This window comes from Rosa chinensis, chromosome 7 (genome assembly GCF_002994745.2).
Source record: "Rosa chinensis cultivar Old Blush chromosome 7, RchiOBHm-V2, whole genome shotgun sequence".
NCBI classification, from domain to species: Eukaryota; Viridiplantae; Streptophyta; class Magnoliopsida; order Rosales; family Rosaceae; genus Rosa; species Rosa chinensis.
Window position 1 is genome coordinate 35,971,767 of NC_037094.1, and position 70,571 is coordinate 36,042,337.

At 38.2% G+C, this 70,571-nt stretch overlaps 6 protein-coding genes across 12 annotated transcripts in view; 4 read left to right on the top strand and 2 right to left on the bottom strand.

Moving 5' to 3' along the window:
• Positions 1–446: 446 nt before the first annotated feature.
• LOC112175473 (cleavage stimulation factor subunit 77) lies at positions 447–28,648 on the top strand. Of its 4 annotated transcripts, none has more exons than XM_040512152.1 (23): positions 447–614; positions 696–760; positions 869–931; positions 2,115–2,224; positions 3,719–3,819; positions 5,205–5,266; positions 6,210–6,350; positions 6,485–6,613; positions 7,005–7,051; positions 7,613–7,676; positions 8,225–8,345; positions 8,541–8,599; positions 8,702–8,770; positions 10,119–10,259; positions 11,063–11,127; positions 11,830–11,926; positions 22,820–22,879; positions 23,781–23,933; positions 24,697–24,763; positions 24,877–24,978; positions 26,646–26,816; positions 27,544–27,803; positions 28,234–28,648. In XM_040512152.1, the coding sequence occupies exons 1-23, from the start codon at positions 584–586 to the stop codon at positions 28,507–28,509; spliced, it is 2,454 nt and encodes an 817-aa protein (XP_040368086.1). In that variant the 5' UTR covers positions 447–583; the 3' UTR covers positions 28,510–28,648. The 4 variants fall into 4 exon arrangements, with proteins under 4 accessions (XP_040368086.1, XP_024168918.1, XP_040368087.1 ...); XM_024313150.2 differs by having other exon boundaries at positions 448–614; positions 27,544–27,756; positions 28,234–28,503; XM_040512153.1 differs by lacking the exons at positions 447–614; positions 696–760 and having other exon boundaries at positions 897–931; positions 2,099–2,224.
• Positions 28,641–30,260, bottom strand: LOC112175475. Of its 2 annotated transcripts, none has more exons than XM_024313153.2 (6): positions 29,989–30,260; positions 29,781–29,894; positions 29,501–29,588; positions 29,205–29,383; positions 29,040–29,112; positions 28,641–28,945 (listed from the first exon to the last, which is right to left on the bottom strand). In XM_024313153.2, exons 1-6 carry the CDS (start codon positions 30,031–30,033, stop codon positions 28,791–28,793), a joined length of 654 nt encoding a protein of 217 aa, XP_024168921.1. In that variant the 5' UTR covers positions 30,034–30,260; the 3' UTR covers positions 28,641–28,790. The 2 variants fall into 2 exon arrangements, with proteins under 2 accessions (XP_024168921.1, XP_024168922.1); XM_024313154.2 differs by having other exon boundaries at positions 29,501–29,585; positions 29,989–30,257.
• A 9,028-nt stretch (positions 30,261–39,288) lies between these two features.
• On the top strand, positions 39,289–40,433 carry LOC112177846 (agamous-like MADS-box protein AGL82). Its single transcript, XM_024316094.2, has 2 exons — positions 39,289–39,394; positions 39,645–40,433. The coding sequence occupies exon 2, from the start codon at positions 39,662–39,664 to the stop codon at positions 40,319–40,321; it is 660 nt and encodes a 219-aa protein (XP_024171862.1). The 5' UTR covers positions 39,289–39,394; positions 39,645–39,661; the 3' UTR covers positions 40,322–40,433.
• A 2,950-nt stretch (positions 40,434–43,383) lies between these two features.
• Positions 43,384–45,166, bottom strand: LOC112179702. Its single transcript, XM_024318165.2, has 3 exons — positions 44,945–45,166; positions 44,627–44,794; positions 43,384–43,993 (listed from the first exon to the last, which is right to left on the bottom strand). Exons 1-3 carry the CDS (start codon positions 45,114–45,116, stop codon positions 43,632–43,634), a joined length of 702 nt encoding a protein of 233 aa, XP_024173933.1. The 5' UTR covers positions 45,117–45,166; the 3' UTR covers positions 43,384–43,631.
• A 145-nt stretch (positions 45,167–45,311) lies between these two features.
• Positions 45,312–49,210, top strand: LOC112179601 (serine-threonine kinase receptor-associated protein). Its single transcript, XM_024318064.2, has 7 exons — positions 45,312–45,446; positions 45,531–45,669; positions 45,931–46,012; positions 46,434–46,621; positions 48,187–48,318; positions 48,612–48,742; positions 48,864–49,210. The coding sequence occupies exons 1-7, from the start codon at positions 45,332–45,334 to the stop codon at positions 48,974–48,976; spliced, it is 900 nt and encodes a 299-aa protein (XP_024173832.1). The 5' UTR covers positions 45,312–45,331; the 3' UTR covers positions 48,977–49,210.
• A 20,354-nt stretch (positions 49,211–69,564) lies between these two features.
• Positions 69,565–70,571, top strand: part of LOC112180108 — a 2,761-nt gene continuing 1,754 nt past the window's right edge. Inside the window, exons 1-3 of one of the 3 annotated variants that reach the window (XM_024318611.2) lie at positions 69,565–69,731; positions 69,816–69,886; positions 70,539–70,571. The exon at positions 70,539–70,571 is cut by the window's right edge and continues 16 nt beyond it. In XM_024318611.2, coding sequence (XP_024174379.1) covers positions 69,683–69,731; positions 69,816–69,886; positions 70,539–70,571 — 153 coding nt within the window. In that variant the 5' untranslated portion in view covers positions 69,565–69,682. Of the gene's footprint in view, positions 69,732–69,815; positions 69,887–70,499 lie in introns of those variants that run through there. The other 2 variants (XM_024318615.2, XM_040512081.1) reach the window with 2 other exon arrangements.

Below are 70,571 nucleotides of genomic sequence, written 5' to 3' on the forward strand. Positions count from 1 at the left end.
AATAACCAACCCCAAACTTAATTACCAGGAAATGGAATGCGAAGGTTGAGAGCGCAAAGAGCACGATCCTCCAGGTAGTTTCTCTGGCCTTGACGCACGGCGGTGTGGCAACGCCGAAGGGAATCGGCGTGCTTTCGGCCTAAACAAAGAGCTAGGGTTGTATCTGACTCTCATTCACCGACGAGTACGTCGAGGATGAGAGAGGAGAGAGAGACCAAGATCTGAAATAGGAGAGAGATAGGGGAATAAACAATTTAGTTAAGTGTAAAATTGTTATTTTACCTCAAATTGGATTGATGAGAATAAAAATTTGTTTCTAAGGTAAATGAGACAATTTTCACTGATTTTGATAGTTTAAGTGGACCCTATAAATAAGTAATTATATATAAAAATTTGCTCGTTACATTTAGTTTTTTTTTTTTTTTTTTTTCAATTACAATATCTTGGAAGAGGGTAGTTTCTCTGAAGGCTTCTTTGACCACTCCCCCAACTCCCATCCCTTCTTCTACTGTGAAGTGTGAACCCAATTTACACTCGTTTGGGTCCCCTTGTTCCTCCTCACCGTCGTTCATTATAGTTTGATATGGAAATCGAGAAACGAGCGGATGATCCAGGTGAGTAAGACTTTGATTTTCCATTTCTCAGCATTGTGTAATTATCATATGGCGTCAATTCAATTCAATTCAAACTCTCAGGTAGCAAAGCCATGGAGGACAAATACAACGTTGAAGCCACTGAAAATCAAGCCAACGAAGCGCTGGTATTATACTCTCTAACTCTGCCTGCCTTGTTTCGCTTTCTTTCTTTTAGATTAGAGGTATTGAATCTAAAGCTCTCTCTATATATATGTGTGTGTGTTTCGATACAGCGTTTGCCTATTACAGAGGCAGCACCCATATATGAGCAGATTCTGACTGTGTTTCCCACTGCAGTGAGTGCCTTGTAACCTTGTATATCTGCCTTATAATTCTTTTCTCATTGCAATTCTATTTCAATTTTATTATATGAGGAATTGGTTTTGGTTTAGGCCCCTAATAGTCTATTTAATTACATACAATTCCTTGCCTTGTGATGTTGAATGGAAATTCAAGCGGTCAATTGTTATACGGGATGTTAGGTTTATTGGTAACTGTAGAGACTGAGGTGTGGATGTTTTAAATTTGGAATTGGTGACATCCAAATTAAGCTCTTTTTTGCTGAAGATTTCGTTGGTGAGCATCCCGAGTCATTTCTCGATTCCCAAGTTTAGGCTCATTTCGCAGTTGAGTGTACCAGGTAGAGGGAAGAAAGTTAAACCCTTTGGGTTTGCAGCTAGAAGCATTTTCAAACTGCATTCTCGGGTCTGCAATCGCGGTGTTGCATTATTCTCTATTATCCTTATTGGAATTGGAAAGCTGCAGTGAGTTGAAGTAATGTATCCCTTACCCTTACGGCCTTACCAATATGAGGTTAGTAGAAACGGTCGGGCCCATGGTTTGCTCCGATGAATCTAGAACCCCCTCTTGGTACTTTTCTAGAGGTTGCTTATCCTTTAGCCTTGCAAGAGTTTTTGCAGTTGTTCTTTGAGATTGGACTTCGTGGTGGGCATGGTTGAGCTTTCGGTACGGGTTAGTTTTTGTTCTGCACATGGGGATATCAGTTACTGTAGAATTTAGGCATTTGCTATTAATCCATATTGAGATTGGAGAGCTGCAGTTAAGAAGTGGTGTTCAATTGGGAGTCTATGTTCCCTTAGCCTTAGAAGAGATTTTGCTGTTGTTCTTTGAAAGGCTTCAGGCCACTATTGGAAAGCTGCAGTTTATACTTAAAAAATATAATTAAAAAGGAAGAGGGGAAAAAGGAAAAACTGTACTTCATCGAAAAACACTGTAAAAGAATCACTTGAAAAGCTCTGCAAAAATGTATAGATATCTAAATAAGCTGCAACCGCTTTTAACTTATGTACTTAATTTTTGTTAAATAATAGTGAATAATACATCAGATGCACATAACTTATGTACTTATCTTTAGCATTTAAAGGAGTACTGGACACTGATGCACATAACTGTGCCAGTTTTCCATGTTTGGATGAATGCTGTTTATATTGAGTTGATTATAGTTACTCTTCTTGCCAGGCAAAATATTGGAAGCAATATGTGGAGGCACAGATTGCTGTAAATAATGATGATGCTACAAAACAGATATTTAGCCGGTGTTTGTTGATTTGTCTTCAAGTTCCACTCTGGTATATTCTGTTCTACAGCCAAAATGCTGTCAGCAAAATCTTACATTTCTATGATATTGGAGTTGGTATAATCTAATAACTTAATGATGTATTGGAAATCTTTTCTTGGTTTTGTTTTGTCGTTGCAAGTGCATTTTGTGATGTCATATGGTTTTGGTTCTCTTCAAGTTGTAGGGACTTGAATAATTTTTTTTCATAGTTATCTAGTCATTACAATGGTGGCACAAATTACTTCTAGAATTAGTGACTGTTTATCCTAAAATTGACCATCTTTATGTTGACTTGACTTTATGAACAAATAAGGGAATCACTTAAAATTCAGGGTAATATTCGTAGGTATTGTGACTCAGCATATTGTTAAGTTCAGACCGTCCCGCAAAATATTTAAATACTCAAACTACGAATTGATTTAACTGTAAATTTCCCTGGTTGTAACCATCAGCAAGGTGGTCTCTCATCTAAATGAATGGTAGAGTGATAAGGCTCACCCTTATATGAATTAAGCCCATGCCTCAAGCCCATTTACATCTGCATAATTCTCTCTGTGGTCCTGCATTACACGTGTATAAAATGCCAGCTGTATTTGGCTAGTCTGCATTTCCTTTGCTTTCTTTTCTGCTATTTAGCTTTGGTTGTAACTCTTTTCTCACCATCAGTGAAATATGCATCAGTTTTAAGCTTTTCTGTTTCCTGCATTCTGTTTACTCTATTATAGAGTTAGATAGTCAAATGGGTATAATATACCTTTTAATGAGTAAATAGTTTACTTTCTGAGTATAGAATTTATAAGACAGAAAATCAGTGCATAATCACCTTGCTGATTTGCTCAAATTTCATTGCGTAGACCAATAAAGAATCATGTCCAGTGCATTTGAACCCATAAGAGCTCTCTCTAGTACTTCTGATGCTTAGAATTTTACATGTGTAGGTCTGTGGTACATTTATGGTGGTTATTCTTTTTTGTGGTTTAGATGTTTAATTGATTCATTAAGTTTGGTTTATCATTTCAAGAAGTTTGATTCATTTCCACAGTTTAAAGCGATTATCTGTAATTTCGTGCTTTGGTGATAATTTTCATGGATATAAAAGTTTTTGTAAATGTTGACCATCTATATTTTTACAAAAGGGTTCCCTTCTTTAGTGCTACAAGAGATAACAAGCTTCAACTAAAAGAACAACAATGCATTACCCCTCCGAAGCATTATATGCTTTATCTTATCATAAGCAAAAGATACCTTTTTCTTTTCATTATCTTATGTGGAACTATACTTTTCATTAATCAGTGATTGAAAAGAACAGAAGTCATGACGGAATATCAAGAGCAGACTGTTTGAACATTCACATGTCCGTAATTGAAGGACCTCCATATTCCACTAAAATTTCATTGCTTCATATGATTACTGAACTTTCTATTTTCTTTTTCTTTGTACAAATATGTCTTTCTCTTATTTCTGAGTTTGAAAAACGCTTGTGTTGATCTTATTGGATTTGCAGGCGATGCTACATTCGTTTCATCAGAAAGGTCAATGACAAGAAGGGGGTGGAGGGTCAAGAAGAGACTAGAAAAGCTTTTGATTTTATGCTCAGTTATGTTGGTATGTATTTTCACTCATGTTTCTTTGCTGTGCCAGTTTTGTAGTTTTAAATTATAACAGTTATTAGAGCATAATATGTAGGTAGAGCAATAAGTTATGAAGTTGTTCTGAATTTGCTTTCCTAACTATTGACTTTGTTTTCTTTTCGGTTCTTTTATATCTGCGATGTGTTGGGAAGTAAAAAAAAACCTGAATAAGACCTGTCTAAAGGATAAAGGTAACTCAAAACACAGTTGTAAGATAGTTGTTAAACTGGGTTCCTCCCATTCGATGGCATGCATTGCTGTTTGAATGGCAGATTAATATCAAAATTTCCCCTTCAAGGCCCAGGTTTCTGGCTTTAGCTTCATGGTTTTGGGGCACACCTTTTTTAAACCTAAGCCTTAAAGCTACTCTACACTAGTACAAAATAAGAGCTACTATACACCTATAAGTAGGAATATAAAATATACATACAAATAAAAGAGAATGAAGCGCTATATGAATGGGAATATAAAATATACATACAAATAAAAGAGAATGAAGCGCTATATGAATGGGAAGGCTTCAGCTTTCAACCACGTTGGCTGAGAATCCCCTAGTATACATTATTCATTATACGTATAAAGATGGACATGTGCAAAGTTGTGCGTTGTAGGTGGATATCTTCATACATATCTTATCCCAGTGTTAGATCTTAGCTTAAGAATCAACCAGGAAACATAGCAAATTTGGAAATCGTAAGAACATTTGAGTATATGATCTTGTCAGTGTTTGTAGGAAATACTGAGTTTGTCTATTTATGTGGTCAAAGTTGAGTGCATGGTGTCCGATTTAGTTGATTATTTGTAGGGTTGATCCTTGCATCATGGATATCCACTTCTGATTTAACCTACATATTTAGATAGGAAGGTAAGGCCTGCTGGTCAATCGAAGTTTGTTGATTGGCTGTCCACCCCTGAATTGGTCTGTGTATGTATATACATATACAATATACATATGCACGTAGATATATATGTGTGAGCGCGGGCGTATATATATATTATATATATATATATATATATATGTATACATATATCCGTCTGTAATTAACTGAAAGATTGTGAGATGAGTGGTGCTTTTACACGTGCCTAGTTTTTATTTTTTTATATTTTTATTCTGGTTAATAAGTAATTGTCATATGTCAAAATAATTTGAAGATCGTGGCATGTTAATTAAATTTGAAATGAGTGCTTGGAACTATTTTATATTCTAAAGTTTTTACTCCTTTACTGTTTATGAATTGAACTATTAACTGCTTGTACATGCATTGTATAACACATTGATCTTCTAGTGAATAAAAGCATGTATGTAATCCTGTCAGATCAGAATTTGATGGTGCTTAATCCTTTTGCATTTGCTACCAGGAGCTGATATAGCGTCTGGGCCTGTGTGGATGGAGTACATCGCTTTTTTAAAGTCGTTACAGGTCTGTCATTTTCTTCCTGCATGTGGTTTGCTTCTACTTATGGCTCTTTAAGGGGTGAACAGTGAAATGAACAGAAGAAGGGTAATACATAGATCAGGGGGTCCTCTCAAATAGTTTCGAGTCTTTTGACCAACTTCTTAAGGTGAAATCTGGGTAAAGGCAGTAAGTTTCCAAGACTTAGGAGGTTAGTAGTAATAATTTCTCTTGTATTTTAAGGGGTTGGAGAGCAGCAGTAGTTTAGGAGGTCTTGTTGCGCTTTTCTTAGCTTCTGTGGCATCTCTGTTTTGTGGACTCCTTTGTGTTAAAGAACATCAATCTTCTCCTTCATTCACTCCCAGAATCTCCTCCTTTGAATAAGTTTATCTATAGCTAGTTTACTGTTTTCCTAGGATTATGCTTCAGTTTTGTTGCTGTTGTTAATGTCATATTACTGATTCATGTAACTGTCAATACTCACAGCTATATAATGTATAGAATGTAATAGCTTAAAGATTTAGGGAAATCAATTTCTACACTTTGTATTCTTTTTCCCTTCATCAAAATTTGTTTCTTTTCAGGAAAAAAAAAAAAAGCCAAAGAGTTTGGAAGACTACTGTATTTAAAAATGGCCTAATGCTATCCCTATCCATATATATTTATCTTCTCTCAAAATATTTTTTGCTGCCCTAGCAGCAAAATCTTTCAATAGAAGCCAGAGTCTCCATGGCGGCACCATGGCCTAGAGGCCCCAGCATTGCTGGCATGGACGTGGCTGCAGGAAAATATAAACTAACTTGATACAGGAATAAATTTGTAATAGACAGACTTATTAAATCATGGTTAAAAGCATGGGGCAATAATAATGATGCTCATATCTTTTCATGCTTCAGACAACTATAATTATCTGGATCTTCTGTTCGTGAAGTTTCGTTTCAATTCTTATTGTTGAATGTGGTACTTGTAGGCTGTAAGCACACAGGAAGAGTCGCAACGGATGACTGCTGTGCGGAAAGCATACCAGAGAGCCATTGTTACTCCTACGCATCACATTGAACAACTTTGGAAGGATTATGAAAATTTTGAAAATTCTGTCAGCCGCCATCTGGTAACATTTTAGTTTGGGATTGCAAATGAAATCTGAACTAGTGTAAAACATATATGGGCTATCTTTGTGTTTCTGTGGGTGTTGCAAGAAACTAATTTACAGTATTGGCAATCTAATGATATTCCATTAACCAGGCAAAAGGACTGTTATCTGAATATCAACCAAAATTTAACAGTGCCAGGGCCGTTTATAGGGAGCGGAAGAAGTACGTTGACGAAATTGACTTGAATATGCTTGCTGTGCCACCAACTGGCTCTTACAAGGCAATTTTCTGCTTGTTGTTCTCTAAGCTGTTAACCATTGGCTCACAGATGTTTTATTTTTCAGCTGGTTTCCTCTTATGCTAGCATGCTGTCAGTGTGCTTTTATAATTTGTTCTGGTCCTTTCTTTGGCAACCAAAATTTTAAGTTGCAACCAAGTGTTCTTCTGTAGCTGCATATATTCCTAATATCTGATTTGAGATGACTGTCAACTCATGTTAGAAATTTCCTATGAGAATTTGTCTTGATTTTCCACATGTTATATCTGTAGTCTTAAAATACATGGGTTGCATGTGAACGGGTAGGATCCCTGTGTGACAGTTGTCTGTCTTGAGAAGTTTCTTACTTATTATGTTCAATGGAAAACTGAAATTTTGTGTTTTGCTCTCACAGGAAGAACTGCAGTGGATGGCGTGGAAAAAGTTGCTGGGTTTTGAAAAGTAAGAATTAATGCTATACTTATTTTACCTCTTAGTGGTGCATTTTTGATTGTATCAGACATGATTGACTATTACGAAATTGGAGGATCACTTCAGTCTGGGTTTTTTTTGTTTTTTTTCCCTTTTCCTTTCCCCCCTTAATCTGCAATCTGCTAGTTATTTTCTTTAACTGATGGCTTATACATTTCATGCAAATTTAACCTTTATATGTAAGTTTGAGAATGTACCCATCAGTATCTTAAGAGTGAAAATGATTTGAGGACTCGTGTTCCTGCTTCCATGAAATAAAAAGTTCAGAGTTCAGAATAACTATGCGAGCAATGTTCTTGGCAGCTATCTTTGATTAATGTGTCTATTGGATCTGTTGGATGTTGCACCTTCAAATTTATGTTTCTGAATCAAAATTTGTTTCCTTGCTTAGTCAATGCAATTATTTCTGTTGGTGTTGTTGTTGTCATCGTTGTGTTGTTATTTTTATCTTCATTTTTTCCTGTCAAGCTGTGTTTGCTTTGACATTCATTTGACAATGTTGCATAATAATTTCTCATAATTGCATTTCAGAGGGAATCCACAAAGGATAGACAATGGATCATCCAACAAGCGAATTATTTTCACATATGAGCAGGTGGATGAATATGTATACTTTTTTTTTCTTTTTTCTTTTTCTCATTTCAATTCATAAAAGTAGTAGATACATCTACATTGCCTCTGCGTTTGTTGGATAAATAGATTGTTTGAATATTTTGAATTCTACCATTATTGAAGAATTTCTTCAGTATATCTTTGGATATGTCTTTTCGTGCATGCCTGAACTAATCCGAACTTTGTGTTTTTAATAACTATAGTTTTGCAGACACGAAGATTTAACTTTTACCCATTCTGAGCAATGCAGTAGCATTAGGATGTAACAATTTGTGCAATGTTGTTATCAATATTGCGGTTAGCTTTAGGTGTGTCATTTGTGTTGCGTTTATGCCTTTCCATTAAGTTAGGCTTTATCCTTATGTGTGTATTTATGGATTCAAATGGTATCTGGGCTTTAATCGAGTCCTTTTCTAGATCTGATGTTGGTATAGAACATGTATCGGGAGTGTGTATAGAACTGTGTACAGTTTATTTTATTGAGTTACAGAATATTGCAAGTTTCCTGAACTCCTCTCTGTTGTTTGCCAGTGTCTAATGTATCTATACCATTATCCTGATATATGGTATGACTATGCGATGTGGCATGCAAAAAGTGGATCAATAGATGCTGCAATTAAAGTATTTCAGAGAGCATTGAAGGCTCTTCCTGGTAATTGTTATCTTTTCTTGTCTCTTTGCCTTTAAGATTCTTAAGTACTTCTGTTAGGCCTCACTTCTTTTTTATCTTGCTATGTTGGTTGATTGTCTCACACCACAAGTCTGGAGGTGATCTTCACCATTTTTCTATGACATGGCTTGAAGTCTCTCTGATCTCTCTCTGTCTCTCTCTGTGTCTCTCCAACAGACTCGGATATGCTTAGATATGCGTATGCAGAGCTGGAAGAATCCCGTGGAGCGATTCAGGTAATATGATTACAACCTTTTCTTTTACATTATCAACTATTTGGCTTTTAATGTTCAGTTGAGTTGCTTTGAAGCGGGATATTCTGCCTCTGCCTTTTGCAGCCTACGAAAAAAATACATGAGAACCTTTTGGGAGACGGTGTTAACACAACAGCCCTTGCTCATATACAGGTACTTATTTTCTTTTGGTCTTTCAAATCTGTAGTACTTTATTCTTTTTATGCTAGATAGTCCAGCTCCTTAGCTCTACCTCACTAACTCAATGATTTCTTGGTCAACAACTTACTACATCATGAAAAGAAAATATTACAGCTATTCAGTAATATACTTTCCAAGGTTGTTCAGACTCTTGGCTAGAGGATCTGGGAAAAGAGTGAGGTTCTGGGAAGACTCTTGGCTAGAGGATCAACCCTTAAAATTATACTTTCCAAGGTTGTTCAGACTATCAAGACACACCAACTATTCAGTGGAAAGGTTAGCTATCCCTCTCAATTTTCCGATGAGCTGGGATTTTGGGTTCAGAAGAAACTTAAATGATCAAGAGATTGAGGAGTTTGCCTCGCTGATGGTTAAGCTAGAAAATGTCCGATTAGTGGAGTCCAAACCAGATGAAAGGAGGTGGAAGCTTGAGCCTAATGGGAAATTCTCTTGCAAATCTTTCCATAGCTTCTTAATTAGTGGTGGATCAGATCCAATTTTTCCTCCTGCAAAGTTTATTTGGAAGGTCAAGGTCCCTACTAAGGTGAAGATTTTGGGATGGCTTGTGGTACTGGGGAAGACAAATACATGTGATGTTCTTCAAAGGAGAAGACCAGGAAGTTGTTTTTCTCCTCACTGGTGCATTTTATGTAAAGCTCAAGGGGAAAGTGCTGATCATGTCTTCGTACATTGTGAAGTGGCTAATTTCTTATGGAAAAAATTATTTTGGGAAGCAAGAGTGGACTGGACAACTCCATTACAGAGAAATGACGTGCTAAGGGAAAGCCCCATAGCGTTTGGTAAAGGTAAAAAGGCCAGAACCCTTTGGGGTTGTGGGGTGCTAGCTGTAGTTTGGGTGGTCTGGATGGAAAGAAATAAAAGATTATTTGAAAACTATGGAGGGGTGGAGAAGGAAGACCTGTGGGAGAGAGTCAAGTTTTGGGCATCCTTATGGGTTTCTATTTCTAAGGAATTCAAGGATTATAACCTTTCTTCCATTATTCTTAACTGGCAAGCAGCTGTAGTATAAGCCCCTAAGCCTTGATTAGTATTATTAGACGAGATGCTAGGCCTATAGCCCTAGCTGCCCTCTTTAGATCATTAAAGCGGACTCCTTGTCCGCCTCCCTGTATCTCGATTTTTGCTTTTTTAATAAAAAGCTGTTTCTTCTCAAAAAAAAAGAAGAAAATATTACAGCGAATATCTATTCTACCAAACATTCATTTGATTGGTAATAGATACTTGTTAGATGTATTCTGCATCTTATAATCAAAGTTTGTCCCATTCTGAAAGAATCTCATGTTTGTATATTTTACTGCAGTTTATTCGCTTTTTAAGGAGAACTGAAGGAGTTGAAGCAGCTCGCAAGTACTTTTTAGATGCACGCAAATCCCCAAACTGCACATATCATGTTTATGTTGCTTATGCAATGGTGGCCTTATGTCTTGACAAGGATCCCAAGGTCTTTTCATGATTAGCTTAAAACTCAATGCTGAAATTGCTCTATAGTACTTATCAGTGCTTGGATGATATGATCTATAAAAATTCCTCACTTATTTGAAAGAAAGCCACTATGGATGTCACTGATCGACGTCTGATGTCAAGTGTGAGACTTGATAGAACTATCTCGATGGCTGGAGGGCTATTGCCCTGCCCAGCACACTAGAAATTTCTTTTCCCAATTATTTTCGCACCCATAGCTCACAGTTCACATTTCAATAGAAATTCCTCTATGTATGTTTGAAACTCACGTGTCAAAATGTCTGGAACCAAGTTCTGTCCCTGATATTAAACAAAACTGCATACGCATGCAGGTAAGAGGTGGGTAAATGGATTACAAAGTTTAAAATGATAAATGTGTTCCTTTGGGGTTGTGGGGTGCTAGCTGTAGTTTGGGTGGTTTGGATGGAAAGAAATAAAAGATTCTTTGAAACCTTATGGTGGGGTGGAGAGCGGAGACCTGTAGGAGAGAGTCAAGTTCTGGGCATCCTTATGGGCTTCTATTTCTAAAGAATTTAAGGATTATAATCTTTCTTCCATTATTATTAACTGTCAAGAAGCTGTAGAATAGGCCTCTAAGTTTTGTCCGCCTCCTATTTCGCTTTTTGTTTATTCAATAAAAACCTGTTTCTTTTCCAAAAAAAGAAAGAAAAGAAAAGTGTTCTTGATCAGCCACTTACTCACTTTTCATATTCTTATGTTCTGTTAAGGAAAAATATTAAAGCCATAAAGCCATCTCATTACTTTTTTCTTTCATTAATGCAGATGGCACACAATGTTTTTGAAGCTGGGCTGAAACAGTTTATGCACGAGCCTGTATACATTCTTGAGTGAGTCAATGTTCTTGTTTAGAGGTCATGAATACTATATTGGTTTGGTGATGTTATCGCAAGTGAAATGCTGTAAGATGATCCTCTAGGACATATCTACGAGTAGCAATTCTCCCAGGCTTTCCTATAAAGAATTGAAGGGCTCTTGTTTGTTACGGATCCAACCATTATGTCTTCCATCCTGTTACCATAATAATTTCTTCCCCCATTGGTCATTACCAAATATTAATTATGGCAGACGCCTTTTATTTTATAATTTTTTTTTATAAGAAACAGCATATTTTGGAGAAATCTGGTATGATCTCCTATTATTGCATGCCTTCCAAGGTTCAAGATTGTCCACATGATAGGAACTCCATAGGTCTAACACGGAACCTTATTCATGCTTGTGGGATATGGCCCCACTTTGCGTTGTGAAACAGCCTTCTGATCATTTATTCCAATTAAAGCTGCAGAGTATATGAACTGGTTATATGGAGAACCTTTTGTCTGTGCTATGGTATATTATGTAACTTCTGTTATGAATGGTAGCAACAAGAATTTATTTCACTTTATGACTTATATTTAGTAAAACATAAAAGAATTCGAGAGAAATGATATTTATGCTCTTCTTTATGTATTCTTATTGGCTTAGTACCAATTTGTCTTGTTGAAATATCTATTGTTGTGTTCTTATCGATTTTCATGTCCTTAATGTTGCAGATATGCAGATTTTTTAACTCGCTTGAATGATGATAGAAATATTCGGGCCCTGTTTGAAAGGGCATTAAGCTCACTACCACCAGAAAAATCTGTTGAGGTAGGCACATACTTATAGATATAAAATCTTACATAAAGAAAGCCTTGCATCATAATATTTTGAGCTTCTCCATTTTTGATTTGATGCATGCTTTAACTTTAACATGGTATCAGTGGGAAATTCTAGTTTGTGTCAGACCCAATTTTGCCACACATGCTCCACTTTGCCCATTACTACATGTTTAGCTCAGTCTGGCACACACAACAGGACATGTTGAGCATATACCAGATTACCATCCCACTTGGGGAATTTCCACTTTATATAGAATCCTGGAGCTCTCCACTCATTGCCATTTCGTTTTGCCTATTGTATTAAATGAGCGTACATGTTTCTTGTGCAATTGTGTGTATTCTCTGTCTACTATGTGGTGACTGATTTGTATTCCCTATATTACTAAACATCGTTTACAGAACAGAGTCCAATTTATGTTTAGAAGTATAGTATGTTGTATTTCAAGTTTCTCTTGTATTTGGCCTAGGAGAAATTGTAGACAAGTTGAATGTTAGTAGCTGTGGTGATGGTGTTCATGACTTGATGATAAATTGTTTAGAAGGTTGTTTACTCCTTTCACCTCACTGGTGTATGTTATGCAAATAGAAGGGAGAGAATGCAAATAATATCTTTTCTGCATCGTGAGATGGCCTCCTATCTTCGGCAGAAATTATACAGGGAGGCTGGGGTGACTTGGGAATCTCCAGCACATAATTCTTCTCTGTTTGTTCATAACCGTTCTGGATTTGGGAAAGACAAGAAAGCCAAAGTGCTGTGGGTTTTGGTGTCCTTGCAGTTTTCTGGGTGTTGTGGATGGAGAGAAATAGAAGAATTTTTGAAGTCTATGTAGGGGTAGGGGTTGAGGTTCATTAGGAGAGAGTAAGATTTTGGCTACTCTTTGGGCTTAGGCTTCTCAGGCTTAAAGATTATAGTTTTGGGAGAGGATCCTCTCCTAACCTCCTAATCTACCTAACCTACCTAAACTTTGGACTAGGTAGTGACACGTGTAAAAGCAATATCTAATGGTCTAGAATAGTGCCACGTAGTGATTGACACTCAAAAATCAATACAGACAACATCCTCTCTACCGATGAAGGTATTTTTCTCTCTCTTCTAATCGTCAACCTCCACGTCTCTCTTCTGAACCAAAGGCCTTTCTTCATTTTACTTCGACTCCAGTTCCATTGCGGTTCATTTTTTTTTTTGTTGGTCTTTATTAAGTTTTTGACTCATCTTTATGGCTTCTGCTGTTTTAGTGGTTAATAAATCTCTTTCTGGGATTGGTTGGGATTCAATTGATGGGACGGAATTGGTTGGCACAGAATTGGGGTTGAATGCTGATCATCAATTGAATTGTTGTTGTTCAAACCATGGCCAAAACCCAGACTGCAGACTGAAGACTGATCATCAATGCCACTGAACATGTTGCTCAAGCTTTTTTCTTTGACCATGTGGTCAATCCTCTGAGAGCATTGGACTTGATGATGGGTTTTGATGAAAGAGTTGCAGAAGGCCTTATCGCAGTTGCAGTAGATGTAGGAAAGAGGGATCTGCTTATAATTATTGGGTTTGATGAGAGGATAGAGGGCTATTAATAAATGAAGGAGTTCTTGAAATATCCAACTTGATTTCTGCAGATAGAGTTGTTTTCATTTCTATTGCTGCAAGAACTCTGTTTCTTTTATATTCAGGTTGATAGATTCTGCTGGTTCTGTATTTTTTGACTGCCAGTATCTGCAAGACCCATATCAGAAATAAACGTGGCCAAATTCCCTACTCTACATATTCAAGAAATCAACGAAATCAAACAAAACCCAAAATAAGAACAGATCGAGTGGGAAGAGAGAGAGGCGTGAAGGAAGAGATGAACAGAGAGACAAGAAAGATAGAAAAAGAAAGCTTGTGGACCGTTGGATTCGTTATATCCACGTGTCACTACCTAGTCAAAAGCTTAGGTAGATTAGGCAGATTAGGAGGTTAGGAGAGGATCCTCTCCCTATAGTTTTACTAGTGTTTTAAGGGATTAGAGTGCAGCAGATTCTTTTTGTTTCTATTTTGGGAGTTTGTGAGGTGTCTTTGGATTATGTTGCTTTCCTGTTGAGTTTTGCTGCGTCTATGTTTTGTTGACCCCTTGTCCATTGTTTATATTCTTCTTCTTTTTAGTTATTTTTTTTAATTTTTTAATTATTATTTTTTTAAAAGGTTGTTCAAACATAGTCTCATTCTTTTTTTCCATCTCAATGTTTTCATGTTCTGTTTACATTCTTTTCCCTATGCACTTTATGTTTACTGGGGGCAGGAAATCCTCCCTTCAGCATTCTTTCATGAACTTATTTTTGTTGTCTAGAAATGGAAAAGAAATTTAAAGATATGACCGGATTAGTGCTTTTTTTTTTTTTTTTGGTTACAACGAGGCCCAAAGGGCCTAAAGCAAAAAGAAACACTAACACCCTTTAACAATGAGTTTGATGAGAATGGCAGAGTCAGATTCAATTTCAATCTTTTTAACCTGTAAATCAGTAGCAAGTTTCAAGCCAGAAAGCAAGCCCCAAGCCTCAGCAGTAAGAACCTGTCCTTTACCAACATTAATCATAAAACCTGAAAGCCAATCACCATTATGGTCACGTAATACTCCACCAGCACCAATTTGTCCTGATAGACCAGCTCTTGTGCCATCCACATTAAGTTTCACATAACCATCATCAGGCATGGTCCAAGAAAACATATTGAAACAATATTGATCCCCCAAGTTAAGTTTAGCTTGAGCATGAGACCACTCAATCGTAGCATTCAGAATGATGTGAGAGGTATTAAAGGGTCTATGAAAACCAACCTCAAAAATATCCTTTTTTTTTTTTGAGAAGAAATTTTATTAAAAAAGCAAAAATCGAGATACAGGGAGGCGGACAAGGAGTCCGCTTTAATGATCTAAAGAGGGCAGCTAGGGCTATAGGCCTAGCATCTCGTCTAATAATACTAATCAAGGCTTAGAGGCTTATACTACAGCTGCTTGCCAGTTAAGAATAATGGAAGAAAGGTTATAATCCTTGAATTCCTTAGAAATAGAAACCCATAAGGATGCCCAAAACTTGACTCTCTCCCACAGGTCTTCCTTCTCCACCCCTCCATAGTTTTCAAATAATCTTTTATTTCTTTCCATCCAGACCACCCAAACTACAGCTAGCACCCCACAACCCCAAAGGGTTCTGGCCTTTTTACCTTTACCAAACGCTATGGGGTTTTCCCTTAGCAAGTCATTTCTCTGTAATGGAGTTGTCCAGTCCACTCTTGCTTCCCAAAATAATTTTTTCCATAAGAAATTAGCCACTTCACAATGCACGAAGACATGATCAGCACTTTCCCCTTGAGCTTTACATAAAATGCACCAGTGAGGAGAAAAACAACTTCCTGGTCTTCTCCTTTGAAGAACATCACATGTATTTGTCTTCCCCAGTACCACAAGCCATCCCAAAATCTTCACCTTAGTAGGGACCTTGACCTTCCAAATAAACTTTGCAGGAGGAAAAATTGGATCTGATCCACCACTAATTAAGAAGCTATGGAAAGAATTGCAAGAGAATTTCCCATTAGGCTCAAGCTTCCACCTCCTTTCATCTGGTTTGGACTCCACTAATCGGACATTTTCTAGCTTAACCATCAGTGAGGCAAACTCAATCTCTTGATCATTTAAGTTTCTTCTGAACCCAAAATCCCAGCTCATCGGAAAATTGAGAGGGAGAGCTAACCTTTCCACTGAATAGTTGGTGTGTCTTGATAGTCTGAACAACCTTGGAAAGTAGAATTTTAAGGGTTGATCCTCTAGCCAAGAGTCTTCCCAGAACCTCACTCTTTTACCATTGCCCACAATTAGTTTATGACAGAGAGAATATTGGCTTATTCCTGCTGAAATATCCTTCCAAGGGCTTCTACTTGATCCACCCATACTTGGCTTTGTGTCCCACCCATTCACATTATATCCATATTTGCTCCTTATTACAGCATGCCATAAGGACTCTCTCTCCAAAGGAAATCTCCAAAGCCATTTCCCTAGGAAAGACTTATTTTTTGCTAGTAGATTCCCGATTCCCAGCCCTCTTCTTTCTTTGCTTTTCGACACTATCTCCCAACGAACTAGATGGTTCTTCTTACCCTCTCCGACTCCATCCCAGAAAATTTTTTTCAGAAGAGATTCTAATCTCTTTGCCACTCCCACCGTAATTTGGAAAAGAGATAAATAGTATGTTGGGAGGCTGCTTAGAACTGCTTGAATCAATGTCAGCCTACCGCCTCTCGACAAAAAAGCTTTTTTCCAACCCTCCAATCTCTTTTCTATTTTCTCTACAACTGGGTTCCAAAATGAAGCTTGCTTTGGGTTACCACCTAAGGGAAGGCCCAGGTATTTCATAGGCCAAACTCCAATCTCACAGCCTTGATCAACAGCCATCCTTTCTAATCTCCCAGCCTCAGTATTTATTCCAACTACGGAGCATTTTGATTTATTGATTTTCAGCCCTGAAAACAAACAGAAACTTTCTAGGACCATGTTTAAATTATTCCAATTCTGGTCATCATCCTTCAAAAAGAAAATTGTATCATCAGCGAATTGCAGATGAGTGATTTCAACCTCTTCCCTCCCGACTACCAGGCCTTCAATTAGTCTACAATCTCTTGCTCTCTCCATAAGTCTATCTAGAACATCCACCACTAGGGTAAAAAGAAAAGATGATAAGGGGTCACCTTGTCTTAATCCCCGAGAAGCACCGAATTTTCCTCTTGGTCTCCCATTTATCAGAATAGAAAAATTTGCTGACCTGAGACAACCCCCTATCCATTTTCTCCATCTGTCTCCAAAGCCTTTACTTTCCATAACATAATCCAGAAAGTTCCACTCTACGTGATCATACGCTTTCTCAAAGTCAATTTTGAACACCAGACCCTCTTTCTTCTTCTTCCTTGTCTCATCAACCACTTCATTAGCCACCAAAACTGCATCTAATATTTGTCTCCCTTTTATGAAAGCGCCCTGGGCACCAGAAATGGTGTCACTTAAAACCTCTCTCAATCTCCAAGCTAATACCTTTGCAATAATTTTATCTAAGCTTGTTATCAAGCTAATAGGTCTGTAATCCCCCACTTTTAGTGAATTTGCTTTCTTTGGTATAAGGCAGATGTATGTCTCATTCGTCACCTTATTCACAACTCCGTTTGTGTGAAATTCTGCCATAACATCTAATACCTCTCTTTTGACCACTTCCCAATTTCTTTGTAGAGCTGCGAATGAAAATCCGTCCGGACCCGGAGATTTATCCGTGTCACACTCGAACACTGCTCTTTTAATTTCTTCTTCTTCAAATGGTCTCTCCAGCCATCTTGCCTTCTCTACGCTTATTGGGTTCCAATGGAGGCCTTCAATTCCGAAACTCACTTCCTCTTTGCTTGAATAGAGATTCTTGTAGAAGCGGATGATCTCTTCCTCTATCAAAGCCTCTTCTTCAACTACAATGCCGTTGCTTAATTCCAGCTTTTCAATAACATTTCTTTTTCTTCTGCCATTGACTAGCTTGTGGAAGAATCTTGTGTTGTTGTCTCCTTCTTTGGCCCATTTTAGCTTAGCTCTTTGCCTCCAGAAAATCTCTTCTCTCAAGGCTATCTCCTCCAGTCGCCCTCTTAAAACTTCCCTCTCCCTTTTTTTGACCACACATATACCTGCATTCTTCCTCATCCAGCTCGTTTATTCTTGCTTCCACCACTTTCTTTTCTTTCCCAATATCACCAAAAGTCTCTCGACTCCATATCTTTAATTTTCCTTTCACATTCTTGAGCTTTCTCATGAATCTAAAGCCTTTCCAGCCATCACAGTTTCCTTCCTCCCACCACTTTCTAAAGTTTTCTTTGAAGGAAGGATGTTCCAACCACATGTTTTCAAACCTAAAAGGTGTAGGACCCCATTTAACACTAATTGTGTCAAGCAAGATTGGGCAGTGATCAGAAGTTACTCTCGTAAGAGCCAATTGTCTTGAGTTTGGAAACATGGACTCCCAATCTGTAGAGTATAGAAATCTGTCAAGTCTACACCAGATCGCATTCTCCCTTAAATTGGACCATGTGAACTCTGCTCTTTGAAGACTTGGATCACAAAGATTTGCCTCCCTTATGAAATCATTGAATGCCTGCATGCTACGGGTAGTTCTGCCACCACTTGATTTTTCGGAAGGGAATCGGACTACATTATAATCCCCACATATGCACCACCTACTTCCACATAACCCATATAGCCCTGCCAGTTCCTCCCAAAACCTTACTCTTTCTCTGTATTTGTTTGGGCCATATACTCCTGAGAGCCACCAATCCAAGCCATCAACTCCAGCAATCTTTATTGATACAGAATAAATCCCAACTACGGATTCTGTCACAGAAACACATCTGGTGTTCCAAACCACCACCACACCACCAGATCTTCCCCACGATGGAATTGCTACCCAATCTTTGTGTCGTGCTCCCCAGATGCTTCCGATTAGTCTTCGATCTATTTCGCCTTTTTTTGTTTCCTGTAAGATTACTATATCAGCCCCACTTTCAATCAACAAATTTTTAATCACCCTTCTTTTGTTCTTACTCCCCAACCCTCTTACGTTCCAGCTGAGAATCTTCATTTTAAATTGTTGGGTTCTCCCATCTCACCAATGGCATTTAGCTGCATATTCGTCCAGTCCTTCTTGGCTTTTGCATCAAGGTTGTTCTTACTCTTCTGCTTTTTCCTTGCATACACTTTCAGCTTCATAGGCGCTAGGAACTTCCCAAGTTTACCTATTTTTTGTAGGCCTGTGACATTTTTTTGAGTCTGATGTGATCTCTCGTTGGTTGTGTTTGTCCCCTCCTTTCTCTTAGGTTGCTTGGTTAAAGATTGAACTTCTTTCGTTGCTCGATTAATTTCTCCATTTTTTCCAGATGCAACTGCTCCAACCTTGTTTGTCTCCTCTAAAGGGAAAAAATAATTCCCATCTTCCACCTTTCCTTCATCTTCTTGAATTGCTGCTAGGTTGTTACTAGTTGTTTGTCCTTCCATAAAACCTTCTAAACTGAAATCCTCATCCTCCAACGGATCACTGTCTAGATTTCTTTCAACAGAGGAGAACTCCGCATCACTGCACTCGTCATCTGAGCTATCTGAACTGAGCAAATCATCCAAAGCAAGATCTACAGACAAGTTTTCCTCCCCATCTCTTTCGAAGAGATCTTCTATATCTTCTTGATTTGATTTCCAGTTACTTTCTTCCTTTTCTAGCTCTTCTTCAAAAGTTCCTTCATTTCCTCCTTGCTTATTTCCAAGAATTACTTGTTCATCTTCTTGTTCAACTTCATCTTCGACGACGCCTCCATCTTCATCTTCCTCCTTATCTTCATCTTCGTCTCCTCCTCTTAACACCGAATTACAGCTTACTCTGTTGTCTCCCAAGGATTGTTCTGTCTGCAAGTATCTTCTACCTCCAAAGTCTTCAGGCTTCAACACCCTAAGCAAGTCTCTTGAAACTTTCCCAGAATTTGAAGGAGAATTGGTTTTCGAGCTTCGAGACGCGCCCAACTCAGTAGACCAATTGCCTTTCCTCAAGTCGCCTTCACTGTATCTTCTGAGAATTCTCCTTTCTACAGGATTAGTTGAAATTTTCAATCCTAACGAGGATGTTGCGCTTGAGAACTTAAAATCTCCAGGTTTTCCTTGCCTTCCCCTGTCTTCACTGTGACTTTTATGTGTTCCTCTTTTTCCAGAAAAAGAACCCTGTTTGCAAGCCACTACATTAACTTCCCCTTGGGCCTCTAAACCTCCAGGCTCAAGTGGAGCCTTCTTGAAACCTGGAAACAATTGATGCAGTATATTAAATTTTAAGTTTGAGTCCAATAAAGATGTTGGCCCAACTTGCCCCATGCTCATTGAACCCTCATTAATGCTCTTTTTCAAAAATTGAGCTCCACCAGTAATTAAAGCGCCAGGCATACTCAGTTGAGTATTATTCTCTGTATCTACCCTCTCCACTTCCAATGACGGCTCCTCATTCTCCCAAGAAATCTTTGCAGCTTCCCATGTATTCTCATTAAAACCTTCAGGGACCTTTTGTCTCTCTATATTTTGAGGACTGCCACGTGTCATATCAGTTATTGGTGAATCAGCTTCTGGCAACCTGGAGCTCGCCGGAAAATTGCCAACACAAAACTGTCCAGCAATATTCCGATTATCTTCATCTTCAAAGATAGAATCTGCAGCTGCCTCTGTTAACTTCTTCTTACAGTGAAAGTGGAATTGTAGTTCCTTTCTTCTTGCCTTGGCAGGTTGTCTTGCCGGCAAAATTGACTGGATACGTACAATGTGAGATTGATTACCTTCAGTCAGCTTCACTAGTTCAGGCAGGAATCCAATCTCATTCTCTCTGACTCTGATCCGAGCTTCGAACAGATGTTTGAATCCTTCTGTCCTGTTATCCACTTCAAGCAAGCCACCACAAGTATCGCCGATCTGCTTAAAATATTTCTGCGACCACCAATGAAGTGGGAGTCCCTTCACTGCTATCCATCCTCCGTAGCTCACCACCTTCTTCAGATTGTTTGTCAATCCTTGTGCCCACTCAAAAAGAAGGACCTCTGGTTGCCCCAGCAATGGGAGTTTTCCATGACTAGCAATCTGTTCTGCCTCCTCACAGTTTTCGCAGACGAAAAAAGCTCTGTTGTTTTGAAAAGGATAAAGCTCTATCTCTTTGCCCAGCCACTTTGATAAGCCTCTTTCAATGTTCTTCCAAGATTGAAAAACAGCCTGCCTTTGACAAATCACTGTACAAGCCCAAGATTTTTTGGTATCCGCCAGCTTCTGCTTCTTAGTACCTCCTTGTTTCATGAAGCTACGATTGCTTTCCAGCTGCTTTTCTGGAAACCGCTCCCTTTGTTTTTGAATCATCATTTTCTCTTGGACTTGCTTCACTTCCTCCTTGCTTTTCCCAAACATGAAAGTGTTTAGATTCTCCTCCATCCGTTGCCAGCCTTCATTTCCTTCCCCTTTCGGTAAAATGATGGAATGGACAGCTTCGTATCTTCCACATCGAGAAAGTTTCATGAAGGATCCATTTTTATTTCTGTAATTCTCCACCCAGAAAGTATAGTTATTTCCTCTGAACACCCTGCAGATATTTTGTTCCCCTGTAAAACTTGCCTTTCTTAACTGATCTATGAGCCAAACCGCACAACCCAATCCGAAACCAATCTGAAAGCATTTTGATCTGCTTCTTTCAGTGATGATAATCGTTTCTCCATGAGATTTCTTGTCAATCTCAATGAAAAAACTTTTGGACTCCACTCTAAATACACTAGGCTTAAGCTTCAGACTCTCTATTCCTTCTCTGATTCCCCTCACGCCCCCGCTTTCTCTCTCTCTCACTCTCTGTCCCTCACTCTCTCTCATTCTCTCTCTGGCAAACATGAAACTTCATAATCCACTTACTGGTTTGGCACAATTGTTATTAGGCTGAAACCAGAGAATCTTTTAGAGAAACCCCAAGACAGGAAATAAGGCTAATCACAAAAATATGCCTAATATGGACAACCTCAAAAATATCCTTGTTTCGCCATTTCCACAGATACCAACAAATGAAGACAAAGATACTACACTGGATATTATTAGAGTAAATTACTTTACAGTGGAGATTTGCAGCAAGCCATCCAATCCAATCAAGGTTGAAAGTGTGTTTCACAGCAGTAGGCCAATTGAAAGTTTTCCAAACAGCCATGGCCTTAGGACAATCCCTGAAAAGATGAAGAAGAGTCTCGGGCATGAGGGCACAAGTATGACATTTGTCATCACCAGAAAAGTTTCTTTTAACCCTTTGGACATTTGTGAGAATTTTCCCATGAACAACAGACCATAGAAAAGTTTTCAGTTTCGGGGAGATATTAAGATACCAGATGAAATTCCACTTGAAAAGATTGGACTCAGACATATCAAAAAGGCTATTGTAGGCCGATTTAACAGTAAAGCGACCATTAGAAGTGTATCCCCATATTTGGATATCAGGGCCACATCCCTCAAACCCAGGAGGAATGCTCAAGATCTGTTGAATAAATGTCTCAGGCAAACAAATTTGTAATTTATCAATGTCCCATCCATTGTTGTTCCAAAAGATACTAACAGTATCATCAATGTTAGCTGAATAACCAGGCAAAGCAACATCAATGAGAGGAAACGTACCCAGCCAGTGATCAGTCCAAAACTTTGCAGTCATGCCATCCCCAATTCTCCAAATAAGACCTTGCCTTAGAAGTGAGGCACCATGAGCAATGCTCCTCCACGTGCTTGAGCTCCCAGAAGGAGGAGAATAGTCAATACTAGTAATATTGGCATTCGCAAGGTATTTATACTTATAAATGGAACTCCAGAGACCATGGTCACCATGAAAAATTCTCCAACTAGCCTTGGCTAACATGGCCTGGTTCATGTCTTCAGTTTTTTTAATGCCAACTCCACCTAGACATTTAGGTAGGCAAACAACATCCCAATTCACAAGATGAACTCTCTTTCTGTTTTCAATATCACCCCATAAAAAATCTCTGTTTAATTTATCAATGTTATGGCAAAGCTGCAGGGGGAGCTTGGCAGTTTGCATTGCATAAACAGGTATAGAGGAACAGACAGAATTAATTAAGGTTAATCGACCTGCCATGCTAAGAACATTGCTCTTTTGTTCTGGAGAGTTGTACAACTGACTCATTTGGTCCTCATTACTCTTAAGTTTTAAGACTTATATACCTCAAAACTTGGTTGTCTTATATATGTTCTGTATGTTCTGCTACATTCTCCACTTATATCATCAACGTGTTCAACTTCCTTTATGGTTTTGCCTTCTGATGGATCTTCCTTCTCAGGTATGGAAACAATTTGCCAAATTTGAGCAAACTTTTGGAGATCTGGCTAGCATGTTGAAGGTAATAAATAACTGAAGATTATTATTATTATTATTTGTTTTTTTTGGTTTCTGTGATGATATCGATTTCCATCTTAAGTTTCTTTCAGATATATTTTGCAATCTGTAAAGAAATAATTTGTACAGGTCACTTATCGGCTCGTAGCCATCGGGCAAATTTTATTTATGTGGGGCTGGTCTAAACTGGTGAAAGCAGTGGGCTTTTCTTCTTGGCAATACTTTTCCATTTTAGACACCCTAATACCTAACAATTGTGTCACATGCACCCTTAGATTTTATTACATCCCTTGGATTGTTAAACAAAGTTTTGCAGTAAATTTTTACATGCTTTATGAAGTAATAGTTATTATTATTTTTTTCTACTGTACTTTCTCAATTGAATATAAGATAACAATGAATATGCACTGAGCACTTGAAATATGAAAATAAACAGTTAAAATTAGCACATTCTCATTTCTTGAATTTTGGGAGTTGATGTAGGAACCTCGATCGCACCCTAGTTGATACCTTATCCCTAAATAACATTATATCATTTATATGGGATCTTGGAACTCCCCAAACTTTGTTTTAAGAAATATTGACATGTCTCTACAGTTGTTCTAGAAATCCCGAATGGACCTTATCCCTAAATAACATTATATCATTTATATGGGATCTTGGAACTCCCCAAACTTTGTTTTAAGAAATATTGACATGTCTCTACAGTTGTTCTAGGAATCCCGAATGGACCTTAGTCTATACCTAATTCCTAAATAAAAATAATGGGCTACTTACTATGTCATAATCCTAAAATTTATTTTATTACATGTTTACTTGTCTCTGTAAATTGATCTTTTACAAAAGGTGCTGTTGGATTATACATATGAACTTTGATCGATTTGCTGGATTTAAAATTTATATAGGTTGAGCAAAGAAAAAAAGAAGCACTTTCTACAACTGATGAAGAGGGACCTTCATCTTTGGAAAGTTCTTTACAAGAGGTTGTATCTCGATATAGTTTCATGGATCTTTGGCCCTGCTCTACGAAGGATCTGGACCATTTAGCCCGACAAGAGGTATCTTTAGTGAAATTATAGTTGCATGCATTATATAATGTGTCAATGCTTCTATTACCACATTTTCATAATTTAGTATCCATATGCTACTTACTATATATTCGAAAATTCGTGGTCTAAGTCAGACAAAGCATTATTACATGTGTAATGTTGTGATAAACTTCTAAGCATTCTTCGGTTTTTGTACTACAGTAATTTAAAGAGAAAAGGAGTAGATATCATCACCCTATTTGATATTGGTACACATGTATTCAAGTATTTTGTGTTCAAGGTTGAGGGAAAAGAAAGTAATGACGTTATGCAATTTGGACCCTCCCATTTTACTTGCTTATCTTTAACACTAAGTATAGCATATAATTCTGTTGTGTCTTCACACAGGAGGTCTTGTATAATTCAGCTTGTTTCTTTTACACCCAATGAATTTGTATAGCTATATGCATTCTATGTTTATAAAACTAGGGATGTTTGGTTTAGAAAACTAGGTAAAACAAGTTTGAAATTTATAGTTAGTAAAATAACTGGGTCAACCAAACGGAACACATTTCTAAATTCTTGGGGTCTAGTTTTGAGACATGATTGATTAAACAAGTTAAGTTAGGTTTAACCAATAATTAACATGAAACACGACATGAACAGGGCCTGTTAAAATAAATTATCAACCCTATCTAAAACCTGTAGTTATAATCAAGCTTCGAAAAAATTTAAACCTTTGAGTTTAGTTTGTTGCTTTTATGTATACTTCACTCTGCTTCTTCTTTTTCAGTGGCTTGCTAAAAATATTAATAAGAAAGTGGAGAAGTCAACTATGCTAAGTGGACCTGACTTTGCAGGTAGCAATATTATGTTTATTCATTAACTGATGTCTTGGTACTGCTGTCACACCAAAAAAAATTTGTTTGGTATTGTTTGCTTAAGCTGAGCAATTTGTGGTCTTTCTGTGCAGACAAGGGTTCTACTGGCCTGATAAGCAATTCATCAGTGTCTGCAAAAGTAGTTTATCCAGATACTAATCAAATGGTTATCTATGATCCAAGGCAAAAACCTGGTAGAGAATCCATTTTATCTGCTTAGTTACTTCTTCTTTTTCAGTTGTTTTTAGTGAGCCTGCTTAAATCTTTGCTATGGTGGTTGGGAGAAAGAATTGGCCTGGGCTGCATGTATTTAGTGGGTAACTTGTCCACAAAGAGTGTCATTATTATAATAAAGAGTTGTTTCTTTTGACAAAAAAACATTAATCATAGAGATAAATCAAAAGGGAGTGGGACTCATTATATTGTTTGAACCTATCATTCTGACTAGCTATAACTGCTTTATCATGCTGTATGACCTTATAATTTTGTCTCATTAAATTATTGAATGAAGTTCTTTCCCTTTTTTTTTTTTGAAGTTCTCTCCTTTTTATAAAGACAAAAATAAATTGGGTGGGTTATCACATAATTGGAATGTCTAATTTGTAAATTCTTCATTTTTTGGTATGTATAGATGAATATCGTGTCAGTCTTTTTGTGCACTTCTGTCACTCAAATTTGATGCTAAAAAGAAGTTTTTGGATCAGCTATTGCAAAAAAGGCCAAATCTATCCATAACTAGTTGGAATTTTGCAGCCATGTGTGTTCTGGGTCAATTTTCTTAATCTCAGGGTTGTTGGGCGTTTGAAGCTCTCAATTTCAGTTCATTTCACCTAGTACTCATTTCATGGGTAGTATGATTATCAGGTCTGAATAGATAATAAATATGGGTTCGGAGGTATTTCAGCACTGTTTGAGTTAAAATGTCAGATGTTGAGAGGGTTGTATGAGTTGTCTTATGTAGTAGACTAGTCTTACAGTTTTTGCTCACGTTTACAGTTTGTCTACTGAGGTTGGAAAACTCTTGAATACAGCTTTTGTAGATGGTTTCTGCCCCTTATGGTTTTTTTGTTTTTTTTTTTCCAACATGTTTCTTGTTTGCCTTTAGAAAGGGAAATTAATTTGCAGAACAGGAGATGGTTTTAGTTTCTTTACATCCCGGTAATTTAAAAGAGTTATAATTTTTTGTTGTTTCTGTTTGATGCCTTTGACATTTGAAGGATTTTTGAAAAACTTGCGGAAATTATAATACATAGGGGACCTTTGTGTAAGTGATTTAATATACAACGAATCTCTGTTGAAGTCATTAGTTGTTCTGAAGAGCAGGTTCACTGTTGGTCGATGACCAGCATAAATAGTAACATTAAATGCAAACATGATGACCTTTTCAATTTCAGTATGTATTTCCAGTGCACTTATTGACATTTTCTACTGCTAATGAATCTAAATCTTTATCAATTAATTTTCTAATTTAAATGTTTTGCTGTCAAATTTTTCGGCATGATGGCCATATTTGAGCTCCAGTAATATGGGCAATCTCAATTTAATTTGTGAAAGACAATTCAAGTCATTGCATTCACTCTTGCAATTTGAATCTATTGGTATGTTTTTGTTATCCTCGTGGGAAAGGGAATGATGAAATTATTGTTTATTGCGAATGTACTGTGAATCAGTTTATAGTAATTGCTAGTCCTTTGCTTTAACAAGTTCATAGCAATGAAAGCTTCTGGAATGTCCAAAGCTATAGAGTTTTATTTTAACTGTAGGCTGATTGACATGATATATAAGTTTGGTTTTTATGCTCAATAGCTGAATTTGCCTCTTTGCTGTTTCTTTTTTTCTTTTTTCTTTTTCCTTTCTTTAGGGGTTGGAAATTTTCAGACCACAACAGTAGCTGGAGTTCTTGCTGCTTCTAGCACCTTGTCAAATCCTGTTGTTGCAGCAGTAGGTGGCCAAACAAGTGCCTTTGATGAAATATTAAAAGTAACACCACCTGCTTTGGTGGCCTTCTTAGCAAATTTACCGATCATTGAAGGTAAACGTTAAAATCTTTCATTCAGTTAAATGAAACTTGAGTTGCTGCATACAATTGCGAGTGTAGTATATCTTCATAACCTAGAAAAATGCTTTTAGTATGCATGATTCTGTGGTAGCTTAGTTTGTTTAGAGAGGCAGCTTTATTTAATGTTGCAGGGGGAGTTATTTTGTGAGAGACATAGTTGTTTTGGGTGGAAAAAGCTAGAGGTGGTGCTGGGTCAATGCACTGTGATGGCATTCTTTTGAGTTTTGTGTATGGAGAGGAATAGGAGGGCTTTTGATGATGTAAAGGGAGAGGCAGTTCAGCATCTTTTTTGGAATCTTTTGCTTCCCCTGTATGTTAAGGAGCGTTTTGTTTCCTCAATTTCATTGGATGGGAATGCAGTTGTGATTGAATGGCCTAGTTAGGTCTTCCTAGTTGTATTCATCTTTTTGGTGTAGCAGCCCAGATGTTTCTTGGCTAGTTGTGTGTGTGTGTGTGTTTTTTTTTCTTAGGCAAAAAATGGAACGTGCGTAGGCAACACATCCTATTTTCTAGGTCTGATTTGCTTTTATATTGAATACCTATTTTCTCAATATTTCAATTTCACGGATTGTACATCTGAGCCTTCTCATATCAAATCAGCTCGGTGTTGGTCAATAGTCATGAAGTTTTATTGCTATATCAACCAGTTTAATCATTTATGTAGTTGTTGATTGGAAAATTTGCTCTTTGAAATTTTCAGGTCCAACCCCAGATGTGGATGTTGTGCTATCAATTTGTTTGCAAAGTGATATACCAACACCACAGCCTGCAAAGTCAGGGACTGCCCCTATGCAATTTCCGTCAGTACCTGCACCTTCTTCTACAAGTGACCTTTCTGTTTCAAGCAAGTCTCATCCCATCCCTAGTGGGTCATCTTTCAAGCCAACCAGGGGGAAACGAAAAAATATAGATAGTACGTGTTTCCTCTTTGTGATGATATATACTAGTTCAAAATATAATGTAAGTTGCTAGAGATGAGTGTTTGGCATTATTATTATTATTATTTTTTAAAAATTTTTATCATCTCATACATGTGCTTTTGAACACACAAAACAGTTAGTTGGCCATTGATTAACGAAGTTCCAGCTAATCTTTCAGTTAGTGTCGTTTGGACCTTACCATCCTGGTTGCCTAGATTTAATAATGGTGTCCAAATTCTAATAGCTTGGTTGTGGATTCTTTTGGGCCTTAATGTAAATTTACTAGTAGGCTCATTACCTGGACAAAGCTACCACACACGTCTGTTAATGAAATCATTATTTTGAGTACCACTTTTGATCAAGTGAAAATCAAGTTGTCCTGTTAATGTGTCATGTTTATGCATAGATTTCCTGGCTCTTATGCGAGGAAATATTGAGAAGCTTATAAAAACGTATCTTGTTATTGACAGGGAAATACGATGATGAAACTACAGTCCAGAGCCAGCCACTCCCAACAGATGCTTTCAGGATACGGCAGATCCAGAAGGCTAGCCGTTCTGCATCGGCTAGCCGCACTGCTTCTCAAACAGGATCAGTTTCGTATGGAAGTGCAATTTCTGGAGATTTATCTGGTAGCACCGGCTAATTTACATATTGTTTTCCCCACTTGGTTTACTTTGATGTACACTAATGATTATTTCTTCAATAAAAGTTCCAATTTACAACTTTCTTCGTTTCTCCAATGATATTAGTTTTCTTCTTTTTGTCACGGAAGATGGTCTCTGCACAATAATTTTTTTGGCGAATGGATGTAGACTATTAGTTACTTTTTGAATAATGTAGTAATTTATGCTGGTTGAAGAAGTAAATTTGAAAATTGTGTTAGAATAGGTGTCATTGCTTCTGCAGCAGAATTGGGAAAAGTGTTCCCAAATTAACAATTTTTGATACTATCAATAGACAAAAAATATGCGTCGGTAAATTTACAACATTGGGACTGAGTTTGGAAAACTGGTATAAGTTCACTTTAGTCTTTCCACACAGGAATGATTCCTTGAGCTGCCAAACGCTTTTCAACCCAAAAGATAATGTGTCTTGCCGTGATCTTCTTCTCGTCAACAAGAAAAGGTTCAACGGTGCTTGCTCCCAAGCCGCAGGAAGATAAAGAAAACCCTTTTGGACCTGTAGATTGTGCCAAGCATGGAAGTATCAACAGCAGTGTTTTATGCCGTCTGGTCGTGCTCTAGACATTATATCTGAAGATCACAAGAAATACCTGTGAGGACTCCATTGGGAAAGAACGCCCAAAATGAGTACGAATTGCCCTTCTTCAGAAACGAACCTTCAAGCTATCCAACCGGAACGTCATATAGTGTTGTAGTAAATTTAGGTAGCGGCATTAGGCTATGCATAATGCTAAAATGAAGATAAGCCGACTAACCTTGTTGTCTTCAAAGAATAGTTCAAGATCAGAGAGCTCATTTTGAGGAGTTTCGAGTATTGCTTTCAGCGATGGGATAATATCCTCTTCCATCATTTGAGGTAGCGGCTTGACTGGAGCTTTTGCCGGAGCTTTAGGCTTTGCTGGAGCTGCTTTCACCTCTTTTGTTTCAGCGGCAACTAGTACGTAAAAGGGGCAAGAAGAGTTCACGTTTTACCAATGCTGCTGTGTAACTTGTCAGATAAATCAGAAGACAATGAATCCCTGCGATGCATTATGAAAACGGAGCAACTTACCAGTGGAAGTAGATGAAGTAGAAGATTCTTGCAGAGCAGAGCAGGCAATAATTCTTTTAGGTGCTACTGGTTTACTTACCATATGCTGCTAATGTAGATGAAAACAGACAATGAGAAAACAGTACCTAAGCTCTCTATAGAGATCATAAGTTTCACACAAATGAAAGGTGGACAATTTAAACTTCTTAATCATCCCCGCCATATTATATGAAGAAATCACAGTATCGAGTATTGGCAGCTGATTTGAAGAAAAAGGATGACTCGAATTACTATTACTCACAGCAGAGGAACTATGGAAGGCAAAATCGTCCGAGTTCTTCCTTCCAAACTGAAGGCAATTAGCTGATGAGTTCCGCAGGGTACCTGAGAATTCTGCAAACCCCTTCCCATTTTCCTGGAAAGTAATTTTTTTTTTTCGTTATATATAGAGAAAGAGCTAGCATTCATACTATCAGTACATGATAAGATAATTAATAAGCTGCATGAACCTGAGGAGACGGTTTGGCCATAGAAAGAATATTAGCCGAAGCCATGCTTGCTCGGAGTTGGAGGCAAACCAGTCGAAGCTTCGTTTCACAGAATTAATTGGCAAGCAACTCTTGGGTGGGAGTGACTCAAATTAAACGATCGATCTAAGAGATCTGCAAGAGATGTGGAGTGGGGACTATTACTCTTTTTTGTCTTTGCTACACGATGAGGTTATGGATGATAGCCTATCACTCAACGAATGGCTGAGGTTTAATTCAAGCTCTGTGCCAGTCCTTGATACATTTGGACATTAGGCCTCAGCCTAATTTGGTTCTACCTTTGGCCGTTCTGTAACAGCACTTCGCACAATTTATAACGTTCTTTTAGTGATTTCTAGAACCACCAATCACACATGGAGATATCTTTGTGTTTTTTTTTTTGGAAATAACAAGTTTGATTGATGGATAATAGAGGCGTAATATGAATAGTCATTACTTAATTTCTTTTAATATTACACAAAAATCGTGGCCCTGCTAGAACTAGAAAATAAAGAAAATTTGACCTAAATCTTCACTGACACCGATAGACGCTCAGACCAACATGATCGAGCCACCACACTACACCTGAACCACCACCTACATGCTAAGATTGTATGGCAGAGCCAACCCCAACAACACCACAAACTCTAAAATTCCACGCTTTTGTAAAAACTAAAAAGACAAGAAGAAGCACCTGCTATATATAAACCAAGAGATCCCATCCCGACCACCAAAAATACCATAAGACTTAAGAGGACCTTGATGCTGTCTAAAATTGGCGTGGGGCTACCTATAAACATAGAACAAACTCCATTGATAGCCACCATAGTACAGAGGAAATTACTGTTCCAGTCCATCAAACCTCAAGTTAGAGTTCACAGTCGCTTGTTGAGAGAGAACCGAACATAGCATGCTCGAAATACTCATTTCGTGTTGAAGAATACTCTATCACCGGCTTCAAGGTGCTGCGTATATGGAACTCTAGTGCTTCAGTTTGCTGCTATGGTGTAAAGTTGCTAATAAAACCCTAGAATTAGGGATAAATATCCTTTGTTTTAATTGATCGATATTCCATAGTTTACATATAATTTTTTGACACAAAGAAATGAATAGCTACAGATATGTAAAAGATCACATACGACAGATGGATAAAAAAATCATACTTAAACATACTCTTAACATAACTTTTAGGATTCATTGGTTGAAGAAACAAATGCAATCATAACATTATGGACTACAAAAAGTAACTATCGACGATGGGGTTCTTTTGGAGCATCGACAGTTTCTGGAAGCTCACAAGTAATTTTGGTCCTCCGCCGAGGAAATCCACTCAGAGGTCTCATCTTCTGCGCCAGAAGACTGCTCAGACACCTCATCCTCCAAGTCCGATCCTCAGATTTCTCAGATGTCTCAGCCTCAACATCATGTTCAGGAAGGTTCCCGTCTTGGATTCCTTTAACTCAATTTCATTATAAAGATCCCTTGGAACCTGGACACTAATTTGCTGCTGGGATGAAATAACATTTGCAATATGGCTCTGAATGCTGATGCTTGATTATTATCTATTAGTGTATTTTTTTCTACTTAATTGGCAGCTGGCTCTTCTGATGGCAATTCTCTATGTGGAGGAGGCATAAAAAATCGTATCTTATTCTTACCCCTCTGCCAATCATGGAGGCTCATCTTTGCCGCTGTCATCAAGTCAGGTTCGCCACAGGGATGATATTCATAGCTGAACTAGAAAGTCATTATCATCCTCCCAGTCCTTTATCTTGTATGCTCTTTGCAAGTGCTCTTTCTTAACTCGTTTCAAAACTTCTCCCACGTGTACGTTCTGAAGCATCCTGCAGGTTTCTGACACGTACCACGCCCTTAAGTACAATATATGTTTCAGAGTCGTTGGTTTGATAGACAACTCCGGGGCAGTCAATCAAGAAGATCCTCGTTGTGAGTGTTATATATTGCCACACTCAAGTTTCCCCTGGAATAGAACCAACCTTGCAAACATTTTTTGTTCGCAGACTGAGGGGGTCGGCAATTAGGTTACGATTAAGGTAGGTCAGGATTCGATTCCCCTGTAATATAAATGATTTAAAGACCTATTTGAAGACTCTCACCTAAACCTATATCTACCTATAGATCCAATAGAACTAAACTAAATTCCACTGAAAAAGAGTTGGAGCATGACTGAGTTCAAACTTTTTGTTAATTGTTCTCAAGACTCTATACTTGATGACCGTGAAATTTCTCAAACTTAATTTTTGTCGATGATCGTATTTCAACATTGGGTGGAAGAAATTAGGAAACTAGGTCATGATTTGAGTAAGGTATTCATATATAAGGAAACTGTTTAAGTATATTGGTATTGAGAGAGATTGATGAGAGGAGTGTATTTCATTATAGAGAATAGGAGCCCTATATATAGGGATTACAAAGTGCATAATCTAATGTTACAAGGAATACCAATCCGTGTAGGATTGGGAAATCTAGAACCTTCTCTCCTATTCCTATTCCTAGTTTGATAAGGCACACTAAACTTGATTTTCCTTCAACACTCCCCCTTGTGCCGCTCAAACTTGGTAGTGACGCTTCATCCGTTGCCTCGTTAAAAACCTTGCCAGGTAACAAAAACCCTGTGGGACAAAAATAATCCTGGTCGAAGGACAAAAAGAGCACAACACGTCCTTCACTCTTCGAGATCGAACATGTAGACATCATAACTCCCCCTGATGTCGATATCTCCCCCTGATTGCTACAATCGTGGGAGTTCGGATAACTTTCTCAATCCGATGCTCTTCACATGTTTCTCGAAGGTGGATTTAGGTAACGACTTAGTGAATAAGTCCGCTACATTATCCTCTGATCGGATTTGATTCACTTCAATCTTTAGAAGTGATTGTTGTTGCTGATTATAAAAGAACTTAGGCGATATATGCTTGGTGTTGTCGCCCTTGATGAAACCTAACTTCATTTGTTCAATACAAGCTGCATTATCCTCATAAATGCATGTAGGGTCATCTGTGGTAGACTTCAAACCACAACTTCCTTGAATGTGTCGAATTACAGACCTTAACCATACACATTCACGTACAGCTTCATGTAGAGCAATAATCTCTGCATGATTTGAGGAAGTAGCAACAAGGGTCTGTTTCGTAGACCTCCAAGATATCGCAGTGCTTCCCATGGTAAAGACATAACCTGTTTGGGAGCGACCTTTGTGAGGGTCAGAGAGGTACCCTGCATCAGCAAAGCCCATCAAGACATCATTGTCGTTTTGATGGAGGGAGATAGGAGGACGCCGGCCACCATGAGCGGCGGCGGCGCCGGCGCCGGCAACATGGCCGGCGGCCATTCCATGGACGGGGGCGTTTTGCCTTTTTGGGTCCGATCCCAATTTTCCGTCATTCCTTTTCTCTCTGTAGGGATAGAATAGGCCCATATCAATCGTACCTCTTAGGTATCGAAAGATGGTCTTTACACCAATCCAATGGCGGCGTGTTGGCGCAGAGCTGTGTCGAGCTAACAAGTTCACTGCGAATGAGATATCCGGTCTTGTGCATTGAGCTAAGTACAATAATGCGCCTATTGCACTTAAATAGGGCACTTCGGCCTCTAGGGGTTCTTCGTCCTCATCCCTTGGACGAAACGGATCTTTTCCGGGCTCAAGACTACGGCCGATCATGGGAGTACTTGCAGGCTTTGCTTTATCTTCATTAAAGCGCCTTAGGATTTTCTGAGTATATGCAGACTGATGGATCAAGATTCCATCACTACGGTGCTCGAGTTCTAAACCGAGACAAAACCGTGTTTTCCCAAGATCTTTCATCTCAAATTCGGATTTCAAGTATTTAGCAGTTTCCTTCAACTCATCTAGAGTTCCAATTAGGTTCATGTCATCGACATAAACTGCTACGATTGCAAATCCGGAACTTGTCCTTTTAATGAACACGCATGGGCATATTTCATTGTTAATATATCCCTTCCCAATCAAGTAGTCACTTAGACGGTTATACCACATCCGTCCGGATTGTTTTAATCCATATAGTGAGCGTTTTACTCTTATTGAAAACGCGCTCCGTGGTTTAGAGCCACTTGATTTGGGTAATTGAAGTCCATCTGGAACCTTCATATATATCTCTGAATCTAGATCCCCATAGAGATATGCTGTAACCACATCCATAAGCTGCATGTCAAGTTTTTCGGAAACTACCAAACTGACAAGGTAGCGGAACGTTATAACGTCCATTACGGGAGAATATGTCTCCTCGTAGTCGATTCCAGGGCGTTGTGAGAAACCTTGCGCCACAAGGCGGGCTTTATATCTTACCACCTCATTTTTCTCATTACGCTTTCTAACAAAGACCCATTTATGCCTTTATGGCCAACAGGCTTTACACTTGGGGGTGTCTGCGTTACAGGCCCAAATACCTGTCTCTTTGTTAGTGAATCCAATTCAACCTGGATCGCATCTTTCCATTTAGGCCAATCTGCTCTTCGTTGACATTCTTCAACAGAGCGAGGTTCGATATCATCATATTCTATAATTCCTTTTGCAATATGATATGCAAATGCATCATCAATCGCCATAGAATTTCTATCCATCATCTCATGTACACTAGTGTAATTTATGGAGATCTCTCTATTCTCTGGAGTTGGTTCTGACATTGGAGCGTCCCCCAATGATGTCTCTTGGACATAACCATAATCCGGAATATTCTCATGAGATGGATTATTTATATCGATGATTAATGGATTATTCTGTGCCAAACTCGCTTTCTTTCTTGGGCGAGAATCCATCGAACCTATAGGCCTCCCGCGCTTCCTGGCAGGAGCCATGGGCCTAGCCACAACGTCACCATCACTGTGAGAGGGGACGTTGGCGCCATGCTCAAATCCTCTTGAGTTAGCGTCATGTCCTCTAGTTTTAGGGACATCAATCCTTGCAGGCACGTTTGCAGCAGGTATGTGTGATCTCGTCACTTTAGCGATATCAGAAAACGCATCAGGCATCGATTCTGCTACGTTCTGAAGATCGAGAATTCTCCGCACTTCAATTTCAGACTGTGCGGTTCGGGGATCAAGATGAGACAGAGTGGGGACAGACCACGACAATTCCGGTCGTTCCTGTTGAACATTGATGTTCTTATCTCCCCCTAACGATGGGAAGACTGTCTCATCGAAGTGACAATCCGCAAATCTAGCGGTAAAGAGATAGCCTGTCAAGGGTTCTATGTAGCGGATAATCGTTGGAGAATCATATCCAACATAAAGGCCTAATCGTCTTTGAGGACCCATTTTGGTGCGCTGTGGCGGCGCAATAGGCACATAGACTGCACACCCAAATATGCGTAAGTGTGAGACATCAGGCTCATACCCAGTAACCATCTGGGACGCAGAGAAGGGTTGGGTGGCAGTGGGCCTCAGACGAATAAGCACAGCTGCATGCAATATTGCATAGCCCCAAGCAGAAATAGGGAGATTGGTGCGCATCACCAATGCTCGAGCAACCATTTGTAGTCGTTTAATGGTGGCTTCTGCGAGACCATTTTGGGTATGAACATGAGGAACAGGATGTTCAACATCAATCCCAATGGACATGCAATAATCATCAAAAGTCTTTGATGTAAACTCCCCAGCATTGTCTAATCTTATAGACTTAATGGGATGATCAGGGTGGTGAGCCCGTAACTTAATTATTTGTGCTAGGAGTTTAGCAAATGCAGCGTTCCTTGTGGACAATAGCATGACATGTGACCAGCGTGTCGATGCATCAACCAACACCATAAAATATCTAAATGGTCCGCATGGTGGTTGAATAGGTCCACAAATATCACCTTGGATTCTTTGCAAGAATGGTATATTTTCTTTGGTGTCCTTTGCATAGGATGGTCTCGATCCTAACTTTGCTAAAGAGCAGGCTTTGCAGAACGAATAATGGGCTTTAGAAATAACCAATGAGGATTTTGGTTGAGCCATGAAGTCACTTTTGACTTTAGAAGCAGAAATTGGAGTCAGGGGAGCAGGGGTGGCGTCAAAGCCACCCTGGAGCCGCAGGGGGATGGCGGCGCCGGCTAGTGGTGGCCGGACTTGAAGGGGGAAGGCGCCGTGAGGCGTAGGTGCTCCTCCTTGATCCAAATTTCGAGTTTTACTTCCTTTCGTTCTGAAAAAGGGATGTCCGTGTGAAGTCTTTAATATACGGATCATCATGTCACGACCTGGGTGTCCCAAACGGTCGTGCCAAAGCCTATATGTGTCGGAATCCCATAAATCATTTCTCATGACATGGTTGGATTCAATGACTCGAATAGTGGTTGCATACAACCCACTAGAGCGACACATAAGTTTCTCTAAGACTCGTTTATGTCCGTAGTCATTAGAGGTGATGCAAAGGAACTCTTGTCCATTCTCACAATGTGTTTCCACATGAAAACCATTGGCTCTTATATCTTTGAAGCTCAATAGGGTTCTTCCTGCCCTAGGAGCATAAAGAGCTTCGAGGACATTCAAAGTAGTGCCATTAGGCAACATAAATTGAGCTGGTCCTCGACCATGAATCAATTGAGATGGTCCAGCCATCGTAGTCACAGAAGATCGAGTAGGCGCCATCCATAGGAATAGCTGCCTGTGTCGAAGGATGGTATGTGTAGTGGCACTATCCACGAGGCATTCGAGCTCTCCGGGAAACATACTGAAAAATAATAAAGTTCGAATTTAGAATATGTCCAAGACATTTGAATAAAATAAGTCGATACTTTATTAATGATAGCCAATGATTACATCAAAGTTTCTTGACTAAAATCTAATCCAATATAAAATCAAATAGTAGACAAATCGTAGTCACTTAATCCGTTCGGTAATTTCAATTTTGTTGTGACCAGGTAAGGTAAGGTGAGATTTTGGTGGAGCGTTGCTCACTTTTAAAACCGTTCTCTCAGATCAAACCTTGCCTAGACATCACAAGTACTCTTGAGTACGCCTAGAGGGAAAAAGTTAATACAATAAGTCATGTTATTGATTTAAGGCATAATTGCCATTACATGATTCTTGGAAAAAATAAAGGACTATACTAATCAAAATCTGCAGCATCCTTGTGCAATTCTTTGTCAGATTTAAAGTCCGCTATGGTGAGATTGGCGTGTGCATCATCACCTTCTTCTTCTACATCTTCGGCAAGATAGGTCTCATGTGCTCGAAATTCCCTATATGCCTTGTAATGTGCAGCTAATTGTTTGCTTGCATTGCATTGCTTGAACCAATGTTCAATAGATCCACATCTATGGCATGCATCATTACGATTTCCTCCCTTGAATTGAGATGCATCTTGTGCATGAGGACGAGATTGGCGTCCGTGTTGGACATTGGCGCCACCCCTATGGCCGGCGGCCTTGTGTCCCCCTCTCCCACGTTGGCTTTTGTTGCCACGTGTTCCCGCTCCATTGTGGCGGTTTCCTTCCTTTGTAGGGCGGTTATATGGACCAAAACGTCCGTTATGTCCCTTATTGTTAGGGTTCCGCTCCTTGCGCCCTCCTTTGGGTGCATGATTATAATTCGCCTCCTGAACGCTCTTAGTTCCGATAGGCCTTGAATTATAATTCTTCACGAGGATATTATCATGCTTTTCAGCTACAGACATAATAGTAATGAGCTGATGAAATCTCGTGATCCGTCTAGTATCGAATTCCGTTCGATATTGCTTTGAGAGCAAAATTGCTGAGACGGGGAAGGTAGAGAGAGTTTTCTCAATTAGTTCTTGCTCTGTGACTGGTTGTCCACAGAACCCCAACATGGTTTTGAGGCGTAGAACTTCTGAATTATATTCAGCTACAGACTTGAAGTCGGCGAATCGTAGATTGCCCCATTGAACTTTCAAGTCAGGGAGGAGGGTATCCTTGATATTACCAAATCGCTCTTCTAGCGCGACCCATAATTCTCTAGCATCCTTGATTGCCATGTACTCCAGTCGGAGTGATTTATCCATGTGGCGCCTCATCAAGATGAGGGCGGTGGCATTGTTCGTAGCCGTACGCTCAAATATGAGAGTAGGATTAGGAGCTTGAATTAAGGGTAGGATCCCTTTTGAAGTGAGATGGTGCTCAACATCCGTGGCCCAACTATGATATTCCGAGCCAGTTGAGGTAAGTGCAGGGAAGTCAAGTTTCGACATCCTGAAATAAGAAGAAGAAATATATTAGTTTCGGAGTTAAAACTTCCACGACAACTAAATATTTAAGATTTCCGAGCTATGCTACCAAGAAATCGATTTCCAAGAAAATTGGATTAGACCGAAACAATGATGTTTATAAGGTCATAAATCGATGCTTGCGGACGCTCTTAGTCCGAAGTCTTACGAACGCTCTTAGTTCGTTAATTGCGTGAATCCCCACGATTCCGCATTGAATCGAACCCACGTTCTATGAAAGGTGGGATGAAGAAGAAGGGAGGTTTTTAAGTCCCCGAGAAAAAGAAGAAATATTTAACTTCGAATTATAGGAATTTTAAAACTTACTCTTTTGAATACCTACTTGTATTTGGATCACGCGCGTGTCGATGCAGGCGTGATGGAGCGAAGCAAGTTGTGTAGAAGTTTGCAGCGACGTGGGGTAGCAGGGGCTGCAGAGATGCTGCAGTGGTAGCGAGTTGCAGCAGAAGAAAAAGAGGAGCTGCAGAGGCAGTAGCGCTGCAGGGGCAGCAGCGTGCGCAGGTGTGCGCGGTAGGAGCAGATGCGCTGCAGGGGCTGCGGGGCAGCAGGGGCTGCGGAGGTGCGCTGCAGGGGCAGGTGCGCAGCGGGGGCTGCGGGGCAGCAGGGGCTGCGGAGGTGCGCTGCAGGGGCAGGTGCGCAGCGAGGCTGCGGGGCAGCAGGGGCTGCGGAGGTGCGCTGCAGGGGCAGGTGCGCAGCGGGGGTATCGAGGGCTAGGAGCTTGCGCAGATTTTTGAGGAGAAGAAATTCTTTTCGGGTTTTTGGGTTTTAGCTTTTGTGGTCTAGGGCTCGTGCTGATAACGTGTTTAAGTATATTGGTATTGAGAGAGATTGATGAGAGGAGTGTATTTCATTATAGAGAATAGGAGCCCTATATATAGGGATTACAAAGTGCATAATCTAATGTTACAAGGAATACCAATCCGTGTAGGATTGGGAAATCTAGAACCTTCTCTCCTATTCCTATTCCTAGTTTGATAAGGCACACTAAACTTGATTTTCCTTCAACAGAAACTACTGTTATCTTATTATTTTTTCCTAGACGAAATAAAAAACAAATCAACTTAATAATAACTTTCCAAAATAGTGATCGATCTCTATTCTATAAAGCCAATCGAAACCAAATTAGCTTGTGTACTTTCTGGAGATTAGAAAGAGGTAGGGATCGAGAAGCTGTCAAAGTCGACCAAGGTACATATTTTATGTTTTTGATTTTTTTTTTTTACTGTGACTATATCGATCATGTTATGCGTATTGTTGATTGAATATACTTCTGTTCTAGATTAGTTGTGGCTGTTGTGGTTTTCAATTGTAGTTTATTAGGGTTTGTGAGTAGAGACAATTATTATCGCAGTACAAGTCTTCACCCAGCAGTAATTTGTGTCCTATCTTACTCTAATTTCCTTGGTTTTCTGTATAATATTAACGCATCGTTGAACAGATACAACTTTTAGAAGTATGGACCCTCAAAGAAACATACAAGAACTATCGTCCAGTAAGAGTGATCGTAAAAAGGTTCGGGATCGAAAGAAGAATTTAATCAAGAAAGCCGAGGAGCTTTCAAAGCTTTGTGGTGTTGATGTATGCTTGATCCTCTACCAACGTCAAAGTACTATAGCAGAGACTTGGCCCCAAGATCCTGCGCAAGTCAAACGCATTATCACTGGGTACAAGGCAAACCCGGCAATCAGAGATGCTAGCATTCCTTCATCGGAGACAAAGGGTTTGGAAGAAACCAAGCCTCGAAAGTCAGATGGTGGTCGTGAGAACGTTCTTAATAATTCCGATGAGGAGAGGGAGATGCTGTACCCGACATGGGATGATCGATTAGATTACTGTTCTGAGGACGAATTGTTTAGACTGGTTGCTTCCTTGGATGCAAAGCTAGAAGCTTCAACAAAGAGGATTGATTCACTATCGATGAAAAGCTGTAGCGGTTTTGTGACCCCAAAAAACAAACGCAGCAAAGCTGGTGCACTTGATCATCATGACAAGGTGAATTCGAACTTGAACTTGGTCCCTTTTCGTGAGATTAATGATCTTGATGACCCAAGATCATCCAGAAACTACAGTGGTATTCCAACCATGCAATTCATGAGGTCTTCTTATATGCAATAAGCCGACTGGATTTCATGTCGAGACTCAGATTGGTCAAACAAATCTAGGGCATGGGTCCAACCCTTGTACTCAGATTTAATATGTTCTCCATCATTTACGTTGTACTTATCAATTGTTACGTGATATATTTTGTCCAGATTTAGGTACTTTTTTTTTCTTCTGTCGAGAATAATTGATCTTTTATAACATTTGAGAATAATTGATTCAAGTACTTTTGAGTTTTGCCTGTATTTAATTACAAAGAATTACTACTCTTTGTGGAGTGAGATCCTTTACAGTAATACAATCTACAAAAAGATGAGATTAGAGAATCCATGTCAATGAGAAATAGGAAACTAGAATTTCGAGTTCAAGCAGGAACAAACCAAAGTTAGCATTCAAATGGTACTCCTGCTTCAGTATACTCTCCTCCTCCTCTCTCTTTCCCCCCTCTCTATATATGCCAAAGGTAGCTGGTGACTCTCATTCTAGCTTGGCTCATACAAGTCTTGCAGGTTCAGTGCTATTACTGTAGGTGGGAGTGTGGGACACGAAATGGAAAAACGGTACCGTTCAGCTGTTCCGAGATTCCACTTGGGATCCAGTTTAAATTCTACGAGCAAACCAGACATGCTTTCGGAACACTTGGAAACATTTTCGTGAGGACGTGATTGACCTCGAGACCAAAAAGCTCAATTTTGTCCTTGTCTCCGAGCTACCTAATGAGGATACTTCTGGGGTTGGGGTTCTTGTTTCCAGCCATGTAACGTGGATACTACTAGAGGTACTCAATGCTCATCATTATCGAGTTTCTTAATCTGGATGACAGGGTTAATTCTGGCCTTCAGTTTCTTCAGAGTTAAGGGATTCCTTTGTTGCTATTTCTGTTCCAAAATTGAGAGCAGCAATTGTTTGGTTTTGGTTTTGTTGATATCTTCATGCTGTATCTTTCTAAGTTTACTGAGTTTCTTGTCTACTCTGTACTATCTCTTTATTAATAAATTGTTGTTTCGTAAAGAAACACAAAAGATATAAAGAAAAAACGAGTAATAATGTCTTTACAGTTGATGTGCCCTGGAAGAATTGAGAGTATATCTAATGACATGAATGATCATACTGGATCCCTTAACTCTGAAGAAACTGAAGCCCAGAACCCTGTCCTCCAGATTAAGAAACTCGATAATCATGAGCATTGAGTGTTCTGGTTTTGGATTGAGCATTAGTGACTGATCCTGACTCGATGGTTTCTATTTCAGCATTTTCTTCTCATATCAATTGATGTGGTGGGTACTATATGATTCACATTCGTGTTCAATCAATCTATGATTTAGTTGATTACTGATTAGTTACATGCTCCATGTTTGAAATTTTGTGTGTGTGTGTGTGAACTGTGAAGTTGCTTGCGTTTGAATACTTTGCTAGTTTTGATGGGACTCAAAGAACCTTACAGTCTTACTTTAAATTACTACTACGTTGATTCCATTAATGTTTTACGGCTAGATACTCTGTGAGATTGTGACTGTCATTAGGTAACTCAAGAGACGTAGAATTCACTGGTCCAGAAATCAGTAACTCTTTAGACAAGGCCCTTAATTCGAGTTGTTATTATCCTCCGATTCCAACTCAGCTTGTGTCTCAAACTTCACCGCCAAGTCTTTTATAGTTTTATGGTTAGTTCACTTAATTCTCTACTCGTGCTGATAGTTGACTTGACAAGCAAGGTTACTAGAATTCTATATGTGCTGCCTTCAGCTGCATCTCTGACTTTTATATTGTAGCGGTGGATTGTACTTGAATGTTTTGAATTGACAGTGGTTCCATTATTCATTCCAAAACCTGAAACATACATTTTGGTTTTATTTGGTGCTGATCTATGCCCTGTATCAAGTTTGATAATTTGAGTCTTTTTTGGGGTTAATTAGGTGCAGCTTGTGAATTTGTGATGGCAAGTGTACAGCAACCCTGCTTTCACATTAAAGCCATACCCAGAAAGGACTCGCTGTTTGTAGTTCTTTCCAAGAAGTTTTTTTTTCCCCTCACAACATGATCAATAGGTCATCAAGTCAACATGACAAAAAACAAAAAATAGCAGATTGGAAAAAGAACAAACAAAACCCAGAAACAAGTACAAAAATGAAGAATCAAGAATACAAAAGCAGCTGAGGAAGATTTACTAATTAGGTTTATATAGTATGCTATAACATCAAGAAAATTTTGTACTAAACTTTGTGATGATTTTCCCCAAACAGATGAACAATTCGACAAGAACCTTCCACTACTACGACTCACGTCTAGACAATCATCTAAGGGTCACTTCCCCAACAAAAGAACTGCTTATTAAGAAACTGTGAATACCTCTATCAGTCAAATCAGTATCTTGACGACGCCACAAGTCCAAAAGTAAATGCACCACATTTTGACCGACATTTGAATTTGCAACCTATCACAAACCCTATTACCCAAAAGAAAAAAGAAAAAAGAAAAAAGAAAAAAAAAAAAAAAAAACTATCATAAAGCCTAAAAAAACCCTTGTAATAGAAGCAGCAACTGGTCCAGAGCTGGCGTGTGTATTACACTCTCAATCTAATCCTGCAAGAATCCATTCTCTTCTGCCACTATCCAAGCGTGGAAGAAAACATATTTGTAGGCCTCCAAGCATTGAATTTCAGCCAAATGGAGGATATGAACTATAAATGTGAAATGCACAGCACTGAACTGATAAATCTTTCTACAATGACTTGGTCATGGATTGGCAAGTAGCAATACAAGAATTAAGTAGTTCCAAATTGCAAATTATGTGCAAATTATAGATGACTTCTACTGCCCCAGGAAAGTTGCCCCGTCTCTCAAATTTTTCACCCTCTTCATTTTATTTTATCAATTTCATCTCAGCTCAATCCAAAAAGAAACAAAATTTCCAGACAAATCATCTGAACTAAATCGCTATGGGTCCAAAATCTTGCAAAACATTATATAAACACACAGTTTTTCGGGCATCTTCTCTGCTCACAAAGTTACCCTAACCAAATCCTCTACTCACTGACCATTTATCCAGAACAACTTGACAAAAAAAAAAAAAAAAAAGCCGGAACAACAAGATATATATATCATTATGAGCTTATAACACAGGCCATATTGACTTGGCATCTTCCCTGTTCACAAAGTTCACCTAACCGAATCCTACACTCGCTGACACCATTTATTAAGAACAGATATATATTGTTATAAGCTTAAAATACAAGGCCAAATTGCCTTGGCATTGTCCTTGTTCACAAAGCTAACATCATCCAATCCTCTACAGCACTGTTTCTTTGCCAAGATCAACGTTGAATTAGCTTATGATCAATGCATCTTCTGATTTGGATCGAGTCTTATGTCTCTTTGTGCGTGGGCAGTCCTCAGGCAAGTGGTCACCAAGGCATAAACAAAAAATACACACCTTCATAACAGCACGTCCTCCCTCCGTACCACATGACTGACAATCTCCAACAGGCTGGCTAACCCTATGACCACATATCCGACACACCACCATATACTCGGGGCCAACATTTACACCCTGAGGGACAAAGTTCATGTAAGAGCAATCTACATCAAAGTGGTCCTTCTTGCCACAAATCCTGCAATTGTGCAGACTATCTCCACCTCCTTCATAGACAAACGGAATAGAAGCCTTTGGTTCTTTGGATTTGCTGGCTGTTTGTTAGCAGTGCCATTGTCAAATACCAATTTAAAAAATGAAAATCTACACTAATCAAAGCTAAATATTCTTGTTATACAAACTTGAATGCATCTATGACTTTATATAAAACATCATGTCAATCACATTAGTACAAGACTATCAGTTGACATGTCTAGCTTACCTAATATGTAAATTATAGCTGAGAATTATTTGCCAGTACAGGCCTCATTGAAGCCTAAAACTTAATAAAATGTAACATTCCATATCAGAGACACACCATTCATAATTTGCCAAGTCATTGCTACATCACTCTAGAGGATCTTACTTTTTCTCAAATCCAACAATTATATGCGATTTCACATATTTTACTTCAAATACTAACTAAAGTAGTTTATCAAATCACAGATCAATTGCTGAACTGACTAAACTCATCCCCCGATTAGTCTCTTCTATTTACGGGGTGCTTTTTTCATTTAACAACCTACTTATCTAATCATCCTTGTTCATTGGTCAAACTAGATCCAATGAAACAAAGAGAAAGAGAGTTGCAACAGAGGCTATTTGGTACTCACATAAACAAATGAAGCAACATATATTGTTTCTTAGAACAAACTAGATATCCAATGAAACAAAATTGAAAAGCATACCTTTCTTCTCCCTTGCCCGTTTAAAGAAGAGTTCATCAAACTTCGGGGTAGGGAGAAAGCGACATAGGATGGTTGATTCGTCCTTTGTGAGCTTGTCTGGTTCTTCTGCCAAAAGGTGAGACAGGCGTTTTAGCTCTTCATCACTAGGAGGTTCTTCAGGCTTGTTACCTGTTAGTTAGCCGGCCATATTTTATTGTTAAAAAACAAATAAAAAACGAAGCCGAAACAGATTGAGATGTATGGTTAACCTAGAAAGAAAGAAGACATGTTCAATTTGACCTCAGAAGCAAGTAAGTCATGACGGATGGAAACACTCACAGTACTGTGCCGGAACCCAGATCTCGTCGTCGTCGTCCTTGTTTTTCATTGGCAACATACGTATGCAGGTCGGCTCTCTGAGGTCGTCGCCCTTGAGCCATCCGCGTTTCGCCAGTTGCGCCGGATCGCAGCCCACCTCCTTGCCGGCTGGTTTCTCTATCATCAGAGACATTGATTAAGGACTAGGGTTTCTCATCAGAGACATTGATTAAGGACTAGGGTTTCTCTATTCGTTCGTTTCGTCCTGTCCTCCTTTTATTAATAGAGAGAATAATAGAGATTAACACACGTGGCAAAACCTTAGCCGTTGGACCAGAACAGATTTTTTTGGCCCCCTACAAAATCCAGGATCCCAAGTCTTTGTCGGTCAATCCATAGTTAATTACAATGGCCATGGCTCACGCTCACACCGTTGTTTGCCCCGGTCATGAGCGTTCGATTATGGATCTTTGTTACAGCCCAGATCCTTGTGGTGGTTCTCTTCTGCTCAGTGCTAGCATGGGTAAGCATAATCCTCAACACGTACCCCAATCTCCATAATCTCTACTTTCTCTGTAATTTCTCTCTCTCTCTCTAATCTCTGTAGATAGGCGGGCCATTCTGAGAGATGGAGAGTGCGGAGATTGGATTAGAACATTTGCTGAACAAACTTCTTCAGTATGGAATTGCTCTTTGAATATTACTGCAACTGCTTCAACGGCTGCAACTGCCTCTCACTGCAATGCGTATGCCCTTGCAATTCATTCTTGCAAGAATGCCACTTTTCTCTGCATTTTCACGCTTTATATTATTCATTCACACACTATTTCCTCTATTTGCCACATATCCAATAGGCACACACAAATGTGTTTTTGTGTATATTGATCATGTTTCAACAATCATATTTTCTCACCTCTCCAACAATTCTCCTTTACATAGCTTTGATCCATCAATACATATTGGCCAAAAACTGATCAAAAGTTGATATGTTATGTGCATACATGTAGCAAAATTTGGGATCTGCAAACAGGACGGTTGTTGCACATAATTCAAAGCCGCAATCTTGTTCAATCCTGTGCTTTCTCAAAGGTAGTTTCTTTTCTTGCTAAGTCCTGTATAAACTGAACAAACAAGGAGAGATATTAGTTCCAATTTATAGAATTTTTCTCTTTTGTAAGCTTCATGCTGCCTTCATAAATGTGTTAAACCACATAATTGTGTTCCAGCGTACTTGCACTAGGATGGATGTTGTATACTTGGACTAGCTATCTTACTTTAGTACAAGTGAAAATGTTTTATACAGTGGCAGGTGGCAGCTTTTGTGGTTTTTATTAGCCTCCAAACTAGTTAGATTTGGTTTGAAACTTCAGATCTCACAGTGTCTAGAATGTATTGCTGGAATCATTTGGTGGTGGGAAATTGGTTAATGGATGCTAACACATTAAGTTATGGTTTATCCTTTCGCATTTATGTATGGTACAATCTAATTTGGTTTGTTAAATGATGATAGAATGGGCACAGTTTGCTAACAGGAGGACTCGGCTACACTATCCGTATATTTGATTTGGAACATCCACATGGAAAACCAGAAATCTTACGGGAGTCAAATAAACCTCAGCGAGGATCAGTTCTTACTGCTGCATGGCTCCACAACGATCAGGTCATATTGAGTACATGTAGTCTTCTACAGGGTGTCAGGTAACCATGTTTATGAAACAATCTGATTTTCAAGCTAGCCTTTCTTACCTTTTCTTTTGTTAAATCCTGTTTATTAACCTACGTTTGACATCTATCAGTCTTATCCTCAATTTAAATTAGATCATGTTTGTCTATAATCTTGTCAAATTTTGATCTTCAAATGACCTGTTAAAATATATGTTATGTGCTGACGTGCTGATATTAATGCTAAAAGTGGATAAGAACAATAGAAAATCATTTATTAATTTATTTTTCTTTTTTATCCTTCCATCTCTCTTGACCTGTCTCATCCTCAAATCTTAAAATCAACTAATCCTCCATGTTTCAATTTCCAAGCCATTAATTTCAGCCCACTCTTATCTACTGTGGGCCTGCTGCTGCTGCTGCTGATGTTTTATTTTTATTTTCTTATTTTTTTTTCATAACTACGAGCTATAGAAAAATAAATTAGTTATAGTGAGAGAATTCACCATTCTTCTATGTGAAGGGAGATATATGTTTTAGTTGTTTTGGTTCCAGCCATCTCTCCTGCCTCACCCCCTTCTTCTTCATCACCCAAATTGCATTGCAACACCACATTTATGCAATATCTACAAAGAGTAAAAAAAAAAGGAAGAAGAAGAAGACATTCTGTCCCTGCTAATATGGCCTCAAGATAGAAGGGCTTAGTTTGTGAGTCGAACCTTCAAACCCAAACCTGTAGAAGAAGCCGTGACTCGCACCTTACGGAACAGTGGCTTGGACTAGGGGCTTGCATAAGGTTACCTTACATCAAGAGGCTTAAAACTTTCTGATTTGCTAATATTGAATTATCAATTGGAAATATCAACTTTTGGAATGCTCAGGAAAAGGTTGGTTATAACTCCCATCCACTTTTTGAGAAACATTTGCTGGGCTACGCCTGAGATAAATTGGTTCAAAATTTAATATAGATGGTACGAGGAATTCTACTAATAGCAAGATTGGGACCAGTTGTATCATTAGGGAATGTAATGGCAACTGGCTAGAAGGCTTAACCTGCAATCTTGGTGTCGGGAAAATTTTGGTTGCTGAGACGTGGGGGTTATATTTGGGTTTCAAAATGGCATATGAAATGAAGCTTCCAATGTTATTGTAGAATCTATTTGGGTTTGAAAATCGCATATGAAATGAAGCTTCCTATGTTATGGTAGAATCCGATTCAAAGACTGTTGATTCCTTGATTCATGAGTTTGACTGAGATTTGCATCCCTTGGCCTCAACTCTTCATTACCGTTGTTTACCTTTTATTCTTGTGTTTTGATGTTTCTATTTTTTTATTTAATTTTTAGTAAACTTTCAAAGATTTTTTTTTTTTTTGGCCCCTAAAGATTAGAAAAATATTCAAATAATTCTATGATTATTGGAAACTTCAAGTGAGACACATAATCGAATTGAAAGCCAGGGATTAAATCGGTGAAGAGTGTACATTGCAGGGTAGTAAATTGAATCTAACTGAATTTTCTAAAAACTATTGATTCTGTTGGTACCTAAACAGTTGTTATCGCATTCTTACTGAGCTTGTTAATTTACTGGTGACTATACAGATTATGGGATCGAAGGAGTGGTAAGATACTCCGTACACTCGAGACTGAGTCAATCGTGAGAAGTTCAGAACTGAGTCAAGGTTATATCACCACTGCTGCTGGCTCTACGGTGACATTTTGGGATGAAACCGAGTAAGTTTTGAGATTTTAGGTCAAAAATGAAAAAGGTTAAAGAAATCACTAATACCAAAAAGTTGTGTGGCATATATACATATATATAAATATACTTTTTGGTTTTCTGGACTCATTGTAGAGTTCCATTATAAGAGTTTTTCAAGTTGCAGTGTCTAACAGTAATATTCAGTATGGCTGGATTATTATTCTTGGTCATGAGAGCTAGCTTTTAGTAGATTTTTGTATTAAGAGTTTTCCTTCGTGTATTTTGATAGTTTTCTGTACAGTCGGTTTATGAATTACTTTTACAGCTTTAGGTGCGTGAATCGCTACAAAATGCCATGCATGGTACAATCGGCTTCTTTGTATGGGAACAAGTTTATTGCAGGGGGAGATGATGGGCTTGTTCGTTTGTTTGATTTCCATACTGGTGAAGAGATTGGTATGAGCTCCAAATATACCATTATTTTTTTACGAGTTCATTTTTTTGGTAGCAATTTCATCTGGTTTATGTTTTTTAGTTTCTTATTTTGAACCATAAGTGTGTCAATTGTATCACGCAGAACAATCTAATATGGGTGACTTCGGAACCGTTTTATGTGTGCGTTTCTCGCCTGATGGAAAATCCTATGCCGCGGGATTTGAAGATGGCACTGTTATAATCAAGAAGTTGTAGATAAAAGTCGAAAGAGGAGGCTGTATTGATCATACTGGACTTGGCTGTCCGCGTTAATTACATTATCATTGGCCTATGTGATGCAGGATATAATAAAAAAAAAATGTACTTTATTTAGGATTTTTATATGAATATATCTTGGGATTTAGTTTAGCCTATTGTTATTAGGACTCGTGCATATTGTGGTGGAACTATTTTTAGTCTATCAATTGAGGCACGTAATAGTTTGGCAGACTTGATTGATGAAGATTATAAACCCCCTAAATCTCTTGTTCTCTAATTAATTCCCTCCTATCTGTACCGATATTAATTCTCCCCGATCCTAGTTCATTGTTCACCTGCTCCTACAATAGCTAACTTGAACAAACTTTTTTAATACAACTTAATTTTTAGTTCAGTGCCGCTGGATGTTCAGACCAATATGATATGATAACTTACGACTTCACCCCCTAGTTTTTATGTGTTAAAGTAGTATGCTTGATAGCAACTCAAGATTTCTCTCTTGGAATATCTTTTATTGTAGTTATTTCAATTCAAATTTTTTCTAGTTTAAATAAAAAATCTGGCAGATGTTGGGAAATTAATTCGTTCTCTTCCTTGAAAAACGTGTTAGGGTTAAGACCGGTTCCTTTCGATTGAGAACTTGAGTTCGTCCAATGGCACCCGACCGGTGCTGGCCTCCGGCCTCGCAGACATTTTGGGATCCGCTGCCGGACGGGTATTCGATCTGATAAGTTTCAAGGGCCTCATGGGCTGTTGCGCTCTAGTTTGATCCAAATGGCTTCGACCTGAGTCTTTTTGGTAACATCTCTGTGACCGGCGGCGTGGTTGTGCTAATCAAGGTCGGCGACTTGTTCTGAACCGACGGTGGTGTAAACGGTGAGGCGCTGGACTGGCGGGATTCGGAATCGGGTCTTCACGGCGTGCTCTATGACTGTGGGTGGCGCGGCAGTTTGGGTCGAAGCGGAGGAGGTCGCAGCAGCATAGATTGGGGCGGCACGGGTAGGGGCAAAGCTAATCGGGTGGCAGTGCTGGGCATGTGGTGTACGACATGGCGTCAAGAGATGATGGGCCAGGACCAGATCATCTTGATGGGCTCTGGAGTTGGCCTATTCCATTTGGATGCTCTTGGGCTTACTATTTTGGGCTGGGGTGTTTTGCCCTAGGCCCATACCTATGTTTTTAGTTTTGTCTAATTACAATAAGTTCCTTGTATTTAGGAAGGTAAGCACCGATGTGCACTATATGTATCTCTAGCATCTCTAGAGTAGTACCAAAGGAGGGTCTCCGCTATCTCTACGTATTTGATTGTATAATGAGTAGAACTATATGTACGTACCACTTGTGGGTAAACCACTAGCTTCTTGTCTTTCTATGGCCTTAAATGACAACGGAAGGGTATGTAACGGCATATTCTAGCTTGTCATGAATATACATTTTCCCTAATTCAAAAAAAAAAAATTCTAGTTTTTTCTGGTGTGTCATTTAGAGTTGACTGCTTATTTTCTTATTCAAGAATAGGAAACTTGAGTTGTTTCATTTTCATTTATCTGTCGACATCGCCCATAGCCAAATTTTTTCCTTGTCAGCATAATAACGAGACAATATTCTAATAGAAAAATAGTGGTTCTATTCAGACCTCCCAATTTGTTATTTTGACCTTGTTCATTTGTTTACACAATTTTAAAACCAATTTTACCCCTCTGCAAATATAATAATAATAAATAAATAAAAACTCTGCATCTACATCGTAGCATGTAGCTTCCTTCTTACACCTTGTAGTTCTCTCTCCAATAGTATTCCTCTCCCTGCAAACAAAATTTATAAAGTTTAAGTTCAAACTTTGAAATAACTACTCTATCTTATTTATTTGAAATCACCATCTAATCAAAGATTAAGAAGAGAAAGAGATACGTTTTGATCAAAACAGGACAAAAAAAAGTATCATATGATCTAAGTAGTACACATCTCTCTTTCTCTCCAACTCTCTATTGTATTCCTCTCTCTATTTTCATTTCCCTCCTCCTCACTATCCCTTCATGTTTCTTCTCATTCCCCTTTCTCTCTTCTTGTACCTATCTCTTAATTGGTTGTCGATCACTGGCTCCAGGAGTTTGAGACGTCTTCATTGTTTCATGTCGAGTTTATTATTAGATTCTATAAATTGGATGATATTTGAAATCTTTGAATTTAAATTTGTGCAATTTCAATGACAATCTTTGAAATTAGAAAACAAAATAAGGGTCAAGACTTACTTTAACGGGAAAAATTCACCAACAGTGTTTGGACACTTGGGTGACTTTCAGAATGATACCTAAACTCTGAATGTTATCAATGTGTTGGGTGGATTTGTATAGAGGCTGCTAGGATTACTTGATTAGGTTGCATCTCCTCTGTTTACCCCTTCTGAGTTCAGGCACTGGGTCCAAAGCTTCAAGAAGCTTTGTAGCGTCTTTCCTTATTCCCTGCAGTAAGGTTGGCCTGCTGCAGTGGCATGCTCCTTGTGATATGTATCCAGAAACTTCGTATAGCGTTGACAGTCTGATAGATGAGCAAAGTACATGAAAAGGCTTGCAAGAAGGCATGTGGCGTGGGAGCTAGAAGCACATGAGTTGCAAAAGATGAGAGAATTGCTGCGGTGAGAGGTTTGTTGTTCCTGCGTGTTGCCTTTTCAATTCTTGTACCCTTTTCAACCCATGATAACTATCACGAAATATTGAATCCTCATTCTAATCTAGGTAGTCATCCACTTCGAATCGAAGTGAAGAAGGAGTGGATTTTTGGGAATGACTTATGGGTTTAAGGCCATTCAGAGCTTGAAAATGGTTTTGGATTGGAGGCTAGACCTACTTGGCTTATTGCTTGAGGCTTACTTGAAAGATGTATTGTTTAGAGCTTGTATGGGTTGCTTGGAGGTTGTGTTATGTCCCTGGCTTCGAGGTCCCATTGCAGGAACAAGAAACCTTAATTTATAGGCAAAAGGAAAGTGGAAAGCTACAGGAACTTGAGTAAACTCACAGTGCTAAGGTGAAAACTATATCACTGAGAACGAGACTAGGTTTGCGTGTCATGTCTCCCTGCAGCAAGGCTTAAAACATGGAATTATGTTTGTATCGTGTACTCTTACTGCAACGACGTGATCTTTACTGCAGTGATGAAGACCACCACAGGGATGTTAGTTTCAAGGCCATGTGAAGGGAAATATAGTGTGTATTTGGGGAAGAGATGATTCTCATAATTTGGTATAAAGTAGGATAACTACTGCAGGATAAAAGAAGGTATTGAAACTTGGATTGTTGGAAAGACTTTTGGGTAGATGATTGTGTTTAAGCTTATGGGTTTGGATTTTCTCATCTTTGCATGTCCATGTAATGATTTAGATTGTTGGACCTGGATTTTGGTCCCAAGTCCAAAACCGCCGACGATCGAAAATCAAGAACGGGCCTCATGTACTTCCGTTACCTTCCACACCACACTCAATCTTGTAAGCCCCAAGAGCATGATTGTGGCTTGGGTCCACGTGCATGGCATGACACTTAATAAGGCAGAATCGAAAGTGAATTGCAAGATCAAGAGTTCTTTCTAGCATAATGGGCTTTAAGCTATTAAAACCTATAATTTGTAGTTTTGTGCATTTATATTTGTATTTGGGCCTCGAACAACTACTGGGCATGAATATTGATTTTTTGGGTATCAACATTAGCCCCCTTGATTATGTAGGCTATGCAATGACTATGAAATAGGCTACATAATCAATAAGGAAGTAACCCAATGTAAGCATGAAAACCAAGTGTATAGAAGCATGAAATTTGAAAGAATTAGTCACATGAGAACTTGAAGTATTGGCGTGATTTGCTTTACGGAAGAGTGCATGTGTTTACAAGGACAATGAAGAAAATAAGTAAGCATAAGATAATGAGAATGAGTTAAGTAAAAGTGAAATTAATAATGAATTAGTGTAAAATAAGAGGGAACTTGAAAGTAAAGCATGTGTGCGATTGAATGAAGAGTGAGAATAATATGGTAAAAGCTAGTAGAATAATTGTGAACAAAAGAAAATGAACAAATTTTAAACATAATGAAAAGTGCATAAAGTGTTCAGCATAGTTTATGGAAGATAAGTAAGTAATGAGCAAACGAGGATAATCAAGAGATATAGAAAATAAGTTGTTCTTTCGAAAATGAAGAACATGAGTATTAGATGAACAAGTAATTTGGCGAGTAAGAATAATAAGCTGAAGAAGAGTAGAAACGATTTTTGACTTCAAAGTTGATGACGAAGAGCATAACAACAAAAACATTTGCAAAATAATTGAGAAATGAAAAGGAAGTTAAAACGAAATAGGTAAGTATGTGTGTGAAATATGATATGTAGTTACAGTAAAATAAGGTGTGCAAGATGAAAAGAGAGCATATAAATTATTTAATAGATAGCATGGGCATTTTCATTTGGCTCATAGATATGCTTGATGATTTGCTTCGAATGATGTGTAAAAAGATATATATTCTTTGCTTGGCATTTTCATACTTGATTATCTGTTCGGCATGTGTAGAATGAGAGCTTGCTTGTGTTAGACTTAAATTCGCTTGAGCTTGTGGTAACCATGTTAGGCATGTATTCGGCACATGCATTGATGGTTTTGGCTTGAAGTTTCCTTAATCATTTGACGGACCAAGGGAGAGTGCGTGGAATTTGAAATGTACATGCTTAAGCTTGACATGACTCCCATATGGTTTCGGATATATGCACGACCTTGACAAAGAGGAGCTTGGCATTGTTTGTTAGCTAGTACGTGCTTGGCATGAGCTTGTGTAAGGCTCGGCGTGCCTCTTTTGGTCATGAATCCTTGCATTGTGTTTAGCTTGGCATGGGCTCTGAGTATGGATTAGCTTGTTGTATATACGACTTAGCATATGAATTGGTGATATGCATGAAAAAGAAAAATGAATGATAAGAGTTCTCTTAGATATTTTGAAAGATGAAGAGAGAGGGCATGTGCATGGGCTTGTAAACGAGGTATCATGGGCTTTTGTTTATGGACTACCTTACTTATGTAAAGAAATGAGGCTAATGGGTAAATATACTCTACCTGAGTTTTTTTAATAAGAAAGTGTTCTTTTCTCATGTTGTTGCAGGGTAAAATGGGAGGTAAGGCCAAAATATCCTTTTCTCACCAAATCATTGGTTTAAGACTACGAGATGTTCTGAGGGATATATGCTTTTCTAATTTAGTACCAAGGCTGATAGATTGGGGGAAATTCTTCTTCGTGGGCTGAGTTTTAGGAGGTAAGATGAGTACTGCAGTGGCAATTTTTCTCTGGTTTTTGAATGGGTAGGCTTCAAATGTTTGAAAAACTGCAATTAGAGCTTGATATCTAAGATGGTTAGGCTTGGTGTATGAACTCATGGCAAGTGAGGGCTTTAATTTTGAGTAATTGCTTGTTGCATTATAGAATCTTGGATAGATTGCTCGCATTTCTGACTTCCATTGCATTTTGTTTTAGGATTGTATGCGAACTTACATTCCTAAAGCATGATCCAATCATGAGCATAACTGAGAAATGAAATTTTCAATTGATGAGCAAGCCAGCTCCAATATAGGCGTGGATCTTCACTTACTGCGGTGATCACTATAGCAATTGCCATGAATTGGGCCTTAATCACAAAACTTCCAGATGTATAGACGAAATTGAGGAGCAATTGGAAAACAAGATCAGACTATGCTCTGGTAGTTCAAATCGATCCCTTGCTTAAGATTTACTGTGCAAGTAAAACTTCTGGGTAGCTTTTGTAAGTACACTTGCTTGTATCTATTGATTGCATTAAATAATTGGGATTTTTTTTTTCTTCAGCGTGTAATCATTGCGTTCCCCTTCCTACTGCGGGGAATTGTAATTTCTTCTTCTACTGCAGGGAGTTGTCTGGAATCTTACTCTTTCTTCAATTCGTGGAGTTGACTGCACGATTCTTCTCATCTCAGGTAATCTTGAATCCTTGGGACTTGTTGAATTGGCTAATTCTCGCTCTTCCATGTTGAATGGCTTATGCATGCAGATGGGTTATGGGTTGTTGGGATGTCTTGTGATGCCTGATATCTCCGTGTGTGATGTTAAATTGGCTATTTATGTCTCAATTGAAAATAGGTTTTGGCAAGAAAAGGATTTTTGTTGCAATAGAATCTACTTCCAATTCTGTTTTTGGGTTATCCCTATTCAAGCCCTGAGCTTTCACCGATGGGCCAATTTAGTGATAATGGTATTTAGTTAGCAACAGATTTTGGTGAAAGGGTTGACTTTGGTGTTTTTAGAAGACAAGGATTTGCAGACTTTAGGTGCTGGGTGTGAGCCTGATGGATTTGATGAAGAAATTGAAGGTATAATGGAACAATTTGAACAGGTCAGCAGTGAAGATTTGGCAGCTAGTGATTCTGAGAAGCCAAGCACATTGGAGGCATTTTGGGAACATTAAGGATTGATAGAATAGTTGGAAGTAGACTTCACGAAACATAGAGTTATGATGAGTTGTAGGTAAGCTTGTCAACTTTTACTGAGTTCGATCAATACAGTAGCACAACTTCTATTTTCTCTGCATTTTTCTTCTTCTCCAAGCTTTTTTCTCTTCAAGCTAACAAGAATCACCGCAGCTAACTCTTCCCTCTTTTTTTTTTTTTTTTTTTTGTGCGCTCTGCGTGGGTATATGTATGCACATTGTGCTTGTGTTTGAGGTAAGTACTATGAAGAGGAAAAGGTATGCGGCTTTAGCTTGGAATAGGCATGTGTATGCTTGGAGTTGATCAAGAATAGCGTTTTATTGTCCGTTCGTCTTGTTTTTCTCCTTGTTTGTTTTTTTTTTTTCGTGCATGGGGCTGACTTATTAGGATATATCAATTTTGAGCAGGGCATGAACATGTCACATCTTGGTTTGGCTTGTGCATTGCTTGATTTCCGTTATTCATTTTTTGATGTATTGTATATGGCATGACTCATGAGGTGATCTCAATATCTCTTCATGAGCTAGTTTTGTGAATAGTTGCTGGACTTCGTTTTACTCATGACTTGATTGTAAGAACCATGCTATTTGTAATAACATTAGTTCCAGCTACAGTGACTTGTAGACTTGTGAATTCTATGGGTGCATAAATGAATTCTTTGAGTATGAAAAAGCTTTTTGCTTGATATCTAGCATATAGATCTTTGCTTGACTAATTTACTGCATAAACATTTGGTTCGAGAGCAATGAGCATGAAATATCTGTAATTTTGTTGCTTGTGGTAGTTAACTACAGAAAAGTGGTATAAGATAATAGTTGTGGGAAGCTATGGAAAAAGGATATGAGATAGAGATAAAACTCTTGAATTATGGAGTTTGGACATGGATTTAGGAGAAGTTAAGTTTATGAAGCTGGGTTTTGAGGAATGTGTGTGTGTTCACCACCGCGATAAATGTAGTAAAAAGCCTTGATCCAAGGAAAGGTTTATATGTCAATCTGGGTTTAAGTTAATAGAGTTTGCTGCTGAAAATATGATGGGTAAAGGATTGAATTTGTAGATCTTACATTTTTTTTGTTGCTTGAAGTTAGGACTTCTCCATGGTAGAGGACACAAGTTACTAAAAGTGGCAAATGTCATGCATGAAGTGGACTGTTGGTAAGTGCATTAGCATGACTGCAAGTATAAGACTCTAGTATAATATAGAATTTGTGATTACTGTATATGGGGTTTTGCATGCTGTAGGAGTAACTTTGGATATAATACTAACTACTTTGATTTGAGAAAGACTTGCAATAATGATCTTGGTTTGACATCAGGCCTGGTTGAGTGTAGAGTTGAGTGTTGTGATCAATGTTGAGGTTTAGGTTATGGAGTAGGGTAGTTACTGCAATGGAAGCTTTGGCTATGGCAAAAAGCCTTCTATTGTGGTAATGAAGATCTGAGACATGACTGGGAGCTACTAGGAGAAAGAATAATCTAGAATAAAAAATCATGGTATTAAGACTAGCATTGACTCTTATTGACTCTTTGGCTTGAAGAAATACTTGGAATGCAAATGTCATCTTGACATTAGGATCACATGGCCATGGTGGAAAATACTTGACTATGGCATGCCCATAATTTTGGCTAAAACCTTGAGGGAGATATTGGCTTGTTGACGGCATTTTGAAGGATATATGCTTGAACAACAATATAGGCTGGTCTCATGAATGAGTTAGTGACCATAGCTTCAACTCAGCCCCCAAGGGTCATAACATATCATCTGAGATATTGGTTGCTTTGTTTTGGGAATGATGATGAAGACTGCCTCTTGCTTGGAATTGGCTTGATTGAGTATTGATTTCTTGCTGTAATGATTTTGGCTTGATTGAGTATTGCTTGTTGCTTGATTGAATATTGCTTGTTGCTTGATTGAGTATATTTTTTGCATATCCTAATGGTTTTGGTTTAACTGAGTATTGTTCGCTTGCTTTAGTCATTTCCTTCAAAATGTGTTTAGTATTTCAAATCAGCATGGTTGAGGTAGTGAGTTTTGGGAAAGAGCACGAATGGCTTGATTAGCTCTTTATCCTTAAACTTGGATTTTTCTTTTTGACTTGAAGACTTGAATGGATAAAATAATATTACAGTAGGTTAAGAAAAGTCCACTGCAGCTCACAATGTTCTTATGAGAGATACCAGCTTGATTCGGTGGGTATGGATATACACGTCAAAAGTTGGGTTTTGGAATTTGTGTGTTTGGCTAAAATTTTGGTTTTAAGTTTCTAAGACAATAAAGCTTATCATGATAGGGTAGGTTTGGTTGGCTAAGCAAGTGCCTTTCTACTGTTGCAATATTGATCTTTTAGAGTCACGCATATGACTGCTGTGTAAAAGAGTACTTGCATATTGTGTAAGAGGCATACTTGTACCTTTATTGTAGTGCCTTTTTTTTTTTTTTTTGAAGTGCTCACAGTAGTAACAAGAACAGAGCTTGGAATGCTTGAATTGCTTGATGTGAATAAGGCTTTAAGTGCATGATGCTTAAATTTCTTGCTGTGTGTTTTTTTTTTTTTGCCAGAATAATTTGTATTCTTCTTCTCTCGCAGCGGTGATCCATGGAGCTGATATCAATCCACTTGGAATTCATAGCAGCATAGATTTGGCGGTCTCTAATGTAAAGATGCAGCTTCTTTACTTGCCAAAGCATCAAACAAACAAGTGAAGCTCCTAAAAGTAAGAAGGTTCAGATTTGGAAGTACAGTGATGGGGAAAGGTTACACTTTGTTGGATTAAAGGTAGCATCAGGTTTAGCATGGAGCATGATTGTTTTTATTGGATTTGTCAGCATGAGATTGACACTGTAGCATGAGAATAAAGAATGGCTTTTTATCATAAGAGATCTGATATTTTGCTACAACACTAGTGGAGTGAAATATATGGTCCGAAATTGAATTATGGTGCTGAGTGGATATTGGATAACAAAACTATATATAGTAGTTTGGCTTTGATTTTTGTGAATCTGCTTGAAACATGAATTTATCTTGACACAAGGTGATTTGGCTATGGCAGGTGAGGATATGGCATATTGAAGGTTTTGGCTGGAAGAGAAAGTATGTTTTAGCATGTTGAGATTTGCTTGAAGATTTTTTTTTTTTGAAGCCAAGAACATTACGGAAGTGATAGTGAGAAGAAATAAGGGATCTAAACCCAGTCCCCAGCAGAGTCGCCATTTATGTTGGGGTGGATTTGTATAGAGGCTGCTAGGATTACTTGATTAGGTTGCATCTCCTCTGTTTACCCCTTCTGAGTTCAGGCACTGGGTCCAAAGCTTCAAGAAGCTTTGTAGCGTCTTTCCTTATTCCCTGCAGTAAGGTTGGCCTGCTGCAGTGGCATGCTCCTTGTGATATGTATCCAGAAACTTCGTATAGCGTTGACAGTCTGATAGATGAGCAAAGTACATGAAAAGGCTTGCAAGAAGGCATGTGGCATGGGAGCTAGAAGCACATGAGTTGCAAAAGATGAGAGAATTGCTGCGGTGAGAGGTTTGCTGTTCCTACGTGTTGCCTTTTCAATTCTTGTACCCTTTTCAACCCATGATAACTATCACGAAATATTGAATCCTCATTCTAATCTAGGTAGTCATCCACTTCGAATCGAAGTGAAGAAGGAGTGGATTTTTGGGATAGCAATTGTTTAAAAAAAAAACAGCCCAGGAAAAAAAAAAAAAAAAAAAAAAAAAACAAGGCCCACTGCTGAAACAAAAAGGAAGCAGCCCAGTTTTTCTCACCCCCAAAAACATCGCTACACACGCCTGCATCAACACGCGCGTGCACTAGGATTGTTTTATTTTTTCGAAACCAAGTATGTTCTCTTTAATTTATTTAATTTCATACTATAGTAAATTCTCATTATTTATTTTCTTGAGCATGCTATATATTTTATTGTTTATGCTTTTCTTATAAATTTTTCGAGCATGTTTAGTTAGATTATATTAATCATTTTAAGCATGTTTTGTCATTTATGTTTCATATGATTATCATTAAGTATGATTTATATATTTTTACTGTTTAGTAAATTTCAAACATGTTCTGTGAACTTCATTTACGCTTTATAATTATGCGTACACATGCATTTTCATTATGTTATTGCTTATATTTTTTTTTTTAGCATGCCATATATATTTTGTGATTTATGCAATTTTTAGCATGTTTTATTTTATTTACGCTTATATAAATTATATCTACGCATGCTTTGTATTGTGATATTGTTTACATTTTATTTTATGCATGATATATTCTTGCTATTATTATGTGTAGTATATAATTTGTTGTACATTTGTGAAATTTGACCATGCCATGTAGTTTATTTTTATATATGCTATGTTTAAATATGCTATGATTAATTTTTAGAATGCAACATATAAAATCCGTTTTGCCATGATAATGAAAATTCATGCGCATTATCCATACACACTTACTGTGATAAAGTATTTTCACATAGCATCGAAAAAATGTGACCATTACGAATCTTAGTCTTGAAATCTAATTCATACGTTTGGAAAATAATTCACGTGGATGTCTTTATGACTGCGTAATTTATTTCTTCTCTCTTGTTTATATAGATGGCTGATCCAACTCGACCTGAGTTTGACATTTTAGACTCAGAGGGACTTGAGTACCATCGTTGGGTTTCCAATATGGAAACTGCCTTTGTGGCAAAAGACTACACTGCCACCATTATTGATCCCAAAGATGATGAACTATCTAATAAGGTGAAAGCAGATGCCTTAATTTTTCTGAGGCGACATATTAATCCTAGCCTACGCTGGGAGTACCTTCAGTTGAAGACACCCAAAGCACTGTGGGATGCCCTTAAAGGACGTTTTGGGAACATTCACGATACTTTGCTCCCAGGACTGGCTGTTCAGTGGAATGGAATCCGCTTGCTTGACTATAGAAAGGTCAATGACTTCAACAAGGATATGTTGCGCTTAAAGGCACGTCTCAATTTCTGTGGAAGGGAAATCACAGAATATGATATGATCTACAAGACTCTTACCACCTTTCCTAATTCAGCTTTTATACTAGCGAACCAGTATCAGTTGGATTATGACAACAAAAGAATCACAACCTTCAATAAGTTGATAAGCCTACTGCAAGTGGCTGAGAGACAAAATAAGATTCTCTTGAATAACAATGCCAGGCCCACTGAGACAAAGAAAATTCCCAAGGCTAATTATGGAAAAATGAAAGGTGGAAATAACTCCAATGCAAGAGGGTTTAGACGTGCTGATCCCTACCCATGTGGCAACAATGCACCACGTGGAAAGGGACATGGGGATCATGGAAACAAGATGCCAAAGGAAAGAGTTGACAATGAACCATGCTATAGGTGTGGATTCATTGGGCATTGGTACAAGAACTGCCAAGCAAACAACAGAGTAGCAGCCAATTACAAGAGGTATAGAGAGTCTAAAGAACAAGTGGCTCACTATATGGAAGAAGGAGGTCATGACCTAGACGTCAACCTTACAGTTGCAGACTCCAATGGCAAAGAGGAACTTGCTAAGTCAATGGATGCTCTCAATCTTGACTAATCTGCTTTATTCATTTTATTTTCCAAAGACAGTTGTGAAGGCATAATGCCTCATTTTTAATTAGACTATTATTTGGTCTTAAAGTTTATTTTCAATCATGGATTGATGAATAAGATTTCTGAACAAGACCTTGATTTGATTATCGTTGGCTTATTAATAAATTTCAAATTTTATTCTGAAGCACTGAATTTATTCAAATTTATTTTCTATACACATATTTACATGGTTCGACATAGCACTATAAAGATGTAAAGCAATACATCTAGAGAAAAATTATTAGAATGAAAAGAATACCATTCTACGCAAATAGAAATACTCTAAAGAATATGAGTTATATTTTCTAAATACCTCCCATTTATTTGTAGGAATGATGGAGGAGAACTTGAGTGCTTAGATGATAGTGGGACTACCCACACAATATTAAGAAATAGGCAATTATTCATTGAACCAATAGCCTATAATTCCTCTGTGACTACAATGATTGAATTATCAAAACTAATAAAATGGCAAGGAACTGCCAAATTTTTGTTGCCTAATGGCGCAACATTTCAAGTCACAGACGCTCTATATGCACAAAGAGCTAATCGAACCTTGTTAATGTTTCAAAAATATTTGTGCCAACGATTATCCACTAAAAACACACCGTGAGAATGGAACTGAATACCTTGATATTACATCTAATGACTGTGGAAGGAAACACATCTTAGAGAAACTTATGAGTCAATCTAATGGACTGTACCTCACTACGATTCGGATCATTGAATCCTATATTGTCACCAACAATGAAATGTGGGACACTGACTCATACAGGCTTTTGCATGACCGCCTATGGCACCGAGGTCGTGACATGATGATCCGTATTTTTCAAGAACTCACACGGACATCCCTTCTTTCGAGTGAAAAAAATGGGAGAAAAATCCGCCACACTGTAAGGTGTCGGTTCTAGTATTGCTCAAATGCAGTCATTGCCTTCTGAAGTACCAGAAGCACTACCTCCCTCCCATTATGTCTCATTGACTATTTCAAAGGTACATCACTCGTTTTGTAAAGCCTGCTCTTTAGCAAAAACAGGATTGAGACCTTCCTATGCTAAAGATACAAAACAAAACATTCCATTCTTACAAAGGATACAAAGAGATGTCTGTGGACCTATCCATCCAGAATGCGGACCATTCAAGTACTTTATGGTTCTAGTGGATGATTCGACAATCTGGTCACATGTCGTTTTATTGTTCACAAGAAATGCTACAATACTCCTAGCACAGATTATACATTTAAGGGCTCACCACCCGGATCACCCTATCAAGTCTATACGGCTTGATAATGCTGGAGAGTTTACATCAAAAGCATTTGATGATTATTGCATATCTATTTGGATTGATGTAGAGCATCCTGTACCCCATGTGCATACACAAAATGGTCTCGCAGAAGCCACCATCAAAAGGCTACAGATGGTGGCTAAGGCATCGGTTATGCGCACCAACCTGCCTATATCTGCATGGGGTTATGCAATATTGCACGCAGCTTTACTTATTCGTTTAAGACCCACAGCTAGCCAACCATTTTCTGCGTACCAGTTGGTAACTGGATATGAGCCTGACACTTCACACTTACGCATATTTGGTTGAGCAGTATATGTGCCTATTGCGCCCCCACAGCGCACCAAAATGGGTCCTCAGAGATGATTAAGTATTTATGTTGGATACGAATCCCCAACATTTATCCGCTATTTGGAACCCTTGATAGGCGATCTCTCTACCGCTAGATTTGCGGATTGTCACTTTGATGAGACAGTCTTCCCGTCGTTAGGGGGAGATAGGAAAAAGGATTTTCCAAGGGAACGACAAGAATTGTCGTGGTTTGTTCCCACTCTGTCTCATTTTGATCCCCGCACTTCATAATGCGAAAGTGAAGTGAAAAGAATAATCGATCTTCAGAACGTAGCAGATTCGATGCCTGATGCGTTTACTGATATCGTAAAAGTGACGAGATCACATATACCAGCTGCAAATGTGCCTGCAAGGTTAGAAGTCCCCAACAAGGGGCACGGTGCCGCAGATAGAGGCACTGCAACCGCACTTAGTGGAGGTGTGGTTGAGGCCGTGGCTCCCCAAGAAGAGGGGGAGGTCACTTGGTTCGATTGACACTCACCCAAGGAAGAAGAGGGTGAGTAAGGCACAAACCAATCATCAATGTATAGAATCCCTCTCATGAGATTGTCTATGATTATAGTTATGTCCATGAATCAATACTGGAGGACGCTTCGATGTTTAAAATGATTCCAGAGAACAAAGAAATCTCAAAGGATTATGAGAGTGCGTATAAGCTGATAGAAAGATCTTCCATACACATTGATGATATATATATACTGTTGCTCAAGGAATCATAGAGCACGATGATATCAAACCACGCTCTGTTGAAAAATGTCAACAAAGAGCACATTGGCCTAAATGGAAAGAATCAATCCAGGTAGAATTAGATTCTCTGACAAACAGACAGGTATTTGGTCAGGTAGTGCTAATCCCACCAAGTGTAAAGCCTGTAGGACATAAATGAGTTTTTGTCAGAAAGCGTAATGAGAAGAATGAAGTCCTGAGGTACAAGGCTCGCCTTGTGGCGCAAGGTTTCTCACAATGCCCTGGAATTGACTACGAGGAGACATACTCTCCTGTAATGGACGTTATAACGTTCCACTACTTAGTTAGCTTAGTAATTTCCGAAGGATTGGAAATGCAGCTCATGGATGTGGTTACTACATATCTCTATGGGGATCTAGATTCAGAGATATATATGAAAAGTGCCTGATGGCCTTGCATTACCCAAGTCAAGTGACTCTAAACCACGGAGTCCGTTTGCAATTACGTTAAAACGCTCACTTTACGGATTGAAACAATCCAGGCGGATGTGGTATACCCGTCTAAGTGACTACTTGATTGGGAAGGGATATAAGAACGATGAAGTATGCCCCTGCGTATTCATAAAGAAAACAAGTTCCGGATTTGCAATTGTAGCTGTATATGTCGATGATAAGAACATAATAGGTACTCTTGATGAAATAAGAGAAACCGCAAGCTACTTGAAATCCGAATTTGAGATGAAAGATCTTGGGAAAACTCGATTCTCTCTAGGCCTTGAACTAGAACACCGAGTTTGTGGAATACTAATCCACCAGTCTGCGTATGTCCAAAAGTCAGGCGAAATAACATGGACAAAGCACATCCTGCTAGCACTCCCATGATCGGTCGAAGTTTGGATGAAAGGAAAGATCCATTTCTTCCAAAGGAAGATGACGAAAAGGTGTTGGGAGCTGAAATTCCCTATCTAAGTGCAATAGGCGAATTATTGTACTTAGCCCAATTTACTCGACCAGACATTGCATTCTCAGTGAACTTGTTAGCTAGATTTAGCTCAGCGTCAACACAGCGTCACTGGAATGGTATCAAGAACATCTTCGATACCTAAAAGGGACCATTGACTTAGGACTGTTTTTTCCCTACAGAGAGACAAGAGAGACCGCATATGGAACTGCAATCCCTAAAGGAAATGTTGATGGCGAAAGCGCCACTCACTACACTGAAACACCAAATGACGTTTTGGTTGGTTTTGCTGATACTGGGTACCTCTATGACCCACATAAAGGTCGTTCCCAAAATGGTTATGTACTCACCATTGGGAACACGGCGATATCTTGGAGATCAACCAAGCAAACCCTTATGGCTACCTCCTCGAACCACTCAGAGATCATTGCTCTACTTGAGATGGTTCGTGAGTGTATATGGTTAAGAACTATCATTGCACATATTCGAGGGACTAGTGGTTTGAGTTCTACCACTGAAGAGCCTACTTGCATTTACGAACACAATACAGCTTGCATCGAACAGATGAAGCTAGGTTATATTAAGGGTGATAACACAAAACACATATCGCCAAAGTTGTCCTACAATCAGCAACAACAGACTCTCCTCAAGATTCAAATGAATCAAGTAAGGTCTGAGGAGAATGTGGCAGATTTGTTCACCAAATCATTGCCTAAGGACACATTTGAGAAACATGTGAAAAGCATAGGAATGCGAAGACTTTCCAAGCTCCCTAGATTAATGTAAGTATCAGGGGGAGGTGTAGACGTCAAGGGGAGTCTAACACACACATGCCATACTCAAATGTAAAAGGTGCGTTGTGCTCTTTTCCTTCGACCAAGGTGTATTTTTGTCCCATAGGGTTTTTATTGTTACTTGGCAAGGTTTTTAGTGAGGCAACAACTCATGCACCATTTCTTCTTTGACTTGGCACAAGGGGGAGAGTTAAAGGAAAAACATATTGTGTGCCTTCGTCAAAGTGATTGACGGAGAGGGAATCAAGCAATTACCGATTAACATCAATCAGCATGGATTACGAACCAATCAGTAGTTAATGTCATCATTGTAATTGTTCTTTCCATTGTAATTCTCTCCTATATAAAGGGGTTATGAAATGAAATGAGTAGACCAATTCCAATCTCCATTTTACTTTTACATGACATTGATTGTTGGTTTGTTTAATTTTTTTCAATAGACAATTAAAAAGACAAAAATGCTCCTCACATGCTAACTAAGGGGGGTGTATTCAATTAGGAGTCCATTGGATTGTTTTGGATTTTAAAAATCCATGGGTATTCAATTAAGATTTTAAAAAGTCCTTTAAAATCTTGTGGTATTCAACTAAGATTTTAAAAAGTCTTTCTAAATCTTGTGGTATTCAAAAATCCAACGATTTTCAAGGATTTTGCAATCATCCACAATTCGACCTATCTCTGAGTAGTCCTCATTAAGATTGGCTAGGGCAGTAATCAACATAGCACATTCGGTTTCCAACTCAACCTCTGACCACCCTTCATGTATAGCTAAAAGGAGCCCAGCGCGGATAGCCTCGGCTTCGACTTGTAGCGCAGAAGCAGTGAAAGGTAGGGGTCTTACCAAAGCAGCCCTGCAAGACCCAACACTATCTCTCACTACTACACCCAACCCACTCTGTCCAGTCTCACAATTGTATGCACCGTCCACGTTGACCTTCAGGATGTTATTAAATCATGGATTGTGAAGAATTCTAGAGTGCTTGGTACAAATATCAAACTCAATCAGAAATCCACTCTCATGATGTGAGATTTTGTCGTCTTTCTTTTTCTCTCTCTTTCTGAAGATGAAAATATCTCAAACAATATAAAATGAACTGACAACGAACTACATCCACTTTGTTTATAGTGTCTTCATTTTTTTTCATGTCTCCAATTGATTAACACTGGGATTTGGACCAAATTGACTATCATTAGTCTATTAGTTCTTGATTTGGTGAGTGCCTGAGCGGAGAAGGAAAACCCTAAAACCCCAAATTGAGGTAAATAACCAATTCGCTAATCTCAGCTTGAGTTTGTGTTGGTTTTTTTTATTCTAGTTTGAAATGCTATTGAGAAATTTGGGTTTGGCTTTGCTACCATGATAGTTAGAGTATGTGCAAATTTTGGGTTTTTGTGTGATGAATTTTGAAAGTGGATATGCTTCAGAGAAATTTGGGTGTCATTTGACTGCCAATGATGGATGAAATCAGAGTTTGTGATTCCTTAAAATACATCAATGGCTATCTATTGAGAAAGAGTATCTAAGAAATTTAATACTATGGTAGATGTTTGTGTTTGGTTATCTAATTGTGCTGTTGAATAGGATACATGCGGACCCACTTGAGGATTATAAAACTTGCTCAAATCATAACATATTTTGAACTTGAATTGCTTCTAATTTTTAACTGTATTAGTATGTTGTTGTGGGAGCATAGTTTTAACTATATTTTACTGCACTGTGTTTGTCTGGCATTTTTCCTACTACTTCTCTTGTATGGGAAAGCAATAATAGCATTTTCTAACCTCAATATTGGAAGAATCGGAAATTTAAAACGATTTTCTTTTCCTGTTATGCCAGGATGACTAAGGTGTGAGTTTCTATGGGGAATCCTTATCCAATATATGTTTCCTTTTCTCTTTGCTTTTTTCATTCATTTAAAACATCAAAGTGATAGGATACGTATATGAGAAGTGCATAGGAAGAACAAATTAGTGAAAAGGCACAAGAGAATAGAAAGCCCAATTCAAGGATCACTAGAACTACACTAGAATAACAAACTGTAAGCTTTGTGAGAATTCACAAGAGAATAGAAAGATATACTAGTGCCCTCATAATTTCTCGATATGATTTGGTAGATATCCTTATTGTGATAGCTTGCTTTCTAAGTAAGTTTATCATTGTAAATGTAGTTCTTGTCGGCTGCTAACCACATAATTTATCATGCAAATCCTCTCCAGGTAGTGGTTTGTCAAAGCCAAGATGACAAGTGAAGTTCTCTTCTCAAATTCAATAGCATGTGTCCAGTTCTTCTCTTGTTTTTATTGTGTTTGAAAGTCTACTTGTACTCATTTAAGAGAGGCTTGTTACTTGCATCTTTCCTGAAGCTAAGCTTTTGTCTTAACCTGCTTTGTTTATCTTTGCTATAAACATCATATATATATATATATATATCACTTAAAAAAAAAAATTTCTTCTGAAACAGGATTATGCTTATTTTCTCTTTATCTGTTGCGGTCTTTATCTGTTGCGGAGAGCAATGAGTCGATTAGTTCATGTTTGTCTAGTTTTATGGGGAGAAACAATGGCCTTACAGGCTTACAGCAAATTAGCAGAAGATAGTGAGAGAATGAGGATACTATGTAGGCATTGTTTTCACAATTAGCATATATATATATATATATATATATATATATATATATATTTTTGTGCGGCTGTAATTCTAGCTACTCTAGTTACCTTTTGAAATATACATGACTTCATGCTTGACCCATCTTGGTATGGTCATAGATTATATTTTTATCAATGTTCATTATTAGTGAAATTTGGAAATCTGGAAGAAAAGGGTTTTTGGGCTCGAAAGCTCGAAATTTTTGAATACAATACAAATCTTGTTAAAATCCAAACAAATCTTTCTAGTATAATACATTAGAATTTGTTCAAATCCATATGGAATTAAAACAAGAGAGTTTCTATTGGGACATCCAAATCTGCTCATCACTTTACGTCACTCTATTATGAATTATTAAATGACATATATAACCTACTATAAAATGAGTATTAAAGACAGAATATATTATACCAAAAAAATTGCTATCTTTTATTTTCTCTAGACTTTACAATTCAATAATATTTCTTGATTATTTTCCCTATCTATTTTAATTTTCCAATTTCACTATATACTCATTAAAGGATTCATATATATTTAATAAGAAATAAAACTACGATTAAAATAAAAATGTATGATATGCATATTGAACGCATATTGGTCTGGGAGAACAAAATAAATTGTGTTATGACCTAAATCTAAAAATATCCATTATATTTGCAAAAAGAACGAAAAAAAAAAAAAACAGAGCTAGCAAATAAAAATAAATAAATAAATAATTTAAATAATATAATCATGAGGTACAAAAATAGATAAACATTAAGAAAAAATATTATTAATCTTTTTTTTTTTTTTGCACAACTAAAAAGAAAAAGTAAATAAAAAAATCACATAATAGTTCATGTTATTTTATTTTTATTAATTTTTACCCAGCAGCAGGGTAGGGGACAAGGAAGGTGGTCACTGGGTTTGATTCAAAGTATAGGTTTGATTCATCTCTGATTGCAACTATTACCTTGTGTTTGATTTTTTTTTATTGGATAAGAGATTTATGTTATCTGATTAAGGAATAGAGATGTAATTAAGATTTATAGAGTAATTAAATCATTGAAATGACTAAGTTTTTTATTATAAAGACCTTAGTTTGTTTGTAAATTATATGAGTGAAGTTATTTGAGGAACTTCAGTGAGGTTTAATGAGTAAATTTAGTATTTGAAAATTTGATAAGAGGTGTAAAAAGCATAGAGGTCAAGTAAGTAAATTTAGAGGTTCCAATAGAAAAACTCTTAAAAACAATCCGTGGATTCTACAAAATACACAAGAATCCACGAATTATAAAAAGTCAGACAAAATCATTTAAAATCTAGATTGAATACACCGTCCTAAGTTAACAGAGAAATTGGATGAAATGTCTAAAAGTTAACGGTAGGGGCTAAATCGGCAATAATTAGTAAAGCTATGGTATAAATAATCAAAATTAAAATTTCAGAGAGTAAATTGACAATCATGGTATAAGTCATGGGGTAATTTAGCTATTTTTTCTTAATTTTTTATTATTTTATCTCTCTTCTCTAAATTTTTTTATTTTTTTTTTAATTTCCATCTCACCTCACGAAATTCGAACACATGATCTCCCAAATTAGAAATCATTGCCTTACCAGTTACCACCCACAAAACACATGCGCCATCTCTCCTCTCCGGTTAGCTATAGCTAGAAATTTTAACGAAAGTTAAATTTAATTTTCATTTGGGTATTTGTTGGAATAATAAATTATATCAATAATATGAATTTTATGTTAAAATAGCAGGTCGGTATAGACGTCTAAAATAAATAAGTTTGTCCCCCACACCCACCCAAAGTCCAAGAATCCCACACCTCTGCGAGAGTCTCAGATTGGGTTCGCACCTGAAACCATAATCACACTTTGGGTTATCCCCCAATGGCAGGCAGAGAAGTTCGAGAATACACCAATCTCACAGACCCTAAAGGTATTTTTTATTTTTTTTTCTTTTCTTTCTTTGAATCTTTCTTCCGTTCTAGTTATGAGAATCAAATTGAATCGATTTTGACAGATAAAAAATGGGGGAAAGGGAAGGATAAGGTGGACGATGAAGACGTCACCTTCCAACGCATGGTTGCAAAGGTTAGCGCATTTTTGCCTCTTTTCGCTTTCTACTCTCAATCTCTCTGTTTTTGATTCAAGTTGAAAATACAGAAATATCGAATGTTCATCTCTATGGGTATTTAATTGGGTAAACATTTCAATTATCATAGTTTTAGTTTTCAGATTCTAGTCTGGGCTGAGTCTTAAATATAAATATTAAGAATAATAAGTGGATGGGCAGCAAATTCGACTTTCATTGACACTTCCTTACTACTGGGATTTATGGTCTTACTCTTGAAATCATATCTATTTTGAAAGGATCGGAAAAGATTGGGAATTGCATTAGTTATCAACATAACAAAAAGCGATTTCTCTATGATTGGACTGTTTCACTGCCATACCATGAACTGTGTTTTGGTGTAGTTGCTTACTGCTGTGAATCCTTATACGTTAGCTAGTCTACATTTTTCTATTTGGCTATATTTTTTTGTCGGTGAAGTTAATTGGAATGAGTTAGTAATTGAAGATTGATCATGACGTTGGTAGTGGTTGGATTGTTGATGGTATGCTGTAGTTTCTGCATCATTTAAATTTATTAATGTGTATTTGCTTGAGACTTTGAGGGGAGGTTTCTGATAACATGCCCTGACAGGGATCCTGGCTTCTTCTACTGGCTGGTTGATGCATGCAGATGCAAGAGGTTGCAGGAGAACGTGGAGGTTAC

Bases quoted from the DNA above. Each gene is read 5' to 3' on its own strand.
- LOC112177846 (XM_024316094.2), top strand. From the start codon at position 39,662: ATGGACCCTCAAAGAAACATACAAGAACTATCGTCCAGTAAGAGTGAT.
- LOC112175475 (XM_024313153.2), bottom strand. From the start codon at position 30,033: ATGGCTTCGGCTAATATTCTTTCTATGGCCAAACCGTCTCCTCAG. The intron at 29,113-29,204 runs GTTAGTCGGCTT...CCGGTTGGATAG, and splicing joins TATTCTTTGAAGACAACAAG to CTTGAAGGTTCGTTTCTGAA. The intron at 28,946-29,039 runs GTATTTCTTGTG...CACAATCTACAG, and splicing joins TCCCAATGGAGTCCTCACAG to GTCCAAAAGGGTTTTCTTTA.
- LOC112179601 (XM_024318064.2), top strand. From the start codon at position 45,332: ATGGCCATGGCTCACGCTCACACCGTTGTTTGCCCCGGTCATGAGCGT. The intron at 45,447-45,530 runs GTAAGCATAATC...TAATCTCTGTAG, and splicing joins TCTGCTCAGTGCTAGCATGG to ATAGGCGGGCCATTCTGAGA. The intron at 45,670-45,930 runs GTATGCCCTTGC...GCATACATGTAG, and splicing joins ACTGCCTCTCACTGCAATGC to CAAAATTTGGGATCTGCAAA.
- LOC112175473 (XM_040512152.1), top strand. From the start codon at position 584: ATGGAAATCGAGAAACGAGCGGATGATCCAG. The intron at 6,351-6,484 runs GTAACATTTTAG...TCCATTAACCAG, and splicing joins ATTCTGTCAGCCGCCATCTG to GCAAAAGGACTGTTATCTGA. The intron at 27,804-28,233 runs GTAAGTTGCTAG...TGTTATTGACAG, and splicing joins ATACTAGTTCAAAATATAAT to GGAAATACGATGATGAAACT.
- LOC112179702 (XM_024318165.2), bottom strand. From the start codon at position 45,116: ATGTCTCTGATGATAGAGAAACCAGCCGGCAAGGAGGTGGGCTGCGAT. The intron at 44,795-44,944 runs GTGAGTGTTTCC...GCTAACTAACAG, and splicing joins CTGGGTTCCGGCACAGTACT to GTAACAAGCCTGAAGAACCT. The intron at 43,994-44,626 runs GTATGCTTTTCA...GCTAACAAACAG, and splicing joins ACGGGCAAGGGAGAAGAAAG to CCAGCAAATCCAAAGAACCA.